Source organism: Scylla paramamosain, unplaced genomic scaffold (genome assembly GCF_035594125.1).
Source record: "Scylla paramamosain isolate STU-SP2022 unplaced genomic scaffold, ASM3559412v1 Contig2, whole genome shotgun sequence".
Lineage (NCBI taxonomy): Eukaryota > Metazoa > Arthropoda > Malacostraca > Decapoda > Portunidae > Scylla > Scylla paramamosain.
In genome coordinates, this window is record NW_026973667.1 from 4191658 (window position 1) to 4263746 (window position 72089).

Here is a 72089-nt window from a genome sequence, read left to right on the forward strand (position 1 = left end):
GATGGCTTGAAGGTCGTACAGTCACTGCTGGATGTGGAAGCAACACACTGCTTCGCTAGGATGATGTCTCTTACGGTTTCTGTTATTAGCTTATTTCTGTCTTTTGTTTTCACACGGTTTACACTAGAGAAGCAGCGCTCACAGTCAGCATTAGCATGAGGCAAAGAAAGACATCCTAGTGAAAAGTCTGAAACAAGCTTAAACTTAGGGTTTCCATCACTATCCTCCAGAGTTTTTATGGCACACCAAAATTTATCAGGCTGGTTTTAATTGCTTTTGTCCACTTTTTTCGCCATGTTGGTAATGGATTCAGGCAGATCTTCTATGGCAAGCCTCTTCCACTCATCGTCCAGTTGCTGGAGGGTAGAATCATCGTGGGCAATGATTCGGGGAAGGTGTGTCGCGAGGGGCACCAAACTTTGCTGTTGCACTTTGCCCTGGATGCCTAGAACACTGGCTGGCTCCAGCATGTGCATTCTTGAAAGAACTTCATCTGCGAAATTAAATCTCTTCCTGATCTGTTCTGCTGCTACTATCAAAAATAATCTGCAGTGGAAGCGAAACTCATACATTTCCTTTTTTCGCTTGCTTAATTCTGGATTGTCTGTTATTGTTTTTAAGACAGATGCACCCAAATACACCTGCTCTAGCATCAGGAACTCACGTTGATATCTTGGATCAACTTTTGAAAGCATGGTTTTCACAATGTATTCATGGTTCATGTACACCAGTAGCAATTCTTTATATAAATTACAAACTTGCCTGTGCAATTCAGTTATGACCACTCTTTCACTTTGAAATAAAAGGTTCAGCTTTTTGGTAATACTCTGGTAATACTGAAGAAAGGAAGCAGTAGTAAAGCCTGGTAAATGGATTGTGCAGTTGTTCATAAGCACTTCTAACTGTGCTACTGCAAGTTTTCGTCTGTTGAAAATTTAATTCAGTAAACAACATCTGAAGAGGGCCCCACTGCTCAAGCATCCTTTTCACAACAGCCGTGTAGGAAAGCCAGCGCGTTCTAGATGGCAATAAAATCCTAAGCTTTTGAGCCCCAGCAAACTCTTGAAATCGTACAAATTGTGCCAATCGTTTTGAAGAGTTCTTGAATGTGTTGTGGACATCATGAGCTAGTTGTTCAATAGCATCAGGTAATTGTTTGCATGCTTAAGAGGCACATGTATGGGCAGAATGGCACACACATTTCATAATAAAGATTCCTGGACAAAGTTCCTTTAACCTGCTACTCACAGAGTTATTAGGCCCCATCATAGTGCTGCATCCATCAAAACCAAAGCCAATGATATTACAAGTACGTATATTGTAGCCGCACTGGCTGGGCATCAATTGGCTCTCAGGTGATCTGTTTTACTGATCACACCCATCATTGTAGGGTCGAGGAAAGGCAGTTCTCCCTGACACGTTTATTGATGAGGTAGGCATGACCGTAAGAACTGCGAACAAGTTCTCGGTCTCAATTTCTTACAAAATAACATTATACACGGATATTAAACACTTTCAACACATTACAATATTCATTAACAATACATGCAATTAACTTGGCACTATGACAATCAGTTTTTACTACAAAATTAAAGTATTTACCTCGGTCACCATCCTGCCCGTCTTTGTCTGAGCGCGACTTGGCCGTGAGTGATGCCCGCAGGCGACTAGCAGGTTAACCCCACACTCCTAACAAGTAAGCATCGGCTTCGGTGCTTAATATAGCATTAAATACTGACACTTACACATATTACACGTTTTCATGCAAATAGAAAACTATTGAACATTTCACTTATATATGCCGAGGAATAATCACATGAGGTACATACGCTTTACACACAGTAACATGGCTCCCCTAAATTGTGTAACAATTTACCTTAAATTAACATTAGTATGTACCTTAAAACTAGGATTAGCACATAATATGTTTTGTTACACTGGCTCCTTGGCGGGGATGCTCCGGTCTATTATTATGCATTACCTTCTAACAGCAATACTAGACTATGTATTGGCCTCTCTATGATGGTCCTGTTTGCCTTTATGTGTCTTCCCTGGTTGTCGAGATTACAGTCTGAAACCAGGACCTTAACCTTTCTTACTAGGCCATCATGATCAGGAGATACTTCTGTTACTCTTCCCAGTTTCCACTGGTTCCTTGCTAAATTCTGATCTTTGATGATAACTATGTCATTTACACTGAGATTCCTCTTTGGTGTTGTCCACTTATTTCTAAGCTGTAGGAATTGCACATACTCCTTTTTCCACCTGGACCAGAACTGGTTGGCCAGGTATTGTGCTCTGCGCCATCTCTGTATGCAGTACAGGTCCTTCTTAATGAAAATGCTTGGAGGGGGCAGTACTACCTTTGTTTTCATAGTTAACAAATTACTGGGTGTCAACGGTGTAGGACTTTCTGGGGAGTTAAGATGGTCCACAGTTAGGGGACGACCATTAACTATATTTTCCGCTTCAACTAAGAAGGTTCTCAGATCTTGATCATCTAACTGGGTACCATGCTGATCAAGCAACACAGAGAGTACATTTCTCACTGTGCGTATCTGCCTCTCCCAGACACCTCCCATGTGACTGGAATTGGGTACATTCATGTTAAAAACAATCCAGTCATACTGATCTTTCATGAGTTCTTGTCTGACTTTATTGTTATTTAATTCTTTTAAGCATTTCTCATACTCTGATTTGGATCCTACAAAGTTAGTTCCTTGGTCACATCTCAACTGTCTTACGGGCCCTCTTTGTCCTACAAAGCGACGGTATGCACTTAGGAAGGAACTTGTATCCATGCTGTTGGCTGTCTCTATGTGCACAGCTCTACATGCCATGCAAGTAAAGAGCACTCCATATCTTTTAAGCTCTTTACGCCCCTCTTTGACATAGAAAGGGCCAAAGAAATCTACTGCTGAGTATGTAAAAGGAGGTGATGGTTCTAGTCTGTCAATAGGCAGGTCTGCCATCTTCTGTCCCTGTGTTGTACTTCTAACTTTACGACAGATAATGCACTTTGAAATGTGCCTTGATACTAGGGATGATCCTCCTACTATCCAGTATCCACATGACCTGATTTCATTTAAAGTTATGCCTCTGCCTTGATGATTTGTCCTTTTGTGATGGTGGCATATTATCAGCTGGGTTATGTGAGATGTTTTGGGGAGGATGACTGGATGTTTGGATTCATCTGTCAAATTAGAAAGCCTCAATCTTCCTCCTACTCTCATGATACCATTTTTGTCAATGAAGGGATCTAACTTATAGAGGGAACTGGTCTTGTCTATCACTTTTGTTCCCTTGCCATTGTCTCCTTTAATTAAAGAATTATGGTTAGCAGATGATTCCAGTACATTTATCTCCTTCTGGAATGCCTTTGCTTGCAGTTGTTTTATAATTACATTTTCAGCTTGTGACACTTGTGCTACATTTACTGGCTCATATGTGTTTCCCTTTACTTTAGTAGTGCCATCACCTTTTCCTCTGAAGCTGTTCAGAAGCTTGAGGCATACAGCAACTGCCCTCTTTGCTTTAAACCAATCAGAAAAATACTCAAGTCTTTCTAGTATATCTGTGGGCTGTTGTGTACCTACAGCATGGCATACAACTTTCTTCACTTCTGGATCATTCTCATTTATGACCTTGTACTGGGAATGGCTATCTATTTTGCTATGTTGCCAAAGGAATTCTGGGCCATTCCACCAGATCTTGCTATTGCACAATTCATCTGCTGTCATGCCTCTAGATGCATGATCTGCTGGGTTATACTGCGTCTCTACAAATTTCCACTGATCTGGTGAAGTGTGATCTCTTATTGTTTCTACTCTATTTGCAACATATACATGGAATCTCTTTGCTTCATTTGCAATGTAACCAAGGACTACTTTGCTGTCTGTCCAAAATACTTCTTCCACATTATTATACTCAAGTTCTCCCTTCAAGAGTTTATGGATTCTAACTGACACCACTGCTGCTGTTAGTTCTAGTCTGGGAATTGTCATGGTTTTTAGAGGTGTGACACGTGACTTTGCCATTACTAATGCACAATGAATTTGGCCAGTCTTGCTAATTAATCTAATATATGAGCACTGGCCATATCCCTCTTGACAGGCATCTGAAAAGTGATGGAGTTCAACCTTTTCTACTTCCCCAAAGTCATCAGGTTTGTAGCATCTAGGTACCTTTAACTGATCTAGTTTGTGCAGCTCATCCTTCCATTTTAACCATTTAGGTTTGACATAATCTGGCACCTCATCATCCCAATCAACTGCATTCTTACATAATTCTTGTAAAATTTGCTTTCCAGTCAGTATGAGAGGTGACACTAGACCTATTGGATCATATATAGAGCTCACTGTTGACAGAATGCCTCTCCTGGTGAGTGGCTTGTCTTTCAGCTTTATTCTAAATTGAAATGTGTCAGATTCTATGCACCACTCAACTCCCAAAGTTCTTTCTATAGGCAGTGCGTCTTCATTCTTACTAAAATCCAAACTTTTAATTCCATCTGCTCTCTCATGAGGAGAAATTGCAGCTAATACATCTTTGTTGTTTGACAAGAACTTATGAAGGTTAAAACCTCCCTTGTAACATAATTCTTTGCTCTGCTGAATAAGAGTGACAGCTTCATCCATTGTAGCTACTGACTTCAAACCATCATCAACATAAAAGTTGTTTCTTACAAACTTGGCTGCATCAGATCCACACCCGTAGTCATCTGCAGCTTTCTTAAGAGCAAAGTTGGCTACACTTGGAGATGAAGTAGCTCCAAACAGGTGAGCTGTCATCCTGTATTCAGCTATCTCATTATTAAGGTCACCATTTTCCCACCAAAGGAATCTTAACATGTCTCTGTGTTCTGGGTTGACCTTCACTTGATGGTACATTGCTTCTATATCACATACAAGTGCAATGCTTTCTTGCCTAAACCTACACAATACTCCAATAAGTTTGTTGGTAAGGTCTGGGCCTTGTAACAGGTGACTGTTTAATGACTGGTTCCTGTAGTTTGCACTACAGTCAAAGACAACTCTCAACTTTTTTGGCTTTCTCAGATGATAGACTCCATGATGTGGAATGTACCAGACCTTACCATCATTCCTAACTAAATTCTTTGTCGGTACAACCTCTGCATAACCTTTTGTAATCATATCATCCATGAACACTTTGTAATCACCTTTGTGTTGATTATCCTTCTCAAGTTTAGCTCTTAACTTCTTGAGTCTCTGCTCTGCTAATAGTTTGTTGTTTGGAAGCTTGACGTTATCATCATAATGGCCATCCTTCAGCTGATGTACTCCTTCTTTCATCTTACTCATAAACCTTTTATCTTCATATGATAATGGAGTGTCAGCTGACTTTCTATCACTGAAGTCAAGTTCAAACATATCTCTCACTTGAGAAGGATTAATCATCTCTTTGGTTTTAGTAGGAACCACTAAGAAATTAACCCTCTTTTCTTCATTGATTTCTACTTCTTGTGTCACTGTTCTGTAGACTACCACTGTATCCTCCAATGGACTTGAATGGGGTGAGATTTTACCAATGATCCCCTAACCTAGCTCTGTCCTACAAGCATAGGGATGCTTCTTGCTATCACCTGCTATTTGCTCTTCTGCCATAATGGCTTCTGCACAATCAAGACCAATGAGAAGTCCTATGTCAATGTTTGGGTCATATTTCATTAGTTTGTCAGAGATTGCCTTTAAGTGGGGCCAGTCGCAAGCAGTCTCGGGCCTTGGTATCTGACTCCGTCCAGCTGAAATGTTTTCTGTTGAATATGCTCAAGGGACTGATATTTCCACTTCTTCATTATAACCTCTTACTTTAAGTCCATGAATTTTGATAGAATCAGTGATTTGTTTTCCACTTATTGTGTGGATATTGAGTGACACTGATGGTCCACTAACTCCCAATTTATTCAGAGTGCTTTCCTTGATGAATGAAGCATCAGACTGCTCATCCAGCAGGGCATACACTAAAACTTTATTCTCTTTATTACTAACATGATGTAACCATACAGGAACTATCGTGGTGTGCATGTCATGTGTCACTGATTCTGTAACTTTGTCCTTATTGGCTACTACTGTGGGTTTATCATCTTTAGGCTGAGTTGCTTGTGCTGGCACCTTTTGGCTCTCAGTTCTTGTCATGTCATCATTGTGAAGAGCTGTGGGATGGTATCTCTGACATACTTTACAAACTTTCCTTCTTCTACAATCCTTTCCTTTGTGACCCATTTTTAGACACCCTGTACATAACCGTTTTTCTTTAGCAAATTTGTACCTAGTATTACCATCAAGTTTGGCAAATTCCTTGCAATCATCTAAATCATGATTCTTTGTACAGTAATGACAGAATCGTCCTTTCCTTTCCTGGTCCTTGGGATACTGTTTGTTGGCTTGTACATTTACTTTACTTTGGAATGACCACATTGGTTTTTCCTCAATTGCTTTAGCCATGAAAGATCTACTCCCTCTATTCTTTGTCATGATGTTTGATTCCCTTGGTTTCCAATTGGTTGCCCTTGTTTGAGTTTTGATCCAGTCATTTACTTCCCTACTTACTGAATTCCAGGAAACAAATGGATTGCTTGCTCCTTTTGCTTCTTTCTGGACAAATTCACATAACATTTCACAGGGTGGGTGGTGCTCTCCATTGCTACTAGAAGTGTTATTACTGTTAGTATCAAGATATATCATCGCTTGCTTTCTCCAGTCATGAACAACATGTTCAGGGAGTTTTGCTAGCACCTTTCTCTGCTCTCTAGGGTCATTCAGAAATGACAAGTAAGAAGTGTGTTTCATTGCAGCTAAACAGCACTTCAAAAAATCTGAGAATGCTGTTAATGCTGGACCATTATGCGGAGAGATTGGTAGCCAATTCATTAACTTATTTGTTTAAGCATCAGCTATGATGCTTTTGTTTCCAAATCTATCACTAAGAATTTTCTTTGCTTGCACATAGTCAGCATCAGAGTTAAAGTGCATTAACATTTTAATGGCATCCTTTGCCTCACCAGTTGTATACCTCTCTAAGTAGGCAAGTCTCTCTTTACCAACAGAAGTTTTAGACTCTACATAAGTTTCAAAGTTTTTCAACCAACTTGGAAATTCCATGGGTTCTCCATCAAAAGTGTTAGGCTCTATTGGAGGGAGGCTCCACTTGGGATCAGGTATGTTGATTGCAAAGGTTCCCCCAGGATGGGAAAAGGATTGATGATTCTGTCTCACATTATTCACATTATTAGGCATGTTGACATTATTAGTGTGTCTACGAGAGCTTGGTACAAGACTTTGAGCTGTAGGGTTGAGATTTATTACCTGAGGTTCACTAAATATTTGTCCATGTACTTCATTTGTCATCAATTCATTATCTCTATTGCAAGAAGAAGGTTTCTGTGGGTCATGGAATGTAACATATTTGTGAGGCATGGCATTGTCACTTTGTTGATTTGCAATTGTTTGTGCTTTCATTTCATTTTGTGACTCTATGTATTGAAGATAACTTTGCTTCTCTACACTTTCATCATTACCTGGAAGCATTTTTACTTCTTCTTCAACTAAGCTAAGAGCATTAAGTTCTGCACTAGCGACTGCTAAATCTCTCTCTTTCTTTTTCTTTGCAAACATTGCCTGGTCTCTTGCTAACATAACTTCTGCCTTTGCTTTTGTCTTAGCCAACATAACTTCTGCCTCTGCTAAACTATCATGATATTCCATTTCCTTTCTAAGTCTGGCTACCTTTGCTGCTGCTTCTTGCTTTCTTTGTGCTGCTGATGAACGTGATGAAGCGGATGAGACTCTAGAATGCCTAGACCGTTTGCTAGAACAAATTGATCCTTTGTCATTCTTTAACTCCTTTCTTTTACATTCTATACTTTCTAATATTTCATGGTGAACTCGTTGATTGTGTTCCAGCTCTTCACTTAGCTCCTCTGACCTTTCTGGCTCTAGTTCCACCAGCTTTGTGTATTCCACATAATACTGATGAAATGCCTCTATTACTTCACTTGACATGGGCTCTAATTCAAAGGGGCTAATTACAATTTTTAGTCCTTTCTTAACTTTGCTGGTAACACTGCTCAATTGTTGGTGGTAAACATCCTTGCTGTGTTTTTTTTTTTTTTTTTATGTAGGAAGGATACTGGCCAAGGGCAACAAAAATCTAATAAAAAAAAAATGCCCACTAAAATGCCAGTCCCATAAAAGGTCAAAGCAGTGGTCAAAAATTGGTGGATAAGTGTCTTGAAACCTCCCTCTTGAGGGAATTCAAGTCATAGGAACGTGGAAATACAGAAGCAGGCAGGGAGTTCCAGAGTTTACCAGAGAAAGGGATGAATGACTGAGAATACTGGTTAACTCTTGCATTAGAGAGGTGGACAGAATAGGGGTGAGAGAAGGAAGTAAGTCTTGTGCAGCGAGGCCGCGGAAGGAGGGGAGGCATGCAGTTAGCAAGATTAGAAGAGCAGTTAGCATGAAAATAGCGGTAGAAGACAGCTAGATATGCAACATTGCGGCGGTGAGAGAGAGGCTGAAGACAGTCAGTTAGAGGAGAGGAGCTGATGAGATGAAAAGCCTTTGATTCCACCCTGTCTAGAAGAGCAGTATGAGTGGAACCCCCCCAGACATGTGAAGCATACTCATTACATGGACAGATAAGGCCCTTGTACAGAGTTAGCACCTGGGGGGGTGAGAAAAACTGGCGGAGACATCTCAGAACACCTAACTTCATAGAAGCTGTTTTAGCTAGAAATGAGATGTGAAGTTTCCAGTTCAGATTATAAGTAAAGGAAAGACCGAGGATGTTCAGTGTAGAAGAGGGGGACAGTTGAGTGTCATTGAAGAAGAGGGGATAGTTGTCTGGAAGGTTGTGTTGAGTTAATAGATGGAGGAATTGAGTTTTTGAGGCATTGAACAATACCAAGTTTGCTCTGCCCCAATCAGAAATTTTAGAAAGATCAGAAGTCAGGCGTTCTATGGCTTCCCTGCGTGAAATGTTTACCTCCTGAAGGGTTGGACTTCTATGAAAAGACGTGGAAAAGTGCAGGGTGGTATCATCAGCATAGGAGTGGATAGGACAAGAAGTTTGGTTTAGAAGATCATTAATGAATAATAAGAAGAGAGTGGGTGACAGGACAGAACCCTGAGGAACACCACTGTTAATAGATTTAGGAGAAGAACAGTGACTGTCTATCACAGCAGCAATAGAACGGTCAGAAAGGAAACTTGAGATGAAGTTACAGAGAGAAGGATAGAAACTGTAGGAGGGTAGTTTGGAAATCAAAGCTTTGTGCCAGACTCTATCAAAAGCTTTTGATATGTCCAAGGCAACAGCAAAAGTTTCACCAAAATCTCTAAAAGAGGATGACCAAGACTCAGTAAGGAAAGCCAGAAGATCACCAGTAGAGCGGCCTTGACGGAACCCATAATGGCAATCAGATAGAAGGTTGTGAAGTGATAGATGTTTAAGAATCTTCCTGTTGAGGATAGATTCAAAAACTTTAGATAGGCAGGAAATTAAAGCAATAGGACGGTAGTTTGAGGGATTAGAACGGTCACCCTTTTTAGAAACAAGTTGAATGTAGGCAAACTTCCAGCAAGAAGGAAAGGTAGATGTTGACAGACAGAGCTGAAAGAGTTTGACTAGGCAAGGTGCAAGCACAGAGGCACAGTTTCAGAGAACAATAGGAGGGACCCAATCAGGTCCATAAGCCTTCCGAGGGTTTAGGCCAGCGAGGGCATGGAAAACATCATTGCGAAGAATTTTAATACGTGGCATGAAGTAGTCAGAGGGTGGAGGAGAGGGAGGAACAAGCCTAGAATCGTCCAAGGTAGAGTTTTTAGCAAAGGTTTGAGCAAAGAGTTCAGCTTTAGAAATAGATGTGATAGCAGTGGTGCCATCTGGTTGAAGTAGAGGAGGGAAAGAAGAAGCAAAGTTATTGGAGATATTTTTGGCTAGATGCCAGAAATCACGAGGGGAGTTAGATCTTGAAAGGTTTTGACATTTTCTGTTAATGAAGGAGTTTTTGGCTAGTTGGAGAACAGACATGGCATGGTTCCAGGCAGAAATATAAAGTGCATGAGATTCTGGTGATGGAAGGCTTAAGTACCTTTTGTGGGACACCTCTCTATCATGTATAGCACGAGAACAAGCTGTGTTAAACCAAGGTTTAGAAGGTTTAGGACGAGAAAAAGAGTGAGGATTGGCTAGTTGGAGAACAGACATGGCATGGTTCCGGGCAGAAATATAAAGTGCATGAGATTCTGGTGATGCAAGGCTTAAGTACCTTTTGTGGGACACCTCTCTATCATGTATAGCACGAGAATAAGCTGTGTTAAACCAAGGTTTAGAAGGTTTAGGACGAGAAAAAGAGTGAGGAATGTACGCCTCCATGCCAGACACTATCACCTCTGTTATGCGCTCAGCACACAAAGATGGGTCTCTGACACAGAAGCAGTAGTCATTCCAAGGAAAATCAGCAAAATACCTCCTCAGGTCCCCCCAACTAGCAGAGGCAAAACGCCAGAGGCACCTTCGCTTAGGGGGATCCTGAGGAGGGATTGGAGTGATAGGACAAGATAAAGATATGAGATTGTGATCAAAGGAGCCCAACGGAGAAGAAAGGGTGACAGAAAGAAAAGGTGTGTGTGTGTGTGTGTGTGTGTGTGTGTGTGTGTGTGTGTGTGTGTGTGTGTGTGTGTGTGTGTGTGTGTGTGGTGTTTTTTGGTCAAAAAAATTTTTTTCCAATACCTTTTTTTGTTTAGCAGTTTTGTTTTCTTTTTTTTTCTTTCTAGTTGTCACTTCCCCTTTTCTTCATGTATTTTGCTTCCCAGGCTACTTAATTTTTTTTTATTTATTTATTTATTTTTTGCTAGAGTGTGTTGGCATTACAGCAGCAAGACTGTACAGTGTAATGTGTTCTTGGCCAGCAAAGTGAAGAAGTGAGTAGAGAAATATGACAGACATTGATAACATGTCTTTTTGTATCCTGAGAATTCTGCCTGTGTCACCCTCGCCACAGTCCTTGTACCACTGAAACACCTCCAGCAGGTGCAGCATGTAGAGGCACAATAGTACATGCAGCAGCGTCCAGCAGAGTGAAGGTGCACGGCAGGGGGCCCCAGGGCTCTGTGCTAGGTCCCCTGCTCTTCCTAACTGATACAAAAGACACGACGCGCATTCTTATACCACCACGCCAGACGCCCGTGCTTGCCGAAGACTGCCACGGCCGTGCCCCAGTGTCTGCACGATGGCTCAGGCACACCCAGTGCAGGCAAGACAGGCTGGCAGGGTGGTGAGGGACGCGGCTGCTCAGATACAGTGAAGCAAGTGTTGGGGGCGGTGCTTGTGGCCACCATGACTGTGCACCAAACACCAAACACAGGGAACTCACACACCACCGCTCAAAACGGAAAAGAACTTGGCGTTATGTTAGACACACACATTTATTGAAGGTCACACCTGCACTGCCAACAAAACAACTGCTGGGGCTGTTACTCCCTCACACCACCACCACCGCCACCACCACAGGCATGGGTGTGGCCCCACACATCCACACACAACACACCACCTCAGAAGTGGATCCTCATGTGCTTGGCAATATCACCCTTTGTCTTGAAACACTTGCCACAAACATCACACTTGAACTCCCTCAAGCCAGTGTGTCTGAAGGTGTGTTGATTGAGACGAGAAATGGTAGGAAATCTTTTGCCACACTCATCACACTCATAATTTCTAACACCACTGTGTGTCAGGGAGTGTGAGGTGATATAAGACTTGTGGGTAAATTTCTTCCCACACTCACCACACTCATAATTTCTAACACCACTGTGTGTCAGGGTGTGTCTGGTGAGGTTAGACTTGTGGGTAAATTTCTTCCCACACTCACCACACTCATAATTTCTAACACCACTGTGTGTCAGGGTGTGTTTGGTGAGGTAAGACTTGTGGGTAAATTTCTTCCCACACTCACCACACTCATAATTTTTAACACCACTGTGTGTCAGGGTGTGGTACTTAAGGCCACGTCTGGATACAAAAGTTTTGTCACACTGCTGGCACTCAAACTTGCTCTCTCCTCTGTGGACAGAGCTGCCTGCCTCCAGGTGATTCTTGCCACCATGCCTGCGCCTCCCCACACCTGAGGCTGGCTGCTGCTGCTGCTGCTGCTGCTGCTGCTGGCCACTCATGCTGCTGCCCGGCCTCACGGCCTCCACCACAGCACCACTCCCACCAGCACATGCCATGGACACAACAAGATTGGTTGGCGGCGAGCAGGGCGTGCAGCCTGGACTCTGCCTGGCACCTGGAACAACAGCGACAGTCAGCACACACTGGGCCAAGGGCTGCTTAACACATTGCCCCTGCCTGCAACACACCCTGCTTCCTGCCCCTTCCTTGCAACACTAAGCTACACACTGCCCCTGCCTACAACACACCCTGCTTCCTGCCCCTTCCTTGCAACACTAGGCTACACACTGCCCCTGCCTGCAACACACACCCTGCTTCCTGCCCCTTCCTAGCAACACTAGGCTACACACTGCCCCTGCCTGCAACACACCCTGCTTCCTGCACCTTCCTTGCAACACTAGGCTACACACTGCCCCTGCCTGCGACACACCCTGCTTCCTGCCTTCCTTGCAACACTAGGCTACACACTGCCCCTGCCTGCAACACACACCCTGCTTCCTGGCTCCCTGACGACTGTCCCTCACAAATTAAGTGCCACTCCTATGGGGCAGTGGCCCCCATTAGGTTAGGTTAGGTATGTTAACACCTAAGAGTGTCGTGGTGGAAGACCACGGCAACACTGCTGCCAGTGATCAGAGTGCATCCTTGTCAATGGTAGCAGATCGAGCCACCCCAACACACACACACACACTCTCTCTCTCTCTCTCTCTCTCTCTCTCTCTCTCTCTCTCTCTCTCTCTCTCTCTCTCTCTCTCTCTCTCTCATTTCAGCTAGTTCCATACTTTCATTTCATTGGTTGCTCTTGAAACTTATAGTTTTAGTGACGGTAATAATAATAATGAGAGTAACAATAATTCTAATACTACTACTACTCTTTTTAATGGGTGTGGACCCACACATCCACACACAACACACCACCTCAGAAGTGGACCCTTATGTGGCTGGCAATATCACCCTTTGTCTTGAAACACTTGCCACAAACATCACACTTAAACGCTCTCAAGCCAGTGTGTCTGAAGGTGTGTTGATTGAGACGAGAAATGGTAGGAAATCTTTTGCCACACTCACCACAATCATAATTTCTAACACCAATGTGTGTCAGGATGTGTTTGGTGAGGGTTGACTTTCTGGTAAACTTCCTGCCACACTCATCACACTCATAATTTCTAACACCACTGTGTGTCAGGATGTGACTTCTGAGGTGAGACTTTCTGGTAAACTTCCTGCCACACTCATCACACTCATAATTTCTAACACCACTGTGTGTCAGGATGTGTTTGGTGAGGTCAGATTTTGTAATAAACTTCCTGCCACACTCATCACATTCATAATTTCTAACACCACTGTGTGTCAGGGTGTGTGTGATGAGGTTAGACTTGTGGGTAAATTTCTTCCCACACTCACCACACTCATAATTTCTAACACCACTGTGTGTCAGGGTGTGTCTGGTGAGGTAAGACTTGTAGATAAATTTCTTCCCACACTTGCTACACTCATATTTTCCAACATCACTGTGTGTCAGTGTGTGTGAGGTGAGGTTAGACTTTTGGGTAAATTTCCTCCCACACTCACCACACTCATAATTTCTAACACCACTGTGTGTCAGGGTGTGGTACTTAAGGCCTTGTTTGGATACAAAAGTTTTGTCACACTGCTGACACTCAAACTTGCTCTCTCCTCTGTGGACAGAGCTGCCTGCCTCCAGGTGATTCTTGCCACCATGCCTGCGCCTCCCCACACCTGAGGCTGGCTGCTGCTGCTGCTGCTGCTGCTGCTGCTGCTGCTGCTGCTGGCCACTCATGCTGCTGCCCGGCCTCACGGCCTCCACCACAGCACCACTCCCACCAGCACACGCCATGGACACAACAAGATTGGTTGGCGGCGAGCAGGGCGTGCAGCCTGGACTCTGCCTGGCACCTGGAACAACAGCGACAGTCAGCACACACTGGGCCAAGGGCTGCTTAACACACTGCCCCTGCCTGCAACACACCCTGCTTCCTGCCCCTTCCTTGCAACACTAGGCTACACACTGCCCCTGCCTGCAACACACACCCTGCTTCCTGCCCCTTCCTAGCAACACTAGGCTACACACTGCCCCTGCCTGCAACACACCCTGCTTCCTGCCCCTTCCTTGCAACACTAGGCTACACACTGCCCCTGCCTGCAACACACACCCTGCTTCCTGCCCCTTCCTTGCAACACTAGGCTACACACTGCCCCTGCCTGCAACACACACCCTGCTTCCTGCCCCTTCCTTGCAACACTAGGCCAGGCCTGCACTCCCTCCAGCCTCCTGGCTCCCTGACCACTGTCCCTCACAAATTAAGTGCCACTCCTATGGGGCAGTGGCCCCCATTAGGTTAGGTTAGGTATGTTAACACCTAAGAGTGTCGTGGTGGGTTAGGTTAGGTTAAGGTTAGGTTAGGTTACTAACCTAACCTAACCTAACCGGAGGGGCTGCGCCCCGCCCTGGACCCCCCCTAAGGTTACTAATCTAACCTAACTTATATCCTTGAGATCATTGTGGACTTAGTTTGTGGAGGCGGCGCGCTATTAATTTAATTACTACGGCCTTACAAAAGCCTTCCCCACATTGAAAACATCACAGACATGTTCTATAGTAAGTACTCTATCACGTTGCAATGTGTTTTTAATGAATAGAGAGGAGGTCCAACCCTGCAGTGTTACCATAATAATAATAATAATAATAATATAAAAGAAGAATATGTAAATACACTCAAGAAGTATTATGAGAATAAATGAATTAATATAGATAATAATGAATGAACAATAGCATATCAGTCAAGACAACACGTGGATGCAGCATTCACGATAAACACTGATGATATTGTTGCGCCCACCCTTCACTCCGGGCGGGCGTGTTATCCACAAGGGCACGGGTCGAGAAACAACACCAGCGGGGCCTCAAATAAGTCACACTGAACGCCAGGACAAGGCACACACACACACACACACACGAGGCCGGGGCACAGGGGAAAACACGGGCACTATTTCCTAGGTTTATTGACAAATCCTCCGCAAGTACACTGCTTTACAAGTTCACAGGGGCACCACAAGTCTCCCAGGGCACGACAGGCACTCAACAAGACACTCAACAGGCAGGGAAACACTTCCAAACAGACAGGCACACGCTGGCTTCCTCTCGGGCCAAGCGTCTCCTTTCTTTCAGTCTCTCTCTTCCCGCCACTCCCAGTGCTGCCACCTGCAACAGTTCAGCCACCCGCACCCATACCCCTGCTGTAACACTATAAAACCAATGGAACATTGTAAAGTTGAGTTAGAATACCAGATAAAAAAGACAAAGACTGAAAAAGCAGCAGGACCCAATGAAATTAAGACGAAACTTCTTATTGCTATGACACACAACGATAAATGTAAAACAACTCTCGTACAAGCATTAAATGATGTCAGTGATGCAGCAATAATCCCGGATACATGGAAAACATGAAATACTAAATTACTGGAGAAAAACGCAAAGCCAGCAATAAAAGCTGTGAGTCCAATAGCCCTTACAGACACCACAGATAAATTATTAATAGGAATCATAAAAAAAAAAATAATAATAATAAATAAAAATGAATAAATAAAATGCAGACATCTACAATAAAACGATATATTAATGGAAGAACAAAATACATATACGGAAAACAGAAGAGCAGCAGACAATTTATTTATACTAAATTACTGTATACAGAAGAGTTAGGAATATAAGAGATCACTTATATTAATATCAGTAGACTTTGCAAAGGCATTCGACAGGTATAAGCAGAGAAATGCTAAAATATAAGATGCACCCAAAGTTAATTGACCTGATCGCTAAAGTATATACAGAGGACAACACTAAAATATTCCTTGATGATAAAGAAATGTGTAGTATTGAAATAACGAATGGTATACAAGGATGCAATGGGTCAACTGTTATATTTCTTATGGTGGCATATCCTATCATCGAAAAACTTAACCAATCCAATGCTTAATTCAGGAATGATGTGTGTGTGTGTGTGTGTGTGTGTGTGTGTGTGTGTGTGTGTGTGTGTGTGCGCCCTGGCCTCAGTATTTCTGGGTGATGATGGAATGCTTCTTGTAATTAATAAGGTGAGGCTAAACAAAATATAAAGTTAGTAATAAAAGGACCATTAAGTGGGCCTTCTTTCATTAATGTTTAGTGCCCTTTGCCAGTGGAAGGATGACTGAAGCAGTGAAGGAGTCCCTGGAGACAATGTGCATGGCGTGCCAGCTGTAGCAATGGAAGGAGTATTGAGGCAGTGAAGGAGTCCCTGGAGAGAGAGAGAGAGAGAGAGAGAGAGAGAGAGAGAGAGAGAGAGAGAGAGAGAGAGAGAGAGAGAGAGAGAGAGAGAGAGAGAGAGAGAGAGAGAGAGAGAGAGAGAGAGAGAGATTAATGTTTGAAGAAAAATAAATGTGTTCTATTTTAATGAAGGAATATATGATTGAATAAATCAACAAGGAAAGGGAGAAAGAGGTGATGAAAAGAAGGATGAAAGAAAGAGCTAAAAATAATAAAAAATGAAGGACAAAGAAGCAAATATGTTAAACGTAACACATTTATATTCAAACGAAGGAAGGAAGGAAGGAAGGAAGGAAGGATGGAGGGAAAAAAAGGAAGGAACCCTGTAAATAAGGAAACAAAGACAATACAATACGTACTTAAATAATAATAATAATAATAATAATAATAATAATAATAATAATAATAATAATAATAATAATAACAATAACAACAACAACAACAACAACAACAACATTAACAACAACCACATAACGGAATTAAACAAAAGAAGTAAAAAGAAAGGAAGGAGAGAAGGTGTGCAGTGAACTAACTAGAAAAGAAGAGGAAGAGGAGAAGAAAAAGGAGAAAAGTAGGAGGAGGAGAAAAGGAAGAAAAAGGAAGCAAAACAATTGAGAAAGAAGTAAGACAGCTTTCTACACGTCATTAATTTTCTTTTCTCTTTTTTTCTCTCTCTTTTCTTATTAATGTCAGAAGCAAAGGAAGAAGAAGAAGAAGAAGAAGAAGAAGAAGAAAAAGAAGAAAAAGAATAAGAATAAGAATAAGAATAAGAAGAAGAAGAAGGAAAGGAGGAGAATGACAAGAAGAGGAGGAGGAGGAGCAGGGGGAGAAAGAGGAGGAAGAGGAGAAAAAAAGAGGAAGAGGAGGAAGAAGAGGAAGAAGGGATGGAGGGAAGCTGAAATGAGATAAAGTTTGAAGCATAAATTGTAAGTTTTGGATCTATGACATTAGCGTGGAATGACATCATCAACAACAATAATAATAATAATAATAATAATAATAATAATAACAATAATAATAATAATAATAACAATAATAAAAATAACAATAATAATAATAATATACACTAAAACAAACTTCTTTATTTTATGTTTATCTTTTAAGGGAAAATTTAAATAGATGTTTTTTTCTTTGTTTCCTTTTTTTTTTATCTTTCTTTATTTTATTTATTTATTTTTATCTGGTTAATCATAAAAGAAAGATGAATGTAAATATTTTAAAACCAGTCTCATGTTGAATAATAATCTACTTACAATACATTAATATACACTTTTCTCTCGTCTTATTTATAGGGAACGCTTAATCAGTGAATATATATATATATATATATATATATATATATATATATATATATATATATATATATATATATATATATATATATATATATATATATATATATATATATATATATATATATATATATATATATATATATATTTTTTTTTTTTATCTAGTAATTGGATTGTAGAGAAACTAGTTTTAATATTTTACACGGGCACTGTTTCAAAGTTCTTTCCTTCATCTTCTTTTCCTTCACCTTTTCGTTTTCCTCTTCCCGCACAGATGCAAATAAAAAAAAAAGTTGATTAGTCGTTTTCTATTCAAGACATAAAAAAAGAATGTATGTGTGTTTTTTTTTCTTTATATATATATATATATATATATATATATATATATATATATATATATATATATATATATATATATATATATATATATATATATATATATATATATATATATTGTTTGCCTTCCTTTTCGTCCTCCCCTCAGATACAATAAATAAATAAATAAATAAATAAATAGATGAAAAGGAAGAAAGTGCTTGATTCTATTTTCGAGTTTAAAAATTGTACGCATTTCTTTTTCTTTTTTTTTAGTGTTCGTATCTATTTATCTATTTTTTTTATCCGATTGTTCACAAGAAAAGAATGAATCACGAATGCCTTTATCTCTCTCTCTCTCTCTCTCTCTCTGGTTCCTCCCAAAAAGTGTGGCTTAGTTTTATTTCAACCAAAAAGCAAAGGAAAAAAAGAAAGAAAAGTGCATAAAAGAAAAACCTAAAAGTTGTGTTTGGATGTAGTCTATACTGACTCTTCCTTTTTCTCTTCTGACTATTCCACATTTATCTGGGGAAAAAATATATGAAAAAGATTAAAAACAAGAAATAAAGAGAAATACATTTGTCTCTTTTGCGAGCACACTCACTCTTACGAAGACACCCCAAGCAAGATAAAGTTAACACACACACACACACACACACGTACACATTAGTTTTGACATGCTAATGAAAAATAGCCATGATTATTTGAAAAGGTTACTGTGGCATTTCTAGTTCATCGTAACTTTAAAGTAAATAAATAAATATAAGAATTAAGTATATATGTATTGGTATTAGTATTAATATACAAGGATAGGAAATGAAGGTGAAAGCTGTTATAAAAAAAAAAGTTTATTTTGTATTCATAAGCTAATGTGCATGCTTGAAAAATAATAGAGAAATGGAGCAATACGAGATATTAATAATAAGAAGAACAAGAACAAAACAAGAAGAACAAGAAGAACAAGAACAAGAAAAGAAGAAGAAGAAGAAGAACAAGAACAAGAACAAGAACAACAACAACAACAAAAACAGCAACAACAACAACAACAACAACAACAACAACATTAATCACAATACCACCACCATCACCACCACTACATCCACACCAAAACACGAAATGAAGAATGAATACAGTGATCTTTTTAAAACCACCAAACACATCATTGCAATAACAAGTACAGTGCGTAGCCACATACCTTATCTTTAAACCCGATGCACCAAAACCACTGGGAACACATTAAAACTAAACAAAAGAAGAAAAAAAATATTAAATAAATAAAACGAAACGGACAATAATTGATTTCACCTCCTTTCTTTCTCTTCGTCTTTCTCATCATCATCATCTTCCCCCTCTTCCCTTCCTCCATCTTCCTCACACTTCTACGAAACTGAGAGCAAAATGAAGCAGAGACGAAAAAAAAAGAAGTAAAGGAAGGGAGAAGTGAAATGGAATAATAGAGAAGAAAGTGGAGGGAGGAGGAAGAGGCGAGAGGGAAAAGTAAGCGGGGAAATGAAGTAGAGGGAATAAAGTAAGAAAGATGGAAGAGGGAGTGTTGGAGAAGAGAGGTAAGAGAGAGGAGGAAGAGGGAAGAGAAGACTAGTGAGATGAAAGAGGAGGGAAAATTAGGGATAGGAGGCCAGAGAGAGAGAGAGAGAGAGAGAGAGATCAACAAGAGGTCATAAGGCGTCGTAAGAAGGACGAGAAAGAGAAAAAAGAGAAGAGAAGAGACTTTAAAAGAAGGAAGAGGAGTGTAAAAGACAAAGAATGAGAACTAGAAGAAGTGAGAAAAGAAATGACAAATAAAGGAGGAAGGGGAGAAGAACAGAGAAGGAGCAGGGAAATACAGACAGACAGACAGACAAACAAATAAAAATAACCAGTTCAAACAAAAGAAGGGAAGTAAGTAAAGGAAGAGAAAAAGCAAATAAGAAATAAGAAGGAAGTAAAAAAGAAGACAAAAAAGAAACAAAAGAAAGGAAGTAAGCAAAGGAAGAGAAGAAGCAAATAAGAAATAAGAAGAAGGAAGTAAAAAAAGAAGACAAAGAAAGAAATAGACACACATAAAAACATAATGAAAATAGATAAATAAATAAATAAACAAATAAATAAATAAATAAATAAACAAAATTAAATAAAATACAGTAAAAATAAAATATAACAAATAAATAGATAAAATAACCAAACCAAACAAGGCCAAACTATCGAATTACCACACTCGTTAACTAACCCAACTTAAGTCACTACCAATCTCACTGAAATGAACATAAATCAACTGAAAAGGGAGGGAGGGAGGGAGGGAGGCAAGGTTACGCTAGGACAGAGAAAGACCGACCCAATTTTAAACAAGGCGAGGTGGGGCGCGGTCAGGGTAGGTCACGACGTGCTTAGCGAGGCTGGGGTGCGTGCGGTCAGAATCGGGTATTGAGGAGTTGGTAAATGAAGACAAGGCACGGAGAGGCGAAGGTGAAGGTGACGCCAGTTGTGTTATAGCAGGCTGCAGCACGCCACGGGGAAAGGTCAGGCCGTCACAGGTCACTGCACAAGAGGTTACAGGTCAAGTAGGGTCAGATGAGTCACGGGGGTGTTATATGTGTGCTATATACGTGTTATCTGGTGTTATGTTGGGTTATGTAAGGTTAGGTGGGGATCAGGTGAGGTTAGGTGGAGTTAGGTGGGGTTAGATAAGGTTGTGTGAGCTCAGGTGAGGTTCCTCGGGGTTAGGTAGGGTTAGCTAAAAGAAGAAGAAGAAGAAGAAGAAGAAGAAGACAAATACAAAAGAAGCAGAAAAAATATAATTCACAGCGCAAGAGGTCAAAAGTTCAAAAAGGTCACATGACTCAAAACACGATATAAGAGAAGAGGTAAGGTCAGGTAAGGTTAATTCTTCTTACACCTACAGACGTCCTTTGTTGACATTCACTGTAAAAAAAAAAAAAAAAAATTGCATTAACAGAGAAAAATGAAAAAAAAAAAGATAAAAATATAAGAGTAATATTATCTTTCCTAAGCTGCCAGACGATTTCAAAGACTGCAGAACAAAAAAATAAATAAATACAAATAATATAAAAATAAATACTGAAAAAACTTGCGAGATTATCAGAAAAAAAAAATGTATTGACACAGAAGAGAGTAAGAGGAAAATGGAAGTTCATTTTGTGACAAAATGCTACAAGATAATTTAAAAGACTGCAAAACAAAACAAAAAATGTCTGAAAAAAGAAAAGCTTTATCTGGTTATGAGAAAAAAAAATATTGACAACGAGGAAAATAAGAAGGAAAAGGAAATTAAATTTGTTTTGTCTAAGCTACAACACAGCTCAAGAGACTTTTATTTTTTTTTATGTAGGAAGGACACTGACCAAGGGCAACAAAAATCTAATAAAAAAAAATGCCCACTGAAATGCCAGTTCCATAAAAGGGTCAAAGCAGTGGTCAAAAATTTGTGGATAAGTGTCTTGAAACGTCCCTCTTGAAGGAATTCAAGTCATAGGAAGGTGGAAATACAGAAGCAGGCAGGGAGTTCAAAAGTTTACCAGAGAAAGGGATGAATGATTGAGAATACTGCTTAACTCTTGCGTTAGAGAGGTGGACTGAATAGGGGTGAGAGAAAGAAGTAAGTCTTGTGCAGCGAGGCCGCGGAAGGAGGGGAGGCATGCAGTTAGCAAGATCAGAAGAGCAGTTAGCATGAAAATAGCGGTAGAGGACAGCTAGATATGCAACGTTGCGGCGGTGAGAGAGAGGCTGAAGACAGTCAATTAGAGGAGAGGAGTTGATGAGATGAAAAGCTTTTGATTCCACCCTGTCTAGAAGAGCAGTATGAGTGGAACTCCCCTAGACATGTGAAACATACTCCATACATGGACGGATAAGGCCCTTGTACAGAGTTAGCAGCTGGGGGGGAGAGAAAAACTGGCGGAGACGTCTCAGAACACCTAACTTCATAGAAGCTGTTTTAGCTAGAGATGAGATGTGAAGTTTCCAGTTCAGATTATAAGTAAAGGACAGACCGAGGATGTTCAGTGTAGAAGAGGGGGACAGTTGAGTGTCATTGAAGAAGAAGGGATAGTTGTCTGGAAGGTTGTGTCGAGTTGATAGATGGAGGAATTGAGTTTTTGAGGCATTGAACAATACCAAGTTTGCTCTGCCCCAATCAGAAATTTTAGAATGATCAGAAGTCAGGCGTTCTGTGGCTTCCCTGCGTGAAATGTTTACCTCCTGAAGGGTTGGACGTCTATGAAAAGACGTGGAAAAGTGCAGGTATCATCAGCGTAGGAGTGGATAGGACAAGAAGTTTGGTTTAGAAGATCATTAATAAATAATAAGAAGAGAATGGGTGACAGGACAGAACCCTGAGGAACACCACTGTTAATAGATTTAGGAGAAGAACAGTGACCGTCTACCACAGCAGCAATAGAACGGTCAGAAAGGAAACTTGAGATGAAGTTACAGAGAGAAGGATAGAAACCGTAGGAGGGTAGTTTAGAAATCAAAGCTTTGTGCCAGACTCTATCAAAAGCTTTTGATATGTCCAAGGCAACAGCAAAAGTTTCACCAAAATCTCTAAAAGAGGATGACCAAGACTCAGTAAGGAAACCCAGAAGATCACCAGTAGAGCGGCGTTGACGGAACCCATACTGGCGATCAGATAGAAGGTTGTGAAGTGATAGATGTTTAAGAATCTTCCTGTTGAGGATAGATTCAAAAACTTTAGATAGGCAGGAAATTAAAACAATAGGACGGTAGTTTGAGGGATTAGAACGGTCACCCTTTTTAGGAACAGGTTGAATGTAGGCAAACTTCCAGCAAGAAGGAAAGGTAGATGTTGACAGACAGAGCTGAAAGAGTTTGACTAGGCAAGGTGCAAGCACGGAGGCACAGTTTCGGAGAACAATAGGAGGGACCCCATCCGGTCTATAAGCCTTCCGAGGGTTTAGGCCAGCGAGGGCATGGAAAACATCATTGCGAAGAATTTTAATACGTGGCATGAAGTAGTCAGAGGGTGGAGGAGAGGGAGGAACAAACCCAGAATCGTCCAAGGTAGTGTTTTTAGCAAAGGTTTGAGCAAAGAGTTCAGCTTTAGAAATAGATGTGATAGCAGTGGTGCCATCTGGTTGAAGTAGAGGAGGGAAAGAAGAAGAAGCAAAGTTATTGGAGATATTTTTGGCTAGATGCCAGAAATCACGAGGGGAGTTAGATCTTGAAAGGTTTTGACATTTTCTGTTAATGAAGGAGTTATTGGCTAGTTGGAGAACAGACTTGGCATGGTTCCGGGCAGAAATATAAAGTGCATGAGATTCTGGTGATGGAAGGCTTAAGTACCTTTTGTGGGCTACCTCTCTATCATGTATAGTACGAGAACAAGCTGTGTTAAACCAAGGTTTAGAAGGTTTAGGACGAGAAAAAGAGTGAGGAATGTACGCCTCCATGCCAGACACTATCACCTCTGTTATGCGCTCAGCACACAAAGACGGGTCTCTGACACGGAAGCAGTAGTCATTCCAAGGAAAATCAGCAAAATACCTCCTCAGGTCCCCCAAACTAGCAGAGGCAAAACGCCAGAGGCACCTTCGCTTAGGTGGATCCTGAGGAGGGATTGGTGTGATAGGACAAGATAAAGATATGAGATTGTGATCAGAGGAGCCCAATGGAGAAGAAAGGGTGACAGCATAAGCAGAAGGATTACAGGTCAGGAAAAGGTCAAGAATGTTGGGCGTATCTCCAAGACGGTCAGGAATACGAGTAGGGTGTTGCACCAATTGCTCTAGGTCATGGAGGATAGCAAAGTTGTAGGCTAGTTCACCAGGATGGTCAGTGAAGGGAGAGGAAAGCCAAAGCTGGTGGTGAACATTGAAATCTTCAAGAATGGAGATCTCTGCAAAAGGGAAGAGGGTCAGAATGTGCTCCACTTTGGAAGTTAAGTAGTCAAAGAATTTCTTATAGTCAGAGGAGTTAGGAGAGAGGTATACAGCACAGATAAATTTAGTATGAGAATGACTCTGTAGTCGTAGCCAGATGGTGGAAAACTCGGAAGATTCAAGAGCGTGGGCACGAGAGCAGGTTAAGTCACTGTGCACATAAACGCAGCATCCAGCTTTGGATCGAAAATGAGGATAGAGAAAGTAGGAGGGAACAGAAAAGGGGCTACTGTCAGTTGCCTCAGACACCTGAGTTTCAGTGAGGAAAAGAAGATGAGGTTTAGAAGAGGAGAGGTGGTGTTCTACAGATTGAAAATTAGATCTTAGACCGCGAATGTTGCAGAAGTTAATGAAGAAAAAGTTGAGGGGGGTGTCAAGACACTTAGGGTCGTCGACAGAAAGGCAGTCCGACCTGGGGACATTTATGGTCCCCTCCCCAGATGGGGACTCCGAGGCTGGTGTAGGAGTCGCCATGATGATTAAAAAATTTTTGAGTGAAGGGTGTGTGTGTTATTAGGTGGTTGTAGTTTCGTGTGGAGGAAGAGAGTTGTCTTTAGAGGGCAGGCTGTGACTGCCCCCTTGTGTTGTGAGACACAAAGGGAAACGTTCAGTGAGGTCACAGCTGGGTTTAATGATAAGTTCACAGCACCCCCTGAACAGTGCATTAGACCTCACTGGGAGTAATTATCGTTTCGGCAGGTGTCTACTGCCTCCTCCTCCTAGGTGTCTACTGCCTCCTCCTCCTAAAAGTGTCTAAAAAAAGCTCTATATTGTTATGAAAGAAGAAATGTAATGACAGAACAGAAAACAAGAAAGTAATGAAGGTAAACGCTACAACTCCGTGCCTGCTTCTGTTTGTCCTCCTTCCTATGACTTGAACTCTTTGAAGATGGAGGTTTCAAGACACCTATCATTTAATTTTTGACGATCGTTTCTGACTCTTTGGGGACTGGCACCTCAGTAGGCCTTTATCTATTTTTTTTCTTTTAATTTTGTTGGCCTTTGCCGGTCCCCCTCTTGCATAAAAAAAAAGTCTTTTCTAAGCTATTCAATAATTCATTACAGCTCGGTACAAAACTGTCTAAGAAAAAGAAAAAACCTCTAGGTAATTATGAGAACAGAAAAAAAGTATACTGAGAGAAAAAAAATAAGAAAAGAAAAGAAAGTCAATATTGTCTTTCCTATGCTACAAAAAAAAAAAATTAAGAAAGTGTAGTACAAAAATAATAATAAAAAAAATCCCTAGATAAGTGAGAAAAAATGCAATAATCTCCCCCCCCCCAAAAAAAAGGAAAAGAAAAAAAAGAAACAAAAGAAAGCTGATCTCGACTTTTCTAACTTACGAAACAATGAAAAGACTAGCACCAAAATTGTCTAAAGAAAACCCATAGGTAATTACGGGAAGAAAAGAGAGAAAAAAAAAAAAACAATCTAGGAGTAAAAACTGCAGTGCATCAAGAAAAAAAAAAAAAAACATAACTTTAATCAGTACAGGTAGAATTGGTCTTCCTAGGGATCATGAACAGAGCAAGCCAGGTAAGAGGGGGACGGGAGGTCAAGGTCAGGTCAAAAAAGCCGTCCCCTCCTCCCACACAGGTACTAATTACAGGTAGCGAGGGGGGCTGAGGTGGGGGATGAGGGGGAATGAGAGGAGGTGAGGGGAGGTGAGGGGAGGTGAGAGGGGGAGGGAGTGAGTTGCAAGTAAACATGTCTGCCTTTGCTGATTGCTGCTCTCTTTGTCCTCTCTCTCTCTCTCTCTCTCTCTCTCTCTCTCTCTCTCTCTCTTACTTATTTTTCCATTCTATTTTTTTCGGTTTTTCTTTTATTCGTCTAGATTATTTTGAGTTCTTTTTTTTTTTTATCTCCTTCATTTTTCTGTTTGTCACATTTTTTTCCGTACTGCTATTTATGTATATTTTCTTTATCATTACAACACCAAACATTCCTTGTCTCCCGCTGAAGTTATAGCGTCAAAAGTATTCCTAGTGACACCGCCTGAACCTTCACATTAGCACACTTAACTATTAGACGTAAAGGAGAGAGCAGCGGTATAGTCAGGCAGGCATTACTTCACCAAACACTCCCCGTCCGTCGCTCAATTCCTGGGGAGACGATAAACTAACACCTTGGAGCCAGACCCCGGCAAATCTGCACACTTCACTGTACGTGGAGGAAAACACACGGCAAAGTTGGACCCAATCATTACAACATCCAACACTCCCCGCCTCTCACAAGTTCAGGAGTGAGGATAAACTGTGACCTTGCAAGCCAGAACCGTCACATTTCTCCCAGTGACGCCTGAACGACTGAGGCAATGGGGCGCGCGCTGAATGCCAAGACACCCATCCCCCCTTCCCTTCCCCATCCCCAGCCCCTGCCGCCCACCTCCCCCCCTCCCGCCACCTGCCCGCCCCTCTGCTCCCCGCTGCCTCCGCGGTCCTCAGGTGTGACGCGGCTAGGAACGACCTGCGGCTCTATGACCACGTGACGGTAACTGGTTATGTCGCTGGTGTGTGTGTGTGTGTGTGTGTGTGTGTGTGTGTGTGTGTGTGTGTGTGTGTTGGGGAAGAGGGAGACTGAGGGTGAGGTTGGAGGAAAGTAGTACTAGGGGTAGTGTATAGACCACCGACCAGTACAGAGGAAATGAACACCTCACTGTGGCAGGAATTAAATAGAGCAGGCAGGTACAGTCAGGTATGTGTGGAAGGAGATTTTAATTTTAGGAATATCGACTGGAGTCTGATTGTGGGTAACAAGGAAGCAAAGGAATTTCTTAAGGTAATTCAGGATAATTTTCTTAAAACAGGTAGTCGTAGAACCCACAAGGGGGAATAATATTCTAGATTTAATTCTTACTAAGAGGGAGGAAGCAGTCACGCAGGTAGAGGTTGGAGGACAGCTAGGTAACAGTGACCATAGGGAAATCAGGTACAATTTAGAATGTGAAGAAACTGTTAGAAACAAAAACACTAGTAAAATACCTGACTTTAGGAGAGCAGATTTTGAAGAATTAAAAAGGTACCTCCAAGGAGTGGACTGGCAAAGGATGCAGGGGGAGGTCAGGTCAGGGACGGAGTTCAGAGAGATAAGGCAGGATGAGAGAGGTGAGGTGAGGCGTGAGGGTGAAGGACAAGAGGAGGGAAGATGTGTCCGGAAGGGAGGAGGAAACAGGAAGGGGGGAGACAGGTGTGAGTATGTTGGAATGTCAGGTCATGCTGAAATGAGAGAGGTGAGGTCGAGGCGAGTAGATGAGGGAGTGGAGAGGATGGTAGGGGACGAGATGAGGGGACTAGGTGAAGTAAATGTGGATGAATTGTATAAATATTTCGTAGATAAAGTTCATACAGGTCAGTTAGCAAATATCCCGTATAGAGCAATAAGATCACACACAAAAAAAGACTCTAAATGGATGACTGCTAGGTTAAAGCATTATATAGGGCGTAAGAGAAGTATATATAAGAGATTAAGGGCAGGTGAAGAAGTTTTAAGGACACAATATAATGAATTAGTTAGAACAGTCAGGAAGTTAACGAGGAAAGCTAAGGACAATTATGAATTAAAGGCGAAGACGGACCCCAAGGGATTTTATCAGGTATACAGGACGAAGAATAAGGATACTGTAGGTCCATTAGAGACAGCAGATGGGGAGCTGGTTAGTTCTGGGGAGGAGATAAGTAAACTTCTGAATGATTATTTTTTAACTGTCTTCACCCAGGAAAACATGCAGGATATGCCAGATAGTGAACAGGTGTTTAGAGCAGATGAGAATGAGAAGCTGACAGATATTTCCATAACTAGGGAGATAGTGGAACAGGAGATAGATAGGCAAAAAAAGTTCAAGACACCAGGACCTGATGAAATATATCTCAAAGTACTTAAGGAATGTCAAGAGATTATTAGTGAGCCGTTAGTTTCTGTCTTTAGGAAATCACTGGAGTCGGGTGAGGTACCAGTAATGTGGAGGCAGGCTAATGTAGTACCCATCTTTAAGAAAGGAGATAAAACTTTAGCGTCTAATTATAGACCTGTCAGCTTAACTTCAGTTGTAGGTAAAATGTTAGAGTCAATAATAGCGAGGAACATTAGGGAACATTTAGACAAACATAACTTGATAAATCAGTCACAGCATGGCTTCACGAAGGGGAAGTCTTGCCTGACAAACTTGTTAAGTTTTTACAGTAAGGTGTACGAGGCAGTAGATAATGGTGATAGTTATGATATCTTATATCTGGACTTTAGTAAAGCATTTGACGAGGTACCCCATCAAAGGCTCCTGAGAAAGGTTAGGGCACACGGGATAGATGGGAAGGTGTTAGGCTGGATAGGGTCATGGCTTGGTAACAGGCGACAGAGAGTGGTAATAAACGGCTCGAAATCCGAGTGGGGTCATGTAATTAGTGGGGTGCCACAGGGATCAGTATTAGGGCCATTGTTATTTCTAATGTATATCAATGACTTGGATAGTGGAATTAGTAGTGATGTTAGTAAATTTGCGGATGACACAAAGATAGGTAGATTAATTAGGTCAGAATCGGATGCCATCGCCTTGCAGGCAGACTTAGATAGAATGAATGAATGGACGGATAGATGGCAAATGCAATTTAATATCAATAAATGCAAAGTGCTTAGCGTAGGTAGAGGAAACCCACACAATAGGTACACATTAGACAACAAAACTCTGGTATGTACAGGGTACGAGAAAGATTTAGGAGTTATAGTTAGCTCTGAACTCCGTCTAGGGAAACAATGCATAGAAGCCATCACTCCTATCTTTCCTTTATTTACTCCTTTTCCCCTTCTCATATTTACTGTTCCTCTTCCTTCCTTTTCACTCATCCTCCTTTCTTCCTACATTCGTTCCTGGTTCCCTCCCTTTAATCACTCTTATCCTTTCTCCATTTACTCCTTCCTCCATTCTCATACTGATTCCACCATTCCCTTTTTCATTCCTTCTTTTCTCTTCCTTCATTAGTCTCATCCGATCTCTTTTTTCATTGCTTCTTTCTCTTCCTCTTTCACTCATTCCTGCTTTCTTTCACGCCTCTTCTTCCCCACTATCCTTTATTCCTCTTCTCTTCAGTTTATTTTACTCCCCCTTATGCCCGATGCCTCTTTATCACTTTGTCACCATAGGGACTCCCATGTTCTTGTTTCCCATTAGTCCCTTAACTCGTATTCCTCGTCCTCCTTCCCCTCCTCCTCCTCCTTTTTCTCCTTTTCCTTCTGTTTTTAGTGCCCTCCTTTTTGACTTCTGTTTGTTTATTTTCCTATTCTTTCCTCCTCTACAAATCTCTCTCTCTCTCTCTCTCTCTCTCTCTCTCTCTCTCTCTCTCTCTCTCTCTCTCTCTCTCTCTCTCTCTCTCTCTCTCTCTCTCTCTCCGTCGATTTTCCAGGAAGCAGACAGAAGCGAGGACTGCTAACATGCCGCAAACCATTAAACGTTGATGGGAACATGAATGCTGATCTGACCCATGGATTTCTGAGCCCTGTGCAACTCAATTCTCAGAGACCTGGTACACACTGCTCCCTCGACACCACCTGGAACAAAAGGAAGCATCATATTTGAGCGCATCACCCCGCGTCAGGCTCCGTGTGGCTCTGACAGGGTGCAAAAATAGCAAGAGGTCTAAGCTATGTGTTAATATTTCTGGACTCGGTTGATTTATCCTTGTAAAAATTGCAGCCACTAATCGAGCCGACCGAGGGACTGTGAAGGGAGAGGCTGTCACTTCGGGTTTCGTTATTTCGGCCCCTCTTTTATTATTCCTTCAATTTGTGGAATGCAAAGTGGTTTACGTCTCTCTTCACCTTATTGAAAGATTAGCTGATCGTGAGAAAAGCGTATCGTTCTTATACTGTATATTCGAATGGCAAACTAACCTTTCTCTCTCTCTCTCTCTCTCTCTCTCTCTCTCTCTCTCTCTCTCTCTCTCTCTGCTCGCAGGTAATATAACGCTGCCGCTGCTTTATGGTCCTCGCGGCCTAAGTTTACCGGCCGCGAGGATAACTTACGGCCGACTAAGGCGCGTCCCTCGGAGGCTGCGGGGCTGTAAGGGCTGGAGAGGCGCGTGAGGGGGAGAGATGGTGTCACGAAGGGAGAGTGGATGATATGTGTGTATAGGAAGGGAGGAGATGTATGAGAAGATGTGATGTAATGGGAGAAAGGAGGAGAATGTGAAGGGAAGACTGTCGATACGGGAATGAGTTGATGAAAAGCGTCTAGAGAAAGGGATAAATGAAGGGAAGAGGCGATAAAAGCGTGTAATGGTAAAGAAAATGAGAAGGGGAAGGTTAGAGAACGTAGGAAGGATTGAAGGAAAGTGAAAGCTTGCAAAGAAAACTGGAAAAATGAGGGAAATGTGTTAAGAAGGAGGTAATAGTAAGGGAAGAAAAAAAAAGAAAATTATGTAACGAAAAAGGAGCGATGGTAATAATAATAATAATAATAAAAAAAAAGAAAACATAAGGAAAGATTTGACTTTACTTAGCACTGCAGGTAAGGCGTGTGGCGGTGACTGGACAGAAAGCTTCACTGATACTTGCAGAAACTCCCAATTTCTTATCAGTATACACAATCTTGGTTTCCGCTATCAGTATCAAGCGTTATGAAGCGTATACAGTGAACATATAAAACAAAAACACACACACCTGTCAACACACTTTATGAAAAAAAAAAAAAATCCTCCACATTTTGAAAGACCAAAGAGAGAGAAAGACAAAGGCAGAACACCGGGAACATAAATGGGAGAATAAAAAAAAAAAAAAAAAAAAACAGAGACAACGAACACAACAGTTTTAGAGCAGAAAACACAAAAACCTAAACTGATACATCTTTTATGGGAACTTTGCAGCAGCCGCAGCCTTCCCCGGCAGCTGCACCATCCCAGGCAGGCAGGTCGGTGCGGCCACGGGAACTATGCCATAAAATCTTAAAAGAACATAAGGCAAGATGCAAGAAGCCAGTACAGCAGCACATGGCAGCCACTTTATAAAAATATATTTATCCTTATCAGTCTATATTCTCTATCCATAGATTTATCTAATATTCTTTTAAAGTTTCCCATTGATTCTGCTCTAACGACCTGACCATTGAGTTTATTCCATTCACTTGTCACTTTACTGGTACTGCATTTGAAAACCAATCCCTTCTCGTATTTAAAAACCAATTCTCTCTTACCTGAAGTTCAAGCAAATGACATCATAAGTGCCTCCATTATCTACTGCTTCAGGAGTCTTCTAAAATCTCCTGCGTGTCCCCTCCCACAGTAAAGCCATACTTTGATTCTTCAGTTAAGCATTGTTTATCTAAACGATCCCTTATTTTCCCTACATTGAAAGCCCCGAGAAACTGACCTACAATTGAAGTCACATTGACCGAACGATGCTTTGACATTAACATTTTATCTACGTTCCCAAAAACAGGTATTCCATTACGCTGTCTTAAGACTAAGGCACCTCTAAATCTTCCGATTTTCTAGAGCTGGTATACTCCAGTATTTTTCTTTCCAATATAAGATAAAATATTGAGAATTGAAAATACGTTAACACCAGATATAGTTTCAGTTATTGTAATTTTTCAATACTGATATAATGACAGGGTGTGTGTGTGTGTGTGTGTGTGTGTGTGTGTGTGTGTGTGTGTGTGTGTGTGTGTGTGCGTGTGCGTGTAAGAGAGGCAGGCTGCATGCATTGTATTAACGTGTGCATTGCGGGCTTGGGGAGTGACTAATATTGGCAAGAGGTGATCAATGGTGGTGTGGAGGCCTGTGGGGGCGCGGCCACCTGAGGAGAGCCGCCAGGTTATGTGCTTAAAGGTGCCTGGCGGGGCGGGGCGGGGCGGGGCGGGGCGGGACAGGATGACGCTGAGTGACCGCAGCGAGGTATGAAGTGGGAGTTTATAGTTTGGTGACAGAGAAAGGGGTTATTAGCAGATGAAATACCAGGTGCAAGAACGTAAAAGTAGCCTTGTTGATGACAGGAAATACAAAGGATAAAGGAGGTTACAATGAGACAGGAAGAGATGGCTGGCTGTGATAGAACAGTGCTGGTGTGTGGAGGGTGGAGGTCAGCCAGGCCAGTCAGATCAAAGGGTACAGTGGCATTGCGGTGCTGGTCGGAAAATGGAACGGCTGGGACAGGAGACGGAATTTCAGATGAGAGGGGACACGTCGAATGGGACAGGAGATAAGGAGGAAGAAGCAAGAGGGAATGGAGGTGAGGCCAGATGAGAGACAGTGAGACGACCAATGTACCAAGCACTCCAGTCATCAACTCCAAGGCAGAGTCATCAACTTAAGACGATTGATTTCCACACTAGAATTTTGATTTACTGATCCTCAATCTCTGATCCAGTACTCAGTCATGGATATTAGAATAACGAGGCAAGAAAGTTCACATGTTTAATGCCAGGTAAACGAATGACAATCTACGCAGGAAAACTTGAAGAAAAGGTCTTTTTCATTTCATTATTTCATTTAGAGGCACATGCATGACCAACATGACTGCAACATTTAAATCCATGGTGCTGAACGCTTTGTTAAATCCTAAGTCTTCTAATAGGATGAAAATCTGTCAGTTGTCAGGTTTTATAAGTGTTTTTTCTCTGATTCTCCTCTTTTTATTTACCTCCTTCCAGCTCGTCAGACTCTTCCTTCTAAAGATTCGGACAACTTTTTGTTTGATTTCAGTGATTTTCGTGATGGATTTCAATCATTATTGTCTCCCAGTTGTTATTGTTTTTTTATCATTCACATTCTCCAGGCCGATGGAAAGCTGGTACCAATCATTTCATTGATTGATAAAAATACAGATCTCGTGCAAAGAAAAAAAAAGCCAGTATCATTTTGTTTCGCGCATAGATAAATACACACAAAGAAACTCAGAACAGCGGACAAAATGTTTACAACTGTTCGTGTCCACTGCTGGAGCTGAATGGCAAAAAAGGTCACATAAATAGTTGCAAGGGAAGATCAGCCTAGGAAATACCATTCGTCTCTCTCTCTCTCTCTCTCTCTCTCTCTCTCTCTACACTACCACAGCCACAGGGATTCTTAACCACAACACAGTCTCATCTATCCTTCATCACTACTGTTACGTCCCTTTGGCATCACCTCAAGAGAAATAAACAAAAAATTTTTTTTTCGCCTACATTCCAGTCACCTACTATTTATATTTTAACTGCCCTATCTTTTTTATTTCTTTGGAAGACTTTGTTCTCCTCAAAAGAAACACAGTCACTGAACATCAAATAAATAATTCTTCCTGAAGGTATATTCCCCCCCCTCCACACACTATAAGAAGTAACACAACAGGTCCTACACAAATAAAGTAAATGTACGGCGATAAATCGTGTGAGAGAAACAAATAAATGATGATGATGAGAGGAGAAGTCCAAACACAAACTTATTATGGCTAGTAAGATGGTGGTAGCCTCTGGGCCTCCAAGACTAATTGTGTGTGTGTGTGTGTGTGTGTGTGTGTGTGTGTGTGTGTGTGTGTGTGTGTGTGTGTGTGTGTGTGTGTACACTGGAAACACACTGATATTTTTTCTTGGAAGTGATCTGTCCTCTCCCAATCCCCCCCTTTCTCTCTCTCTCTCTCTCTCTCTCTCTCTCTCTCTCTCTCTCTCTCTCTCTCTCTCTCTCTCTCTCTCTCTCTCTCTCTCTCTCTCTCTCTCTCTCTCTCTCTCTCTCTCTCAGACTAACCTAAATTAAGATTATTGGAAAACTTGGTAAACAAGCTGAAAGGCAGTAAACAGCCACTCTCTTGCATTTTCTTGAGCTCGGTGTTTCGTTCATCCCGTCCCCGCGCCACGAAGACAGACAGAAGCGAAAGACAACTAGACCACTGGAGAAAAAGATAATGTGGTATAATGCAAGACACCAAAAGACAACATGAATACAGCATGTGGGACAGGCGCTGCGACACCCCCTTTAGGGCATTAATATACATACAAAAGAGAGAAAACTTTGCATGTACCATTGACTATGCAACGATACGACAGCGCACTGAGAAAACACCCGCAGGAAAGCAAAGGCAAGACAGCACGCAAGGACGAAAATACAGCAGGGTATATAAAGTAAAATAGAGGAATTATCGTAACATCAGTACGTGTAACTATAAGAATATACGAAAACGCACTAAGTAACCTGGCCATCACCAAACACAACCGCTATACGACAGAAAAAGATGTGCAATAGGAATCAGAGTACTATGGAAATAAAGGCAGATGAATAAATTGATGACCAATGAAACTTCCCTCTGGTGTCAGTCTTAAAATTGACGATGTAAACTCCTCCAGTGGTTTCTGCACAAGAGAGAGACCATATTTGCATGTTTGTATTTTTGTTGTTTGTATATTCCCTTTCAGGTTAAACGCTCAAGGTCATTTCATGCAACACCAAAAAAAAAAAAAAAAAAAAAAAAAAAAACGCAGTGTTAGTTAGAAATCTGACTGAATTATTCCTACTTAATTTCAATGTCAACTTTCCGCGGCTCTCCTTGTTACAGTAGCCATAGCGTTCTTGCTCAGCTTCCCTCCTTGATCATTAGTGAAGGAAGCACACTTGTTGCCCTCCATGTTCCTCAACTGACTTTTTTTTTTTTTTCTGTGGAAACAAACTTCGACAAGGATATTTGCGATGTACAAGCGGCCTTTTTGGTGTAGCTTCAATGTAGGTATCGGTGCAATTTCCTTTTTCATCTTTTGCTTCTTTCTTATTCCCCACCATTCACATTTCCCTGTTTGTGTGTGTGTGTGTGTGTGTGTGTGTGTGTGTGTGTGTGTGTGTGTGTGTGTGTGTGTGTGTGTGCCGTGGCTGCGGTGAATTTGTTTATAATTTTTCTCTTCCTATAATTTTCGCCATTCTTTTATTTCCCATTCCTCCCTTCATTTCTTTTTTCATCTCTTCCTGGCTTCTTGGATCACGTATGTATGTGTGTGTGTGTGTGTGTGTGTGTGTGTGTGTGTGTGTGTGTGTGTGTGTCGAACTTTAAACTTATACGGAAGATACAGACGGTAGGCGCTATCAGATAAATAAAAAAAAAAAAAAAGAAGAAACCAATAAATAGAAAACAACACGCCAAAATCCAGATACAGCTTTGGATATCCAGTCAAAGCAAACCACAATAATTCTCTTCTCACTGTCCTTCTGCTGCCGGCCCCTCCTACACCTAGCGCCACCTTCTTATGTCCCTCACTTAACATTAGCATCATCGTCCTTCCTCCGCAGGCTCGTAACACATAACAGAGCGAGGGCATTAATCAAGCCAATCCCTCTCAGTGTGACAACTCGATAATTACCTCACCATAAACCCCATTAAGTCTCTGCAGCTGCTGATAATTAGCTTTCGATAATTAGTTTCACACCCAACCAATTCATTAAAGAAAATGGGGTGATGGGGATCGGGAAAGAGGTAGGCGGGAAGCGGGAGAGAGAGAGAGAGAGAGAGAGAGAGAGAGAGAGAGAGAGAGAGAGAGAGAGAGAGAGAGAGAGAGAGAGAGAGAGAGAGAGAGAGAGAGAGGAACAGGGGGGGCCAGAGAGGGAAAGAGAAAACGTAGGGCGGGGAGGAAAGCTATATTTGCTCGCATCATCAATGTTATTAAGCAATCTCTTTTTAGCCTGTAATTAACAGTCACTCGAGGGGCGGTTCCAGTATTTCCAGCATGATTACCCCCCTTCCTCCTCCTCTCCGTTTCCCCTTCTCCTCCTCCTCCTCCTCCTCCTCATTTAACTACTGGTGATGGAAAGGGTAAAGAGTGGGGGAAGAGTGTGGAAAGTTTAACGTATTAAGAGGGTGAGGAGAAATTTATGTGGCCTTGAGGAAAGAGTGAAGGTAAATCAAGGAGTACTGAGATCATGGTAATGGATTCTAAGAGGATAAACTGAAGGCTCGGTAAATAACAGGATAAAAATAAGAGTGATGATGCATAGAGGCTGTCGTGCAGGATTAGAAAAGACAAAAGTGAAAATTGACTTCAGGACGAGAGAGAGAGAGAGAGAGAGAGAGAGAGAGAGAGAGAGAGAGAGAGAGAGAGAGAGAGAGAGAGAGAGAGAGAGAGAGAGAAAGCAGACGTAACGATACACAGATAGACAGAAGCACAGACACCAGGGGGATAAAGAGATAGAGACTGACAAAAAAAAACAAAAAAACAAAGAGAATAAATATAGATACACTTGCACACAGAAACCCCAGGGTGGAAAAAGCCAGAGAGAGACAGAGAGAAAAAAAAAATGGTATGAAGCCAAAAAAGCAAAGAAAGAAAAAAAAAACTTGGTGTTTCTTGGAATTTCAATCTAGACATTTCTTTCCCCCATCACTTTCTTCCATTTCTCCCACTTTCTTTTCCCGGCCACATGATGACTTGCCTCGCGCTCCCCCTTCAAGGAAAACTATTGACCTTTAACCTTGGATGTCGTGGAGTCAGATAGGAGAGACGAGAGAAAACAAGCCTCGGTAGAATATTTACAGGAAACCACATACGTACGTACATACACTTTTCCTTTACTTACTTTATCGTCTTGTGTCATAAAAGGTTTAATATGTTTTCCAGAGAGAGAGAGAGAGAGAGAGAGAGAGAGAGAGAGAGAGAGAGAGAGTCCCTTGGTCGTCTGGTGTACTGTCTTAATTGCGTCATTGCTCAGTTGCCAACGCGTAAAATTGGGTAGATAAGCAACTTTAAGTCTGGCTTTTGTGGCTGATATTCAACTCTTTCATTTTAACAAGATTGCGTCATTCACGGGATAATAACGCCTTTACTGCCTTTTGTAAGCCCGTCTTCCACACACACACACACACACACACACACACACACACACACACACACACACACACACACACACACACAAAGTGTAGATGACGGACACGTGTCAAAAAGAAACAAAGAAAGAAGAAAATATGAAATAAAAAAAAGGAAAAAAACTTGGGATAAATAATCAGGAAGGAGGGAAAAACAACATTAGGGAGAGAATAATCTTTGCATTCTCTCACTTTCCCATTTCATTTTCCTCTTCTTCCTGCTCCTCCTTTCAGATTTAATACAGCGCCATTTCTCTTTCGCTGGGACATCTTTCCTGCATAATTTTATCATAACTTTCTTCTATACAGACGCATTATAAATAAGTGTGTATGTGTGTGTGTGTGTGTGTGTTCTTAAGGCTATCTAACATCCCCTAGTATTATCATCATCTATCAATCTATCTGTTTATTTATCTGCCTTTTTGTCTATTTGTCTTTCTATCCACCTATCTATCAGTCTGTCTATTCAGTATCCATCTCTGTATCTATCTATCTATCTATCTATCTATTCATTTACCTGTTGCCAGAAATTTACAGAAATGGGGCCCTCGACTGGAATCCAATGTTTTAACACGGAGGGGAGCTGGCGGCAGGATGTAAAATAGATGGGTTTGCAAAGCTGGTGTGGTGTTTATGTGATGTGCTTGGCGTTGATGAATCTGTATGAAAGAAAAATAATGCAACGAGGAGGCTACATTATACTGTCACCGTTATTTTATGTTCATCTATTTTAAAACTACTGTGTGTTGTTTTCCTATTTTTAAGTTAGCAAGTTCTCTTAGTAAGTGCGTGGACTCTTACGTCATCACTCCTAACTTAACGCTTAAAAAGAAAAAAAAAAAAAAACACTGACTTGAATGCCACATGATGAACAGCTACAGGTCTGTGTGTAAGAATTGTTGTTGAGAAATTATAGTGAGTGTCATAAAAAAAATAAATAAATAGAAATAAAACACGTGGTTTACTTCTACAAACCTTCAGGGATCCATACTCGGTGATAAATTATGAATGACAAGGAAAGAATATAATACTGTTTTATTCTCCTCGCTCGAATCCCCTTCCCTTCCTTTCCTTCATTCCTTCTCCCGTCACTGAAGGCAAGATGCGCGAACTTTCGCCCAGCAACTTGAGGACGGAGGTGGAAACTTCAAGTGTCCCCCAAGGCGAGGCAGGCAAAGAGTGATTTATTTACCGACAAGTTACGATCAAGTTTATGTGGTTCGTCTCAGTTCGAAACCAATCAGGAGGAAATAAGGAAGGTGGATAAGTTTACGATTTAATTCATGAGGAGGAGGAGGAGCAGGAGCAGGAGCAGGAGGAGGAGTAGTAAAAGTAGCAGTAGATGGATGAGGAGGTGGAAAATAAACACAAAGGAACACAAAGGAAAGAAGAAAGGAAAGAACATACAACAACGGACCTGTTGCCCCAATGACGTTTTTGATAATAAACAACACCGTCTTATCTAAACTGAATGAAGCAGAACAGTAAAAGCCACAGATTCCCCCAACTCAGTATTCCCTCCAGCAGGGGCTGCTGGTCACGTATACTTAAAAATACATTTTCTTTTATAAAGGAACGAATACAGCCCCACAATCTAAAAGAAGAACTTAATTTCATCACAAATCATAATTTTAAAAGGACAAAATATAACTGCTACAATACTACATGTTAATTGTGGATTAGAGATGAATTATGCACGCAGTAGCTCTACAGAGCCGTCACACTGTCAACAACGCTGCAGGCGACAAGGTCATAACATATTTAGCTGTTACGTATTCGTCAACACCTTCAGCAGCGCGGCAGTGGCCAGCACTGTCAAGACTGAGGGAAATTGAGACATGAAGTTAGAGACCGACATTTTGTGAGAAAATGGTTGACCACCATCTTGTTTCTAAAGCGAGGTGTCCTAATACTGGGAGTGGCGGGAGCTTCCTCCTCAAATCTAACAGAAGGATTCGCCGCCTTCATTCCCATTAGGTCATTAGCGTAACCTCTTGTAACTCAGCCAAACCTCACCCATCCTTACCTAACCCATCGCCTCGACCCTCCCTTGGCTGCCTATCCTTACGTAACCTCCATGTACAGTACATCGTTGGCTTACCTTGAGCGAGGTTTCCTGGCGTGGCGCGGGAGGAAGTTAGGGAGCCGCCGGTCCTTAATTGTGGGAATCTTGCCCTGCACACATCTAAGTAGAGCACTGCGACACTTAACACCATGTCTGACGAGTTGGTGTGAACACTAACGCTATTCCTTCTTTGATCTTTTCCCGTAAATCACGTCGCGCCGCCATAACCGTCCGCCGTGACCACTAACTGGTACATTCAGCAGAGGACAATAGGTGTTAGAAGGCGTCTGTCACGTGTGAGCGTCTCAGCTTCAAACAACAAAAGGCGTATCACAAACAATTAAATAAGATTCTAACACATATATACATCACCTGATTCCCTTATAAACAGAGGATACCCTGCATCACTGTCCTTATAGCCCGCGTTCGACCCTCGCTCCGAAACCCACAATGAACCAGTTTCAAGAAGCCTGAACCATGAAGCTCTGATCAAATTAGGGAGCTTTAAGGGAAGATTAGATGGGTTTATGGATGGGTATGATAGGTGGAAATAGGTAGGTATATTTCATACAGGGACTGCCACGTGTAAGCCTGGTCGCTTCTTGCAGCTTCCCTTATTTATGTTCTTAAGGTAGCGAGAGACTTCAGCTTCCATGACTCCGCTCTGCCGACGTACCGTCATCTGATAGCCTGACTCAATGCTGACGTCGAGAACGGGTAGAATCAGTGGGTAACTCAGTTATTCATTATATTCCCAACCTATCTCCAAACACCTTTTTTATTTATTTATTTTTTTTTTTTTTTAATCTTTAGTATCTTCTATAGAGAAACAAATGATTGGGGATATACTATTCAAATTCTGTTCATATCAGTATTACAACAGCAGGCATTTTAAAATTTTAACAATTACGATTACTATTAGCTCCCATAGGTAAGACATGTCATGAACTATGATCATCGTGAAGGAGAGAGAGAGAGAGAGAGAGAGAGAGAGAGAGAGAGAGAGAGAGAGAGAGAGAGAGAGAGAGAGAGAGAGAGAGAGAGAGAGAGAGAGAGAGAGAGAGAGAGAATATATATTTTGTGGTTTACTACCAATATGTATGCTTGAGTCTACCATTCCAAAAACGCACCTTATATATTTTCTTTCGTTTCCCTGGAAAAAGAAAACTTATCCTGATGCAGGATAAACTATTGTAGTATTCAGAACTGTCTCGGTGTACAAGAAAATATACAACAGCAGCAACACACTCGTAGCCTTGGTGTTCAGCTCGATAACTTCACCTACAGACTTACAATAAACAATCTAACAAATAGATGCACCGTTCATCACTGCAGTCATCGCGAGGATTGTACAGAGACGTTCATAATGGTGCGAGGTGGTGGTTACATTTCTACACACACACACACACACAAAGGGAAGGAACAAGAGACAAGGATGATGGAGGAAGAGGGGCAATGATAATGAAGGAAGGAAGGAAGGGAGAAATCGAGTTAGGACGTAGATCACAAACGCGGTGAGTCACAGATTGCCTGCCCCTCCTCACCTGTTTTATCATAATTGCATCAAGAGCTCACCTGCGCCACTGATGAGACGTAACAGAGAGGGGAAGACGAAAGCAACCTCGTACCTGTGATGAAAATAAACGAAATTTTAGATGCAAACTATACACTTCTCGAGAAAATAAAAATAAGACTTAACTTTCTATACGTCTGAGTGGCTGGTTCTCTCTCTCTCTTTCTCTCTCTCATAATTTCTTCCTGACTCATATTCATTACCACATACCTTACCCATCTCCACTTATTTCAAAAACCATTTTTTTTTCTCCAATTCATTGTTTTGTTTTTTTTTTTTTTTTCCAGCAGGGAACGGCTGTGAGAGATGACTAGGGCTTGGAATGGACAAAGAAAAATTAGAGTGAAGGGGAACTTAATAAAATGGATATCATATTATTGTCTTTCTGGCTGTCCCTGAGCAAAAGAAATCCCACAGAAAATTACACTGGCATAAATAAAAAAAATACAAAAAAAGATGAAGCTAAGGTAGAAAAGACAAGACAAACATAAAAGTAATGACAGGAGATTACAAGAAAAAAAAATCAGTTAATAGAAAAGGCATGACACATTCAAAACTAAACTAAAAAAAAAAAAAAGAAAAAAAAAAGAAAAAAAAGGAGACATAAATGGAAAAGAAAAAAAAAGTGAAAAAAGGAGGAAATATTGAAAAGTAAATTAGAAAAAAAAATTTGAGTAAAAGATAAGAGGACATGGTTTAATTAACATGAATGGAAGGACGAGTCAATAACTGAACATTGCGTCAAATATACGATGACACTTTACTGTACGTGGCGCAGAGAGAGAGAGAGAGAGAGAGAACCAGCCACTCAGGTAGACAGGCAGACAGGCAGACAGAAACAAATAGACGAAAACAGAGACAAAAATAGGGACAATAAACATTAATTAACAAATGATCAGAGAATTTATACAGTCAAAAATGAGATGAAGAGAAGAACTTATAGAAAAGGAAGAGGAGAAAAAAGGTGAGGAAGGAGTAAAAAAAAAAAAGAAATAGGAGAAGAAGACGAAAATGCATAAATTCAGAGGGAGGGAGAGCAGGAGTGTGTAAAGACGAGAGGGAAGTAAAGAGCATGTTGAGAGTGGAGGCTTAGGAGAATCGAGGAAGTAATGAGCTTGATGTGAATGAAAGGAGGAGAAGTGAAGTGAGGATATAAGAGAAAGGAAGAGTGAAGAGAGGAACAAATGAAAAGACAAAAAAAAAAATAGATAGATGGAGAGAGAGAGAGAGAGAGAGAGAGAGAGAGAGAGAGAGAGAGAGAGAGAGAGAGAGAGAGAGAGAGAGAGAGAGAGAGAGAGAGAGAGAGAGAGAGAGAAGTTTGGAATGGTTGTGAGGAAAGAACAAATTAAGATAAAGCAGAGAAAAGTAAGTAGAAATTGTGGAAAGGAAGGAGGATAAAAAGGAAAAGGGAAGGAAAGAAAAGGAAAGGAAGGGATGGAAAGTTAGAATGATAGGCACTTAAACTTCGGGGACGCGCCAGGAAACACTTCTATGCTCTCTTACTGTGACACTTATTTGCTGTTTTAATTAATTTGCGTTTCACTTAAATCTTGTGAGTGTCATGCAGTAAATTAAATTTTGTAGCGGAGTCTCCTGTGTTGTGAAATAAATTGAATGTTGTCTTGTTTTACGCGTATATGAGAACGGCAAAGGACAAGAAGTAACTGTAAAAACACTACTCCTTCCTTACTGTCCTAAAAAATTTATATATAAGAAGTTAAATAGACCAAAGCTTCAATCGGCTTGCCCAGTTTAGTTTCTGCTGCGTCTTGAAACATTCCGAATCATATCAAAGTAAAAAAAATATGTGTGTTCAGACAATAATGCATAGGAAAGTAGATTTAATGACATGTACAAAAAACTATTATCATACTTGTGCATCTCTTCCTGTTTCTACGCAAGTTTAGGATAACCAATAATTCCTCGTCTAAACGTCTAAACCTTTTATTATTTGTTTTATCTATTTTATGTTTGTCGCGTTCCTAGATATTGGTAGTGACACGCAGACAAAAAACCGCATCATGTCAATAAATGATATTCCATAATTTACACTGTCGTCTTTATCAGTATAGAGTAATTGACTTATTACCGTAAACCAGAATATTTCCAGCCACGATCATAAATAATAAATTATCACGATGCGTCACAACAATTAATAATTTCACAAATCGTGTCGTTAGGAAGAGGCAGTAGACACCTGCCGAAACGATAATTACTCCCAGTGAGGTCTAAAGCACTGTTCAGGGGGTGCTGTGAACTTATCATTAAACCCAGCTGTGACCTCACTGAACGTTTCCCTTTGTGTCTCACAACACAAGGGGGCAGTCACAGCCTGCCCTCTAAAGACAACTCTCTTCCTCCACACAAAACTACAAGCACCTAATAACACACACACCCTTCACTCCAAAAATTTTAAAATCATGGCGACTCCTACACCAGCCTTGGAGTCCCCATCTGGGGAGGGGACCATAAATGTCCCCAGGTCGGACTGCCTTTCTCTCGACGACCCTAAGTGTCTTGACACCCCCCTCAATTTTTTCTTCATTAACTTCTGGAACATTCGCGGTCTAAGATCTAATTTTCAATCTGTAGAACACCACCTCTCCTCTTTTAAACCTCATCTTCTTTTCCTCACTGAAACTCAGGTGTCTGAGGCAACTGACAGTAGCCCCTTTTCTGTTCCCTCCTACTTTCTCTATCCTCATTTTCGATCCAAAGCTGGATGCTGCGTTTATGTGCGCAATGACTTAACCTGCTCTCGTGCCCACGCTCTTGAATCTTCCGAGTTTTCCACCATCTGGCTACGACTACAGAGTCATTCTCATACTAAATTTATCTGTGCTGTATACCTCTCTCCTAACTCCTCTGACTATAAGAAATTCTTTGACTACTTAACTTCCAAAGTGGAGCACATTCTGACCCTCTTCCCTTTTGCAGAGATCTCCATTCTTGGAGACTTCAATGTTCACCACCAGCTTTGGCTTTCCTCTCCCTTCACTGACCATCCTGGTGAACTAGCCTACAACTTTGCTATCCTCCATGACCTAGAGCAATTGGTGCAACACCCTACTCGTATTCCTGACCGTCTTGGAGATACGCCCAACATTCTTGACCTCTTCCTGACCTCTAATCCTTCTGCTTATGCTGTCACCCTTTCTTCTCCGTTGGGCTCCTCCGATCACAATCTCATATCTTTATCTTGTCCTATCACTCCAATCCCTCCTCAGGATCCCCCTAAGCGAAGGTGCCTCTGGCGTTTTGCCTCTGCTAGTTGGGGGGACCTGAGGAGGTATTTTGCTGATTTTCCTTGGAATGACTACTGCTTCCGTGTCAGAGACCCGTCTTTGTGTGCTCAGCGCATAATAGAGGTGATAGTGTCTGGCATGGAGGCGTACATTCCTCACTCTTTTTCTCGTCCTAAACCTTCTAAACCTTGGTTTAACACAGCTTGTTCTCGTACTATACATGATAGAGAGGTAGCCCACAAAAGGTACTTAAGCCTTCCTTCACCAGAATCTCATGCACTTTATATTTCTGCCCGGAACCATGCCAAGTCTGTTCTCCAACTAGCCAAAAACTCCTTCATTAACAGAAAATGTCAAAACCTTTCAAGATCTAACTCCCCTCGTGATTTCTGGCATCTAGCCAAAAATATCTCCAATAACTTTGCTTCTTCTTCTTTCCCTCCTCTACTTCAACCAGATGGCACCACTGCTATCACATCTATTTCTAAAGCTGAACCCTTTGCTCAGACCTTTGCTAAAAACACTACCTTGGACGATTCTGGGCTTGTTCCTCCCTCTCCTCCACCCTCTGACTACTTCATGCCACGTATTAAAATTCAAGACACTTATCCACCAATTTTTGACCACTGCCTTGACCCTTTTACGGGACTGGCATTTCAGTGGGCATTTTTTTTATTGATTTTTGTTGCCCTTGGCCAGTGTCCTTCTTACATAAAAAAAAAAAAAATCTGCAACACCTGCAGAAGAAAAGAGGTTGTGTCAGCTCTCTTCCTTAACTTGGAAGGACCTTTTGACTGTGCCCCACACGTTGGCATCCTCCACATAATTGCCAGATTTGAATTCACCGGCTCCCCCCCTCCTGGCTGAAATCCTTTCTAATCAGTAGATCCTACAGTGTCGCGGTAGGTGCCTCTTGCTCCCCTAAATGTGCCATCCACAGAGGCATACCACAAGGCTCAATCCTCAGCCCCCTGTTGTTTAACACCCTGATGTCAGGTTTCAGTATTCCAGCACACTCATGTATGCAGATGATATTACAATAGTCAGCAGAGCTCCAACTCAAGCACAAGGCCAAGAACACTTACAAGAAGCAGCCACAACCATACAAACCAGGGTAAAGACATGGGGTCTTTCCATCAACCCCACCAAGAGCTCCCTAATGTCCTTCACACTCAGACAACTCCACACTCCTCCAGCAGTAACCTTATGTGGGTCACCAGTCCCATCCTCCAGAACTCACACCCTCCTAGGTATGAGACTTGAGGGCCTGCGCCTCACCTGGCTGACACGCATGGAGTACCTCTGCTCTTTCTGCAATAAAAGGTTGGGCATCATGAAGAGGATCACAGGGACCCGGTGGAGGGCCAGCTGTGATCTACTCAAATATTATCATGCCACCATTGCCTCTAAAATATCCTAAAGCTGCAGCATATACAGTTCAGCTGCTGCCTCCACCCTCTCCAGGCTGAATGTCATACAGAACGCAGCCCTCAGAATTGCATTGGGGGCAGTGAAATGCTCTCCTATACTGGCTCTACAGGTAGAAAGTGGTATGCTCCCACTCCATCACTGCAGGAGAGAGATCCTCTGCCACCAATACCGATGTTTTCAGACCTTTCCACTGTCCCGTCCCCTTGCTACCCTCTACACTACCTCAGGAGTGAGTGATCCCCATGCTCCAGTTTGTCTCCCTCCTTATCTGCAATACACACCCACTCCCTGCTGAACATAGCCTCACCACCAACTCAGCCCATCAGCCCCCTCTCTCCAGTGCCTCCTTGGAAGGCTTTAAGCAATCTTATAACCCTTCACACTCTGGACCTCCCCTCCAACCCTTATAACCCTCCTCACCTGGACCTGTATTCACACCGTCCTGCTGCAGGCATACTGGCAGCCACAATATTCAAGAAACTGGATCTCTCCACTTAACCTTCACCATGAAAAAATATACACTGATGGCTCTCACTACCCTGTCACTCCCTCCACAGGTGCAGCCATACATGTCCCCAGCACCAGCACCACCACAACCTGGAAGGTACCCTGTGATAACAACATCGTTACAGCAGAATTATTTGCCGTCCAACAAGCCGCGATCCGCCTCATCTCCACACACAACCGCCACTATCAAGGCTGTCATGTACACAGATTCCAGGTCATCCCTACACCTTCTCTCCTGCCATCCAACAACCTCCATAGTCTTGGTACACTCCACACAACAGACTCTACTCTGCATTCAGTGGCAGGGCTGGGAAATAACCATCCAGCGGGTGCCTTCCCATTCAAACACCAGGGGAAATGAAATAGTCAACACCATCACCAGGATGGCACTCAAATGTAAGCAGTGGCCCCCTCCCACTACCATTCACCACAAAGAAATGCCTGATTTCCATCTCTATGGGATGATTGACTAATACATGACCCCCGCACCACCTCCATGGGCCTCTACAGAACAAGCTCCTCTCCACAGCCTTGGATAAGGAAAACATCCAGAGTGTTGGACGTAGCCTCTCACTAGCCTCACACGAACATCTTCACCGTCTACATCTATCACCTGATCCACACTGCCCGTGGTGCCACACAGTGACTGACACTGCAGCACCCTCGCCTCTATTCACGCTGTCCTGTCCTCCGCACACAAGTCTTTGCTCTTTTGGATAAGTAGTTTTGACCTGTCCACCCTACTGGCAGTGGCAGGCGTCATCCACCTCACCTGTGCCTTCCTCAGGAAGTCAGGACAACTGCCACACCTATGATGGCATCATGGGCACTTCACCAGAGGGCACATGTGATCGTCACACTGATCATCATGGCCTTTAACAACAACACCGACAAATGAGATACATTAACACTCACCAAGAGAGGAGATGGTGCCAAACTTCAAGGCTGTGAGGATAAAAGTTGCCATTTCCAAAGGCATAAGAAACATAGATCACAGTCTTCCAAACTTTCCACGATGACAGCTGGAGTCAAACTGGCATGTCACCGTGACGCCCTCCCTGACGGGCCAGTGCTAGTTAATACCCTCATAGTGTCCCTTATATGTCTCGCAAATAAAATGCGTATCATTCAATAGTTTCAGTACGATGAACAAGGTGAGCTTATGTATGGACAAAAATTTTTTTTTATATATTTCCCTCACATATGAACTACTTCCTGAGGAGGATAGGAAGTGTTCCAGTGCTCAGTGTGTGAAAGGAGCTGTGTTGTGCTCACAATTTGTGGATTTAGGCTCTGGGAGACACCACTGTTTTCAGCACAGATTTGTTAGTTAACTATAGGAGGATGCTGTCTGAAACTTTTACAGATGTACACTACAGTAAGTATGCTGTGTCATCATGTTAGTGTTCAACAGCAAAGTAAGAAGGAGTTATTGTAGACATTAATGGCATAGTCAACAATTGTCAAGGTTAGGTTAGGTTAAGTATATTGAGAGTATTTCAAGCAGTAGTAGTTGTAGTAACAAAAAATACTACTACTATATTTTATTTGGGTAAATTTTTACTCTTCCACCAGTCTCTCTATTCTGGACAAATCTGTTTTTGATAAACCTTTACTCTCTTGCCCATCTCAAGTTGGGAGACAAAAATTCTCTCTCTCTCTCTCTCTCTCTCTCATATTGACTTGAAAAAAATATTTTTATCCTCACAAATAACACACATTATAATATCACAGTTACCAAGCCAAATTAATTCATAAAACACCTTGCCAGTCAGGCAGCACTCACCTCTTATTCATGGTCAGCCTCTCCAAGTCCTTGTACTTTCACTAAAAGTACTTTCACTATACTGCTTCTATGGTAAGCTGAAATATGCTCCATCTTTGGGATTTGACATCAAGGAGACTCCACCTTCTGTATACTGTGATTGGCTGGTGTGATGACAGGGAAGCACACACACACACACACACACACACACACCCAAGAGGTCCATTTGAAGGTTTTACTGGAGAAGAAAGAGAACTGAATTTTAAACTGCAGTGTAGAAAAATTTTGCGTATGGAAGAAATGATGAATAAGTTATTGAAGAAAATCAAGACATTGGAGGCACACCAGAAGGAGACTGGTAAGGAGTTGGGAACTATTACAGCAAAGGTGATTGAGATGGAAGATAAAAATGAGAAGTTAAAGGTGGAAAATGACTGTTTAAAGAAACAAATAAAGGAAAAGGTAGAAATGGTTCAGAAAGGAAATGAGGAAATGAAAGCAAGTGGAAATGAAACAAAGTGGTTAAATGAGTGTAAATTTGAAGAAGAATCACTAAAGAAAATAATAGAACAAGAAGAAAATGAGAAACAAAACCTTAGACAAAGTGCTAAATGTTATTAAAGAAGAGAAAAAATGAGAAGACAAAGTGGTAAATGTTATTAAAGAAGAGAAAAAATGAGAGAGACTAGAAAATATAAACAAGTAATTGTATTTGGTTTAAAGAAAAAGAAAATAGTAAGCAGAATTCAAAGAGAGGAAAAGGAAAAAAACTGTTGAATAAGTTACTGAAAAAAGTGAAGGGTGAAGACAGCCAGGTAATAAAGCAAGTGGAAGAGTTCCATAGAATTGGAAAATATGAAGAAGAAAAAATGAGATCCATGAGAATAAGGTTTGCAACACAGGTACAAGCAGAAGAAGTAATTAATGGGTCCTGGAGGTTGTCTGGAGATGAAGAATATAGGAATGTATGGATAAACAGGGATATGGATGAGATTGAAAGGTTCAAGCAAAAGGAGCTGGTAAGTGAGGCTAAACAAAAAAAGGAACAGAGGAGAAGTGTTCTGGAAAGTAAGAGATGTGAGAATAAAGAAATGGCACATCAGACAGTAAGTAAAGTATGTTACACTAATGTTGATGGATTAATGTCAACAAAGATGGAATTAAATGAGTTGTTAAGCAGAACCGCACTGGATGTTGTTGTATTATGTGAGACAAAATGGAAAAATGAATGGGGAACTCCTGACATTGGTGATGATAAACATGATTTATGGATGAAAAACAGAAGTGACAAGGGAGGAGGGGGAGTGATCATTATGACCAAAAAGTGTGTTGAAGTGAAGAAGGTAATAAAAAGTGAAGACAAGTCTGAAGTTGTACAAGTGATGATTAGAAGTGGAAATGGAAGGATAATGAATTATGTAGGAGTGTATGTGCCACCTGTGACCAGTGCTTGGTGAAAAGAAGAGCATGAAGAGATGTTAGTGGATGTGTTAAAAGGTCTTGAAAAGATAGTGATGGAAAGTAGTGATACAGTTATTGCTGGTGATTTAATTGTAAGGAGATAAATTGTGAGACGTTGACAACTACTGGAAGTGAAAACTCACGGAGTAATAGACTGTTGAACTGGGCGGTGGAAAACTTGATGACTCGCTGGGTTGACTGTGATACCAGATTTAGTGGAAGAGATAAACCATCAAGACTTGATTTAGTGTTACCAAGAACAAGGAAATTATTGAAACCATGCACTATGATAGCCCTCCAGGTAAAAGTGATCATGTGTTCGTGGAATTTAACTTGAAAAATGAAAATGTAATCACAGATGAAAATTATAAGGTGAAAAGATTTAAATATAGTAAAGCTGACTTTGAAAAATTAAGAAGGACTTTGTTGCCGTGGACTGGAAAGACTTTGAAGACGCAGAAGATGTTCGGGAAAATGGGATGAATTTATAAGGATGTACAATTCTGCTGTGGAGAAATTTGTAGCTAGAGGAGGAGTGAGATGTAGAAAGGGTAAGGAATGGTTCAGTACAAAATGCAAAGAGGCTAGAAATTGTAAGTCAAATGCTTGGAATAGATGGAAGAAGAGGAAAACTGAGAGCAGATGGCAGGAATATATTGATGCTAGAAACAAGTACATTGAGATAATAAGAATGGAGAGAAGAAATTATGAAAGAGATATAGTAGATAAGTGTATAAATGAACCCAAACTGTTCTGTAGACATATTAATGGGGAGATGAAGAAGAAAGAAGGTGGATCAAGATTGAAAGTTGACGGAAAAATCTATGAGGATGCACAGGACGTGGCGGAGGTTATGAACAATAGTTTGAGGTGGGTATTTACTGTGGAAGGGGAGTTTGGTGCTGGAAGGGATAAGTTGGTGAGGAATACACTAAGTACAGTCCCAGTCAGTTATGAGGAAATACTTAAGATGATGGAACAACTTGATGTAAATAAAGCAACTGGTCCAGATGGAGTAACAAACTGGATATTGAAGGAATGTGCTGAACAACTGGCTGGTAAAATTCACAGTTTGGTGTAGACATCACCATCACAGGGAAGAGTACCAAAAGATTGGAAGAGAGCAAATATTACACCAATATTCAAAGGAGGAAATAAGGAAAACCCACTAAATTATAGACCAGTGTCCTTGACTAGTGTTGTAGGAAAACTTTGTGAAAGAACAATAAAGGAAAGATGGATGGAACACTTGGAAAGAGATAAAGTTTTGGTAAATTGTCAATTTGGATTAAGGAGGGGAAGATCTTGCTCCATGAACTTATTGTCCTTTTGTTCAAGAGTAATTCACATTGTGCAGGAGAGAGACGGACGGGTGGATGGTGTCTACTTAGACTTGAAGAAACCGTTTGACAAAGTACCACACCGAAGATTGCTGTGGAAGATAAAAAAATTTATGGAAAAATTGGAGGAAGACTGCTGGAGTGGATGGAGAATTGTCTGGATGATAGAGAGATGAGAAATGTAATACAAGACCTGAATTCATCTTGGCTGAAAGTAACTAGTGGTGTCCCACAGGGGTCAGTGTTGGGACTGATAATGTTTGTAATGTGTGTGAACAACATAAATGAAGAAATAGACAGTTATATGATCTTATTTGCAGATGATGCTAGGCTGATGAGAAGGGTAGAAAATGTAAATGACTGTATGGTACTGCAAGATGATTTAAATAAGATAAATAGATGGAGTAAATCTTGGCAAATGGAATTCAATTTAAATAAATGTAAAGTAATGGAGTTTGGTAAGAGTAAGAAAACAATACAATATCATTATGAGATGGAAGGTGTCAAGTTAAAGAAGTCAAAACAGGAAGTGGACTTGGGAGTTACTGAAAATTTGACTCCGGACAGACACACTGATCAAATTACTGGAGAGACCATGAATTTGTTGAAAAGAATGAGAATGGCATTCTCATATTTGGATGAAGGAATGATAAAAAAAACTTGTTGATTTCCACGATAAGACCACAATTGGAATATGTGGCAGTGGTGTGGTGTGGTCTCCTCGTACAGAGAGGAATATTATAATATTGGAAAGAGTACAAAGAGCAGTCACTAAGATGGTTCCAGAGTCGAGTAAGTTGACCTGTGAAGAGAGATTAAGAATGTTGGAAATTCCTACCCTTGAAGATAGGAGAGAGAGAGAGAGAGAGAGGGGGGATTTAATAAACATCTATAGAATGATAAATGGTATGGAAAATGTGGACAAAGAATGTTTTATAACTTTAGACACACAGAGTACAAGAGGACACAGTAAGAAGCTGAAGAAAGTTAACTGTAGAAGAGACATCAAGAAGTATAGTTTTCCCCACAGAAGTGTGACCAAATGGAATGAACTCAGTGAAGACGTTGTCAGTGCTGTAACTGTCCATGCCTTTAAGACCAAACTGGATAGATAGAGAGACGGGATACTCTGAGATTACTCCCCTCCCGTAAACCACAACTAGGCAAATACAACTAGGTTAGGTAAATACACAATGGTTAGCACACCTGATTCACACTCAGGAAGGCCTGGGTTCAAATCCCAGATCAGTTCAGAAGCCTTTGGGCAGACTTCTTTACAGTGTAGTCCCTGTTCACCAAGCAGTGATTAGGTACCTGGTGTGAGTCTGACGTTGTGACCCGCTGCTAGGTAGGAGAAACAAACTCTGGAAGGAAAATGCACACAGGGTGGCCTGACCATCCCAGGCCTAGTCTACTAGGCTGACTGGCACCATCTGGCAGCCACAGTATCAAATTGTAAGTTGCTTTCTTGGGTTAAATGTATACTTAAGATGTAGTATGTATGTTAGTATATAAGTAACTTGTGGATTTTCAGTTGTAAGACTGCAATATTTATAAACTGAATATTATTATTATTATTATTATTATTATTATTATTATTATTATTATTATTATTATTATTATTATTATTATTATTATTATTATTATTATTATTATTATTATTATTATAATTATTACATACACACACACACACACACACACACACATGTACAGGAACATATGAAACACCTGATGTAAAAGATATTTTTATTTACAACATGAAGACAGACTATGGGAAAGATATTCCCTAGAACTTTCAATACCTGACCTGACCCCTCCTCAGTTCACTCCAGCCTGTCACTGTCACCCCCCCTCCCCATCCATGATGTCACAAACATGATGGTCGTCCGTTTCAGAGGAGATGAGCTCCATCACAGGGCGACAGTGTGACGTCAGCCCGTCAGTCGTCAGTCCCACACACCCACCAGAACAAGATGCACCACGAGGATCTCCTCATCACTGTTGCTCTCTTATTGTTGGACTACTCAGAAATGGAAGACCGCCCAGTTAGACCAGCAAGACAAAGGATGATATGGACAGTAAGGGCATGGCAACTACTGCTGGAGAGGCCGCTACAAGGAGAGTACAAGATCTTAATGGAGGCAGAGATGAGGACTGACAGAAACAGCTTCCATGGAGCCTACCACATCACTCCAGCCACTTTTCAGAAGCTGGTACAACTAGATGGTCCTCACTGCACATGCTCCAATGCTGTGTGTTTACCACAGGATCACCAGTGCTGCCAGTGCATGGTGAGTGGTGTTGCTGCATTTCCAGATTCAGTGAACAATCTGTAGTCTTCACCTCTCACTTTAGGAAAATATATTTAAATGATGATTATAATATGATCTTATTTCTTTCTCTGTGTACAAATATTAATATTTCACATTTTTATGATGTCAAGGATATCCAACACTATCATTAATGGGCAACACCACCGCCTTTCCTCTGTCAAAACATGAATTTATTTCATCTTTGGATGGCGAGGCTGCTGTCAACACAGAGGGTCTGGTTCCCATCTAGCTCACAGTTTGTGATGTCATGGACAAGGACAGGGTGACAGTGACAGGCTGGTGTGAACCATGCCTGCCTGCCTGCCTGCCTCTCTCTCTCTCTCTCTCTCTCTCTCTCTCTCTCTCTCTCTCTCTCTCTCTCTCTCTCTCCATGACGAAAAAAAAAAAATTCGGAAAAAAACATATCCATGTGATATATACATGTTCTGGATAAATTTAGACACACACACACACACACACACACACACACACAGTGTGTCTTGACATCCCCCTCAACTTTTTCTTCATTAACTTCTGCAACATTTGCAGTCTAAGATATAATTTTCAATCTGTAGAACACCACCTCTCCTCTTCTAAACCTCATCTTCTTTTCCTCACTGAAACTCAGGTGTCTGAGGCTCCATTTACGCTTACAGGACTCTGCTCTTCCTTTGGTTACACTGACTTGATATTCTCTTCCTTTATCGGTTGGCACTCGCTCCCTGACACTAACTTCTTCAATACAAGTTTGATCCTTGTCCACTTGCTCACCCTCACCTTCCCTAAGGCCATCTACGGCATTAATTTCCCCAGTATCAGACATATCTAACAACTTAATTGTGTCAATACTGAGACACTGAAAGAGCAATTAAAATTACCACTTTAATACTAGCTAATTGTGGGTAATTTTCACTTAGGCAACTCAATTCAGTGCACATACATACTATTATATTTTCTTGCCTGTGACCATGGGCTCTACAAAATGGTGGCGAGGCACAGTGGGTACAAGGGAGTGGTTGTCGTCAAGGGTGGAGCTGACCCCAGGGCCTCAGAGGTCAACCTATAGGCTTACGTCAGCGTCCCCTTGTCCTGTGACTCACTCTTGCTATGGTTTCACATGGAGCCAATTTCTTGCTTGTAGGCCGAGTTCTTACTGTAGCCGCACCGGCTGGGCATCAATTGGCTCTCAGATGATCTGTTTTACTGATCACACCCATCATCATAGGGTCCAGGAAAGGCAGTTCTCCCTGACACGTTTATTGATGAGGTAGGCATGACCATAAGAACTGCGAACAAGTTCTCGGTCTCAATTTCTTACAAAATAACATTATACACTGATATTAAACACTTTCAACATATTACAATATTCATTAACAATACATGCAATTAACTTGGCAATATGACAATCAGTTTTTACTACAAAATTAAAGTATTTACCTCGGTCACTATCCTGCCCGTCTTTGTCTGAGCATGACCTGGCCGTGAGTGATGCCTGCAGGCGACCAGCGGGTTAACCCCACACTACCAACAAGTGAGCATCGGCTTCGGTGCTTAATATAGCATTAAATACTGATACTTACACATATTACACGTTTTCATGCAAATAGAAAACTATTGAACATTTCACTTATAAATGCCGAGGAATAATGACATGAGGTACATACGCTTTACATACAGTAACACACAGGGAGGGTTAAGTCTGACCAACCTGCCAGGAAAGTGTTTGGCGAGAAGCAACATGCATTCACACAGGGAGGGTTAAGTCTGACTAACCAACCTGTCCCCTTCCCAGTGACACGACACAGGAGCACCAGAAGCAATGCGTCAGGTCTTTATAAGCAGCTACAACAAAGTTACCAATGAAAAAAAAATATATATATATATATATATATATATATATATATATATATATATATATATATATATATATATATATATATATATATATATATATATATATATATATATATATATATATATATATATATATATTGCAATTTCTTCCCAGTTGAAATCCTTCCATTGGTACAGCTGGCACGCCATGCACATTGTCTCCAGGGACTCCTTCACTGCCTCAATACTCCTTCCATTGGTACACCTGGCACGCCATGCACATTGTCTCCAGGGACTCCTTCACTGCCTCAATACTCCTTCCATTGGTACACCTGGCACGCCATGCACATTGTCTCCAGGGACTCCTTCACTGCCTCAATACTCCTTCCATTGCTACAGCTGGCACGCCATGCACATTGTCTCCAGGGACTCCTTCACTGCCTCAATACTCCTTCCATTGGTACACCTGGCACGCCATGCACATTGTCTCCAGGGACTCCTTCACTGCCTCAATACTCCTTCCATTGATACACCTGGCACACCATGCACATTCTCTCCAGGGACTCCTTCACTGGCTCAATACTCCTTCCATTGCTACAGCTGGCACGCCATGCACATTGTCTCCAGGGACTCCTTCACTGCCTCAATACTCCTTCCATTGCTACAGCTGGCACGCCATGCACATTGTCTCCAGGGACTCCTTCACTGCCTCAATACTCCTTCCATTGCTACAGCTGGCACGCCATGCACATTGTCTCCAGGGACTCCTTCACTGCTTCAGTCTTCCTTCCACTGGCAAAGGGCACTAAACATTAATGAAAGAAGGCCCACTTAATGGTCCTTTTATTACTAACTTTATATTTTGTTTAGCCTCACCTTATTAATTACAAGAAGCATTCCATCATCACCCAGAAATACTGAGGCCAGGGCACACACACACACACACACACACACACACACATCATTCCTGAATTAATCATTGGATTGGTTAAGTTTTTCGATGATAGGATATGCCACCATAAGAAATATAACAGTTGACCCATTGCATCCTTGTATACCATTCGTTATTTCAATACTACACATTTCTTTATCATCAAGGAATATTTTGGTGTTGTCCTCTGTATATACTTTAGCGATCAGGTCAATTAACTTTGGGTGTATCTTATATTTTAGCATTTCTCTGCTTATACCTGTCGAATGCCTTTGCAAAGTCTACTGATATTAATATAAGTGATCTCTTATATTCCTAACTCTTCTGTATACAGTAATTTAGTATAAATAAATTGTCTGCTGCTCTTCTGTTTTCCGTATATGTATTTTGTTCTTCCATTAATATATCGTTTTATTGTAGATGTCTGCATTTTATTTATTCATTTTTATTTATTATTATTATTTTTTTATGATTCCTATTAATAATTTATCTGTGGTGTCTGTAAGGGCTATTGGACTCACAGCTTTTATTGCTGGTTTTGCGTTTTTCTCCAGTAATTTATTATTTCATGTTTTCCATGTATCCGGGATTATTGCTGCATCACTGACATCATTTAATGCTTGTACGAGAGTTGTTTTACATTTATCGTTGTGTGTCATAGCAATAAGGAGTTTCGTCTTAATTTCATTGGGTCCTGCTGCTTTTTCAGTCTTTGTCTTTTTTATCTGGTATTCTAACTCAATTTTACAATCTTCCATTGGTTTTATAGTGTTACAGCAGGGGTATGGGTGCGGGTGGCTGAACTGTTGCAGGTGGCAGCACTGGGAGTGGCGGGAAGAGAGAGACTGAAAGAAAGGAGACGCTTGGCCCGAGAGGAAGCCAGCGTGTGCCTGTCTGTTTGGAAGTGTTTCCCTGCCTGTTGAGTGTCTTGTTGAGTGCCTGTCGTGCCCTGGGAGACTTGTGGTGCCCCTGTGAACTTGTAAAGCAGTGTACTTGCGGAGGATTTGTCAATAAACCTAGGAAATAGTGCCCGTGTTTTCCCCTGTGCCCCGGCCTCGTGTGTGTGTGTGTGTGTGTGCCTTGTCCTGGCGTTCAGTGTGACTTATTTGAGGCCCCGCTGGTGTTGTTTCTCGACCCGTGCCCTTGTGGATAACACGCCCGCCCGGAGTAAAGGGTGGGCGCAACAATATCATCAGTGTTTATCGTGAATGCTGCATCCACGTGTTGTCTTGACTGATATGCTATTGTTCATTCATTATTATCTATATTAATTGATTTATTCTCATAATACTTCTTGAGTGTATTTACATATTCTTCTTTTATATTATTATTATTATTATTATTATTATTATTATGGTAACACTGCAGGGTTGGACCTCCTCTCTATTCATTAAAAACACATTGCAACGTGATAGAGTACTTACTATAGAACATGTCTGTGATGTTTTCAATGTGGGGAAGGCTTTTGTAAGGCCGTAGTAATTAAATTAATAGCGCGCCGCCTCCACAAACTAAGTCCACAATGATCTCAAGGATATAAGTTAGGTTAGATTAGTAACCTTAGGGGGGTGTTCAGGGCGGGGCGCAGCCCCTCCGGTTAGGTTAGGTTAAGGTTAGGTTAGGTTACTAACCTAACCTTAACCTAACCTAACCCACCACGACACTCTTAGGTGTTAACATACCTAACCTAACCTAATGGGGGCCACTGCCCCATAGGAGTGGCACTTAATTTGTGAGGGACAGTGGTCAGGAAGCCAGGAGGCTAGAGGGAGTGCAGGCCTGGCCTAGTGTTGCAAGGAAGGGGCAGGAAGCAGGGTGTGTGTTGCAGGCAGGGGCAGTGTGTAGCCTAGTGTTGCAAGGAAGGGGCAGGAAGCAGGGTGTGTGTTGCAGGCAGGGGCAGTGTGTAGCCTAGTGTTGCAAGGAAGGGGCAGGAAGCAGGGTGTGTGTTGCAGGCAGGGGCAGTGTGTAGCCTAGTGTTGCAAGGAAGGGGCAGGAAGCAGGGTGTGTGTTGCAGGCAGGGGCAGTGTGTAGCCTAGTGTTGCAAGGAAGGGGCAGGAAGCAGGGTGTGTGTTGCAGGCAGGGGCAGTGTGTAGCCTAGTGTTGCAAGGAAGGGGCAGGAAGCAAGGTGTGTTGCAGGCAGGGGCAGTGTGTAGCCTAGTGTTGCAAGGAAGGGGCAGGAAGCAGGGTGTGTGTTGCAGGCAGGGGCAGTGTGTAGCCTAGTGTTGCAAGCAAGGGGCAGGAAGCAGGGTGTGTTGCAGGCAGGGGCAGTGTGCAGCCTAGTGTTGCAAGGAAGGGGCAGGAAGCAGGGTGTGTTGCAGGCTGGGGCAGTGTGTTAAGCAGCCCTTGGCCCAGTGTGTGCTGACTGTCGCTGTTGTTCCAGGTGCCAGGCAGAGTCCAGGCTGCACGCCCTGCTCGCCGCCAACCAGTCTTGTTGTGTCCATGGCGTGTGCTGGTGGGAGTGGTGCTGTGGTGGAGGCCGTGAGGCCGGGCAGCAGCATGAGTGGCCAGCAGCAGCAGCAGCCAGCCTCAGGTGTGGGGAGGCGCAGGCATGGTGGCAAGAATCACCTGGAGGCAGGCAGCTCTGTCCACAGAGGAGAGAGCAAGTTTGAGTGCCAGCAGTGTGATAAAACTTTTGTATCCAGACGTGGCCTTGACTACCACACCTTGACACACAGTGATGTTAGAAATTATGAGTGTGGTGAGTGTGGGAAGAAATTTACCCAAAAGTCTAACCTCACCTCACACACCCTGACACACAGTGGTGTTAGAAATTATGAGTGTGGTGAGTGTGGGAAGAAATTTACCCACAAGTCTTACCTCACCAAACACACCCTGACACACAGTGGTGTTCGAAATTATGAGTGTGGTGAGTGTGGGAAGAAATTTACCCACAAGTCTAACCTCACCACACACACCCTGACACACAGTGGTGTTAGAAATTATGAGTGTGATGAGTGTGGCAAAAGATTTCCTACCATTTCTCGTCTCAATAAACACACCTTCAGACACACTGGCTTGAGGGAGTTCAAGTGTGATGTTTGTGGCAAGTGTTTCAAGACAAAGGGTGATATTGCCAAGCACATGAGGATCCACTTCTGAGGTGGTGTGTTGTGTGTGGATGTGTGGGGCCACACCCATGCCTGTGGTGGTGGCGGTGGTGGTGGTGTGAGGGAGTAACAGCCCCAGCAGTTGTTTTGTTGGCAGTGCAGGTGTGACCTTCAATAAATGTGTGTGTCTAACATAACGCCAAGTTCTTTTCCGTTTTGAGTGGTGGTGTGTGAGTTCCCTGTGTTTGGTGTTTGGTGCACAGTCGTGGTGGCCACAAGCACCGCCCCCAACACTTGCTTCACTGTATCTGAGCAGCCGCGTCCCTCACCACCCTGCCAGCCTGTCTTGCGTGCACTGGGTGTGCCTGAGCCGTCGTGCAGACGCTGGGGCACGGCCGTGGCAGTCTTCGGCAAGCACGGGCGTCTGGCGTGGTGGTATAAGAATGCGCGTCGTGTCTTTTGTATCAGTTAGGAAGAGCAGGGAACCCAGCACAGAGCCCTGGGGCCCCCTGCCGTGCACCTTCACTCTGCTGGACGCTGCTGCATGTACTATTGTGCCTCTACATGCTGCACCTGCTGGAGGTGTTTCAGCGGTACAAGGACTGTGGCGAGGGTGACACAGGCAGAATTCTCAGGATACAAAAAGACATGTTATCAATGTCTGTCATATTTCTCTACTTACTTCTTCACTTTGCTGGCCAAGAACACATTACACTGTACAGTCTTGCTGCTGTAATGCCAACACACTCTAGCAAAAAATAAATAAATAAATAAAAAAAAATTAAGTAGCCTGGGAAGCAAAATACATGAAGAAAAAGTGGAAGTGACAACTAGAAAGAAAAAAAAAGAAAACAAAACTGCTAAACAAAAAAAAAGTATTGGAAAAAAAAATCTTTTGACCAAAATACACACACACACACACACACACACACACACACACACACACACACACACACTGAATGTAACATGTACACAATTAGAATGTAACCAAACTAAGATCAATTATTTGATAAGGCAGAAGTCAAACACCAGTGACACACACACACACACACACACCTTTTCTTTCTGTCACCCTTTCTTCTCCGTTGGGCTCCTTTGATCACAATCTCATATCTTAATCTTGTCCTATCACTCCAATCCCTCCTCAGGATCCCACTAAGCGAAGGTGCCTCTGGCGTTTTGCCTCTGCTAGTTGGGGGGACCTGAGGAGGTATTTTGCTGATTTTCCTTGGAATGACTACTGCTTCTGTGTCAGAGACCCGTCTTTGTGTGCTGAGCGCATAACAGAGGTGATAGTGTCTGGCATGGAGGCGTACATTCCTCACTCTTTTTTTTCGTCCTAAACCTTCTAAACCTTGATTTAACACAGCTTGTTCTCGTGCTATACTCGTACATGATAGAGAGGTGGCCCACAAAAGGTACTTAAGCCTTCCATCACCAGAATCTCATGCACTTTATATTTCTGCCCAGAACCATGCCAAGTCTGTTCTCCAACTAGCCAAAAACTCCTTCATTAACAGAAAATGTCAAAACCTTTCAAGATCTAACTCCCCTCGTGATTTCTGGCATCTAGCCAAAAATATCTCCAATATCATTGCTTCTTCTTTTCCTCCTCTACTTCAACCAGATGGCACCACTGCTATCACATCTATTTCTAAAGCTGAACTCTTTGCTCAAACCTTTGCTAAAAACTCTACCTTGGACGATTCTAGGCTTGTTCCTCCCTCTCCTCCACCCTCTGACTACTTCATGCCACCTATTAAAATTCTTCGCAATGATGTTTTCCATGCCCTCGCTGGCCTAAACCCTCGGAAGGCTTATGGACCTGATGAGGTCCCTCCTATTGTTCTCTGAAACTGTGCCTCTGTGCTTGCACCTTGCCTAGTCAAACTCTTTCAGCTCTGTCTGTCAACATCTACCTTTCCTTCTTGCTGGAAGTTTGCCTACATTCAACTTGTTTCTAAAAAGGGTGACCGTTCTAATCCCTCAAACTACCGTCCTATTGCTTTAATTTCCTGCCTATCTAAAGTTTTTGAATCTATCCTCAACAGGAAGATTCTTAAACATCTATCACTTCACAACCTTCTATCTGATTGCCAGTATGGGTTCCGTCAAGGCTGCGCTACTGGTGATCTTCTGGCTTTCCTTACTGAGTCTTGGTCATCCTCTTTTAGAGATTTTGGTGAAACTTTTGCTGTTGCCTTGGATATATCAAAAGCTTTTGATAGAGTCTGGCACAAAGCTTTGATTTCCAAACTACCCTCCTACAGTTTCTATCCTTCTCTCTGTAACTTCATCTCAAGTTTCCTTTCTGACCGTTCTATTGCTGCTGTGATAGACAGTCACTGTTCTTCTCCTAAATCTATTAACAGTGGTGTTCCTCAGGGTTCTGTCCTGTCACCCACTCTCTTCTTATTATTCATTAATGATCTTCTAAACCAAACTTCTTGTCCTATCCACTCCTACGCTGATGATACCACCCTGCACTTTTCCACGTCTTTTCATAGAAGTCCAACCCTTCAGGAGGTAAACATATCACGCAGGGAAGCCACAGAACGCCTGACTTCTGATCTTTCTAAAATTTCTGATTGGAGCAGAGCAAACTTGGTATTGTTCAATGCCTCAAAAACTCAATTCCTCCATCTATTAACTCAACACAACCTTCCAGACAACTATCCCCTCTTCTTCAATGACACTCAACTGTCCCCCTCTTCTACACTGAACATCCTCGGTCTTTCCTTTACTTATAATCTGAACTGGAAACTTCACATCTCATCTCTAGCTAAAACAGCTTCTATGAAGTTAGGTGTTCTGAGACGTCTCTGCCAGTTTTTCTCACCCCCCCAGCTGCTAACTCTGTACAAGGGCCTTATCTGTCCACGTAATGAGTATGCTTCACATGTCTGGGGGGGTTCCACTCATACTGCTCTTCTAGACAGGGTGGAATCAAAGGTTTTTCATCTCATCAGCTCCTCTCCTCTAACTGACTGTCTTCAGCCTCTCTTTCACCGCCGCAATGTTGCATATCTAGCTGTCTTCTACCGCTATTTTCATGCTAACTGCTCTTCTGATCTTGTTAACTGCATGCCTCCCCTCCTTCCGCGGCCTCGCTGCACAAGACTTACTTCCTTCTCTCACCCCTATTCTGTCCACCTCTCTAATGCAAGAGTTAACCAGTATTCTCAGTCATTCATCCCTTTCTCTGGTAAACTCTGGAACTCCCTGCCTGCTTCTGTATTTCCACATTCCTATGACTTGAATTTCTTCAAGAGGGAGGTTTCAAGACACTTATCCACCAATTTTTGACCACTGCTTTGACCTTTTATGGGACTGGCATTTTAGTGGGCATTTTTTTTTTTATTAGATTTTTGTTGCCCTTGGCCAGTATCCTTCCTACATAAAAAAAAAAAAACACAGCAAGAATGTTTACCACCAACAATTGAGCAGTGTTACCAGCAAAGTTAAGAAAGGACTAAAAATTGTAATTAGCCCCTTTGAATTAGAGCCCATGTCAAGTGAAGTAATAGAGGCATTTCAGCAGTATTATGTGGAATACACAAAGCTGGTGGAACTAGAGCCAGAAAAGTCAGAGGAGCTAAATGAAGAGCTGGAACACAATCAACAAGTTCACCATGAAATATTAGAAAGTATAGAATGTAAAAGAAAGGAGTTAAAGAATGACAAAGGATCAATTTGTTCTAGCAAACAGTCTAGGCATTCTAGAGTCTTCATCTACTTCATCACGTTCATCAGCAGCACAAAGAAAGCAAGAAGCAGCAGCAAAGGTAGCCAGACTTAGAAAGGAAATGGAATATCATGATAGTTTAGCAGAGGCAGAAGTTATGTTGGCTAAGACAAAAGCAAAGGCAGAAGTTATGTTAGCAAGAGACCAGGCAATGTTTGCAAAGAAAAAGAAAGAGAGAGATTTAGCAGTCGCTAGTGCAGAACTTAATGCTCTTAGCTTAGTTGAAGAAGAAGTAAAAATGCTTCCAGGTAATGATGAAAGTGTAGAGAAGCAAAGTTATCTTCAACAATACATAGAGTCACAAAATGAAATGAAAGCACAAGCAATTGCAAATCAACAAAGTGACAATGCCATGCCTCACAAATATGTTACATTCCATGACCCACAGAAACCTTCTTGCAATAGAGATAATGAATTGATGACAAATGAAGTAGATGGACAAATATTTAGTGAACCTCAGGTAATAAATCTCAACCCTACAGCTCAAAGTCTTGTACCAAGCTCTCGTAGACACACTCATAATGTCAACATGCCTAATAATGTGAATAATGTGAGACAGAATCATCAATCCTTTTCCCATCCTGGGGGAACCTTTGCAATCAACATACCTGATCCCAAGTGGAGCCTCCCTCCAATAGAGCCTAACACTTTTGATGGAGAACCCATGGAATTTCCAAGTTGGTTGAAAAACTTTGAAACTTATGTAGAGTCTAAAACTTCTATTGGTAAAGAGAGACTTGCCTACTTAGACAGGTATACAACTGGTGAGGCAAAGGATGCCATTAAAATGTTAATGCACTTTAACTCTGATGCTGACTATGTGCAAGCAAAGAAAATTCTTAGTGATAGATTTGGAAACAAAAGCATCATAGCTGATGCTTACACAAATAAGTTAATGAATTGGCTACCAATCTCTCCGCATAATGGTCCAGCATTAACAGCATTCTCAGATTTTTTGAAGTGCTGTTTAGCTGCAATGAAACACACTTCTTACTTGTCATTTCTGAATGACCCTAGAGAGCAGAGAAAGGTGCTAGCAAAACTCCCTGAACATGTTGTTCATGACTGGAGAAAGCAAGCGATGATATATCTTGATACTAACAGTAATAACAACACTTCTAGTAGCAATGAAGAGCACCACCCACCCTTTGAAATGTTATGTGAATTTGTCCAGAAAGAAGCAAAAGGAGCAAGCAATCCATTTGTTTCCTGGAATTCAGTATGTAGGGAAGTAAATGACTGGATCAAAACTCAAACAAGGGCAACCAATTGGAAACCAAGGGAATCAAACATCATGACAAAGAATAGAGGGAGTAGAACTTTCATGGCTAAAGCAATTGAGGAAAAACCAATGTGGTCATTCCAAAGTAAAGTAAATGTACAAGCCAACAAACAGTATCCCAAGGACCAGGAAAGGAAAGGACGATTCTGTCACTACTGTACAAAGGATCACGATTTAGATGATTGCAAGGAATTTGCCAAACTTGATGGTAATACTAGGTACAAATTTGCTAAAGAAAAATGGTTATGTACAGGGTGTCTAAAAATGGGTCACAAAGGAAAGGATTGTAGAAGAAGGAAAGTTTGTAAAGTATGTCAGAGATACCATCCCACAGCTCTTCACAATGATGATGTGACAAGAACTGAGAGCCAAAGGGTGCCAGCACAAGCAACTCAGCCTAAAGATGATAAACCCACAGTAGTAGCCAATAAGGACAAAGTTACAGAATCAGTGACACATGACATGCACACCATGATAGTTCCTGTATGGTTACATCATGTTAGTAATGAAGAGAATAAAGTTTTAGTGTATGCCCTGCTGGATGAGCAGTCTGATGCTTCATTCATCAAGGAAAGCACTCTGAATAAATTGGGAGTTAGTGGACCATCAGTGTCACTCAAGATCCACACAATAAGTGGAAAACAAATCACTGATTCTATCAAAATTCATGGACTTAAAGTAAGAGGTTATAATGAAGAAGTGGAAATATCAGTCCCTTCAGCATATTCAACAGAAAACATTTCAGCTGGACGGAGTCAGATACCAAGGCCCGAGACTGCTTGCGACTGGCCCCACTTAAAGGCAATCTCTGACAAACTAATGAAATATGACCCAAACGTTGACATAGGACTCCTCATTGGTCTTGATTGTGCAGAAGCCATTATGGCAGAAGAGCAAATAGCAGGTGATAGCAAGAAGCATCCCTATGCTCGTAGGACAGAGCTAGGTTGGGGGATCATTGGTAAAATCTCACCCCATTCAAGTCCATTGGAGGATACAGTGGTAGTCTACAGAACAGTGACACAAGAAGTAGAAATCAATGAAGTAAAGAGGGTTAATTTCTTAGTGGTTCCTACTAAAACCAAAGAGATGATTAATCCTTCTCAAGTGAGAGATATGTTTGAACTTGACTTCAGTGATAGAAAGTCAGCTGACACTCCATTATCATATGAAGATAAAAGGTTTATGAGTAAGATGAAAGAAGGAGTACATCAGCTGAAGGATGGCCATTATGAGTTGCCCCTTCCTCTTAAAGATGATAACGTCAAGCTTCCAAACAACAAACTATTAGCAGAGCAGAGACTCAAGAAGTTAAGAGCTAAACTTGAGAAGGATAATCAACACGAAGGTGATTACAAAGTGTTCATGGATGATATGATTACAAAAGGTTATGCAGAGGTTGTACCGACAAAGGATTGAGTTAGGAATGATGGTAAGGTCTGGTACATTCCACATCATGGAGTCTATCATCCGAGAAAGCCAAGGAAGTTGAGAGTTGTCTTTGACTGTAGTGCAAACTACAGGAACCAGTCATTAAACAGTCACCTGTTACAAGGCCCAGACCTTACCAACAAACTTATTGGAGTATTGTGTAGGTTTAGGCAAGAAAGCATTGCACTTGTATGTGATATAGAAGTAATGTACCATCAAGTGAAGGTCAACCCAGAACACAGAGACATGTTAAGATTCCTTTGGTGGGAAAATGGTGACCTTAATAATGAGATAGCTGAATACAGGATGACAGCTCACTGTTTGGAGCTACTTCATCTCCAAGTGTAGCCAACTTTGCTCTTAAGAAAGCTGCAGATGACTACGGGTGTGGATCTGATGCAGCCAAGTTTGTAAGAAACAACTTTTATGTTGATGATGGTTTGAAGTCAGTAGCTACAATGGATGAAGCTGTCACTCTTATTCAGCAGAGCAAAGAATTATGTTACAAGGGAGGTTTTAACCTTCATAAGTTCTTGTCAAACAACAAAGATGTATTAGCTGCAATTTTTCCTCATGAGAGAGCAGATGGAATTAAAAGTTTGGATTTTAGTAAGAATGAAGACACACTGCCTATAGAAAGAACTTTGGGAGTTGAGTGGTGCATAGAATCTGACACATTTCAATTTAGAATAAAGCTGAAAGACAAGCCACTCACCAGGAGAGGCATTCTGTCAACAGTGAGCTCTATATATGATCCATTAGGTCTAGTGTCACCTCTCATACTGACTGGAAAGCAAATTTTACAAGAATTATGTAAGAATGCAGTTGAATGGGATGATGAGGTGCCAGATTATGTCAAACCTAAATGGATAAAATGGAAGGATGAGCTGCACAAACTAGATCAGTTAAAAGTACCTAGATGCTACAAACCCAATGACTTTGGGGAAGTAGAAAAGGTTGAACTCCATCACTTTTCAGATGCCTGTCAAGAGGGATGTGGCCAGTGCTCATATATTAGATTAATTAGCAAGACTGGCCAAATTCATTGTGCATTAGTAATGGCAAAGTCACGTGTCACACCTCTAAAAACCATAACAATTCCCAGACTAGAACTAGCAGCAGCAGTGGTGTCAGTTAGAATCCATAAACTCTTGAAGGGAGAACTTGAGTATAATAATGTGGAAGAAGTATTTTGGACAGACAGCAAAGTAGTCCTTGGTTACATTGCAAATGAAGCAAAGAGATTCCATGTATATGTTGCAAATAGAGTAGAAACAATAAGAGATCACACTTCACCAGATCAGTGGAAATTTGTAGAGACGCAGTATAACCCAGCAGATCATGCATCTAGAGGCATGACAGCAGATGAATTGTGTAATAGCAAGATCTGGTGGAATGGCCCAGAATTCCTTTGGCAACATAGCAAAATGGATAGCCATTCCCAGTACAAGGTCATAAATGAGAATGATCCTGAAGTGAAGAAAGTTGTATGCCATGCTGTAGGTACACAACAGCCCACAGATATACTAGAAAGACTTGAGTATTTTTCAGATTGGTTTAAAGCAAAGAGGGCAGTTGCTGTATGCCTCAAGCTTCTGAACAGCTTCAGAGGAAAAGGTGATGGCACTACTAAAGTAAAGGGAAACACATATGAGCCAGTAAATGTAGCACAAGTGTCACAAGCTGAAAATGTAATTATAAAACAACTGCAAGCAAAGGCATTCCAGAAGGAGATAAATGTACTGGAATCATCTGCTAACCATAATTCTTTAATTAAAGGAGACAATGGCAAGGGAACAAAAGTGATAGACAAGACCAGTTCCCTCTATAAGTTAGATCCCTTCATTGACAAAAATGGTATCATGAGAGTAGGAGGAAGATTGAGGCTTTCTAATCTGACAGATGAATCCAAACATCCAGTCATCCTCCCCAAAACATCTCACATAACCCAGCTGATAATATGCCACCATCACAAAAGGACAAATCATCAAGGCAGGGGCATAACTTTAAATGAAATCAGGTCATGTGGATACTGGATAGTAGGAGGATCATCCCTAGTATCAAGGCACATTTCAAAGTGCATTATCTGTCGTAAAGTTAGAAGTACAACACAGGGACAGAAGATGGCAGACCTGCCTATTGACAGACTAGAACCATCACCTCCTTTTACATACTCAGCAGTAGATTTCTTTGGCCCTTTCTATGTCAAAGAGGGGCGTAAAGAGCTTAAAAGATATGGAGTGCTCTTTACTTGCATGGCATGTAGAGCCGTGCACATAGAGACAGCCAACAGCATGGATACAAGTTCCTTCCTAAGTGCATACCGTCGCTTTGTAGGACGAAGAGGGCCCGTAAGACAGTTGAGATGTGACCAAGGAACTAACTTTGTAGGAGCCAAATCAGAGTATGAGAAATGCTTGAAAGAATTAAATAACAATAAAGTCAGACAAGAACTCATGAAAGATCAGTGTGACTGGATTGTTTTTAACATGAATGTACCCAATTCCAGTCACATGGGAGGTGTCTGGGAGAGGCAGATACGCAGTGAGAAATGTACTCTCTGTGTTGCTTGATCAGCATAGTACCCAGTTAGATGACCAAGATCTGAGAACCTTCTTAGTTGAAGCGGAAAATATAGTTAATGGTCGTCCCCTAACTGTGGACCATCTTAACTCCCCAGAAAGTCCTACACCGTTGACACCCAGTAATTTGTTAACTATGAAAACAAAGGTAGTACTGCCTCCTCCAAGCATTTTCATTAAGAAGGACCTGTACTGCATAAAGAGATGGCGCAGAGCACAATACCTGGCCAACCAGTTCTGGTCCAGGTGGAAAAAGGAGTATGTGCAATTCCTACAACTTAGAAATAAGTGGACAACACCAAAGAGGAATCTCAGTGTAAATGACATAGTTATCATCAAAGATCAGAATTTAGTAAGGAACCAGTGGAAACTGGGAAGAGTAACAGAAGTATCTCCTGATCATGATGGCCTAGTAAGAAAGGTTAAGGTCCTGGTTTCAGACTGTAATCTCGACAACCAGGGAAGACACATAAAGGCAAACAGGACCATCATATAGAGGTCTAGTATTGCTGTTAGAAGGTAATGCATAATAATAGACTGGAGCATCCCCGCCAAGGAGCCAGTGTAACAAAACATATTATGTGCTAATCCTAGTTTTAAGGTACATACTAATGTTAATTTAAGGTGAATTGTTACACAATTTAGGGGAGCCATGTTACTGTGTGTAAAGCGTATGTACCTCATGTCATTATTCCTCGGCATATTTAAGTGAAATGTTCAATAGTTTTCTATTTGCATGAAAACGTGTAATATGTGTAAGTATCAGTATTTAATGCTATATTAAGCACCGAAGCCGATGCTCACTTGTTAGTAGTGTTGGGTTAACCTGCTAGTCGCCTGCGGGCATCACTCACGGCCAAGTCAAGCTCAGACAAAGACGGGCAGGATGGTGACCAAGGTAAATACTTTAATTTTGTAGTAAAAACTGATTGTCATAGTGCTAAGTCAATTGCATGTATTGTTAGTGAATATTGTAATATGTTGAAAGTGTTTAATATCCATGTATAATGTTATTTTGTAAGAAATTGAGACCGAGAACTTGTTCGCAGTTCTTACGGTCATGCCTACCTCATCAATAAACGTGTCAGGGAGAACTGCCTTTCCTCGACCCTACGATGATGGGTGTGATCAGTAAAACAGATCACCTGAGAGCCAATTGATGCCCAGCCGGTGCGGCTACAATATACGTACTTGTAATATCATTGGCTTTGGTTCTGATGGATGCAGCACTATGATGGGGCCTAATAACTCTGTGAGTAGCAGGTTAAAGGAACTTTGCCCAGGAATCTTTATTATGAAATGTGTGTGCCATTCTGCCCATATATGTGCCTCTGAAGCATGCAAACAATTACCTGATGCTATTGAACAACTAGCTCATGATGTCCACAACACATTCAAGAACTCTTCAAAACGATTGGCACAATTTGTACAATTTCAAGAGTTTGCTGGGGCTCAAAAGCTTAGGATTTTATTGCCATCTAGAACACGCTGGCTTTCCTACACGGCTGTTGTGAAAAGGATGCTTGAGCAGTGGGGCCCTCTTCAGATGTTGTTTACTGAATTAAATTTTCAACAGACAAAAACTTGTGGTAGCACAGTTAGAAGTGCTTATGAACAACTGCACAATCCATTTACCAGGCTTTACTACTGCTTCCTTTCTTCAGTATTACCAAAGTATTACCAAAAAGCTGAACCTTTTATTTCAAAGTGAAAGAGTGGTCATACCTGAATTGCACAGGCAAGTTTGTAATTTATATAAAGAATTGCTACTGATGTACATGAACCATGAATACATTGTGAAAACCATGCTTTCAAAAGTTGATCCAAGATATCAACGTGAGTTCCTGATGCTAGAGCAGGTGTATTTGGGTGCATCTGTCTTAAAAACAATAACAGACAGTCCAGAATTAAGCAAGCGAAAAAAGGAAATGTATGAGTTTCGCTTCCACTGCAGATTATTTTTGATAGTAGCAGCAGAACAGATCAGGAAGAGATTTAATTTCGGAGATGAAGTCCTTTCAAGAATGCATATGCTGGAGCCAGCCAGTGTTCTAGGCATCCAGGGCAGAGTGCAAGAGCAAAGTTTGGTGCCCCTCGCGACACACCTTCCCCGAATCATTGCCCACGATGATTCTACCCTCCAGCAACTGGACGATGAGTGGAAGAGGCTTGCCGTAGAAGATCTGCCTGAATCCATTACAAACATGGCGAAAAAAGTGGACAAAAGCAATTAAAACCAGCCTGATAAATTTTGGTGTGCCATAAAAACTCTGGAGGATAGTGATGGAAACCCCAAGTTTAAGCTTGTTTCAGACTTTTCACTAGGATGTCTTTCTTTGCCTCATGCTAATGCTGACTGACTGCTGCTTCTCTAGTGTAAACCGTGTGAAAACAAAAGACAGAAATAAGCTAATAACAGAAACCGTAAGAGACATCATCCTAGCGAAGCAGTGTGTTGCTTCCGCATCCAGCAGTGACTGTACGACCTTCAAGCCATCAATCAAAGTCAATGATAAAAAACATGACATCAAGCGTGCTATATTCCTCCAATGAAGAGAGTGCTGGGGCTGCTGACGACGTGCCGGATGTATATATAGAAGAACAAGACCAGTAATCTCCTACATAGTAAGTAAACAACTTAACGAAGTGTCCTGTAGTTTTTCTCCAATTATTAATGATATGTATTTAGGAAAGTGGTTTGTTTGTTAAGGGCATTGTTGTTTTTTTTCATCACACACACACACACACCTACCTCTCTCTCTCTCTCTCTCTCTCTCTCTCTCTCTCTCTCTCTCTCTCTCTCTCTCTCTCTCTCTCTCTCTCTCTCTCTCTCTCTCTCTCTCTCAGGGATCGAGTAGCGGAAAGGCTGTCAACGGCAGAGCAGGGCAGTACCAGTACAAACCCTGTTGTTGGAACTGCGGTCAGGGGCACAAGACGGCAGAGTGTGCCCTCGTCTCTCCCAGGGATAGCAAGGAGGCTGGGGGAAACGGAAAGAGGCTGGTGGAAGGGGTCGAGCGCCAGCCAGAGAGCCAGAGACCCCAGTCCGCCTAAGTTGCCGCGCCGAGGGTGCCCGGACAGTGCAGGTGGGCGGGCAAGTGGATGGCAAATCTTGCTGCCTCACTGTGGACTCGGGCGCGGAACGTACCTTCGTGCAGGACGGGGTGGTGGCAACTGGACAGCCCCCGGTGGCCCAGCAACAACTGTGTGGTATTACAGGGCACTGCACACAGCTGAGGGGACCAGTGCATGCCAGGATTGCGGTTGGCAGCACGGAGGAGCATCTTCCCGTCTTTGTAGCGGACGTCGGGGAGAACTTGCTCGGCCTAGACTACCTGAAGCAGAGCAGGGCGGTGCTGGACTTCGGGGAAATGACTATGTCGGTTAGAGGTAGTGTGGTGCCGCTCCAGGAGGGCGGTGTTGACGCAGAGGAGTGTGAAGCTTCAATTGAAACTCACCGAGCCCATACTGCGTCCCTACCCGAAGCCAGCCACCGCTGCCGTCTCAGTAAGGAACAGAAGGAGGAAAGTCAAGGGTCGGAAGAGTGTGAAGGTGTACAGACGACTATGGACCCGGAAGGTCATTGCGAGGACATGCAAGGGAGTAGCACTGGGGTTCCACCTCATCTGCAGGATCTATTGCAGAGGAGTTCGGCATGCCTGTCTGGGGAACAGGTGGACGAGGTGAAGGAAGTGCTGACTCTGTATGCAGATGTCTTCTCGCAGGGAGACAATGACCTGGGCCGGACCAGTCTGGTTAAACACCGCATTCACACAGGGGATAGTCGGCCGGTTAAGTTGCCGCCCCGCCGGATTGCGCCTGCTCGTCGGCTGGAAGTGGAAAAAGCCGTGGAGGAGTTGCGCGCGCAAGGGATAATCGAAAAGTCGGCTAGTCCCTGGAGTGCTGCTGTTGTCCTCGTTAAGAAGAAGGATGGGTCTACCAGGTGTTGTGTGGACTATCGGGGCCTTAACGCGGTGACGACAAAGGACTCTTACCCTCTACCGAGGGTGGATGACACGCTTGACGCGCTCACGGGGGCCCAGTGGTTCTCCACCTTAGACTTGAAATCAGGTTACCATCAAGTTGAGGTTGCGGAGGAGGACAGAGAGAAAACGGCCTTCTCGTATGGGCAGGGACTGTATCAGTTTAAAGTGATGAGTTTTGGTCTGGTGAATGCCCCGGCCACCTTTGAGCGTCTAATGGAGCGTGTGTTGGATGGGTTGCTGTGGAAAAGCGCCCTGGTGTACTTGGACGATGTGCTAGTGTACGGGAATTCGTTCAAGGGGGCTCTGGAGAGGCTTAAGACAGTGTTGGACAGGTTCAGGGGGGCAAATGTGAAACTCAGTCCAAAGAAGTGTAGCCTGTTCCAGAGGGAAGTGCCGTTTCTGGGTCACATAGTGAGTAGTGAGGGAGTGAAAACAGACCCTGGTAAGGTAGAGTCAGTTAAGGAGTGGCCAGTGCCGCGCAGTGTGACGGAAGTGCGCGGGTTCCTTGGGTTGTGTACGTACTACCGGAGGTTTGTGAAGGGTTTTGCGCAAATTGCGGTGCCACTCCATCACTTGACTCGTAAAGGGGCATGCTTTCACTGGAGCGAGGACTGTCAACGTGCCTTTGAAACTCTGAAAGAGGCTCTCGCTAACGCCCCTGTGTTACCGTACCCGGATCCAATGAAACCATACGTGTTGGATTGTGATGCGAGT

General features: G+C 42.0%; 1 protein-coding gene across 1 annotated transcript; it reads right to left on the reverse strand.

Annotated features, from left to right (window-relative positions):
* Positions 1-10775: 10775 nt before the first annotated feature.
* LOC135096027 (zinc finger protein ZFP2-like) lies at positions 10776-39412 on the reverse strand. The gene is made up of 3 exons (XM_063997215.1): positions 38944-39412; positions 13264-14112; positions 10776-12310 (listed from the first exon to the last, which is right to left on the reverse strand). The coding sequence occupies exons 1-3, from the start codon at positions 39056-39058 to the stop codon at positions 11577-11579; spliced, it is 1698 nt and encodes a 565-aa protein (XP_063853285.1). The 5' UTR covers positions 39059-39412; the 3' UTR covers positions 10776-11576.
* Between the last annotated feature and the right edge of the window lie 32677 nt (positions 39413-72089).

Coding starts and splice junctions, on each gene's coding strand:
- LOC135096027 (XM_063997215.1), bottom strand. CDS start 39,058: ATGGTGTTAAGTGTCGCAGTGCTCTACTTAGATGTGTGCAGGGCAAGA. Junction 14,113..38,943: donor GCCAGGAAACCTCGCTCAAG/GTAAGCCAACGA, acceptor CTGTTGTTCCAG/GTGCCAGGCAGAGTCCAGGC. Junction 12,311..13,263: donor TGTTAGAAATTATGATTGTG/GTGAGTGTGGCA, acceptor CTGTTGTTCCAG/GTGCCAGGCAGAGTCCAGGC.